Below are 60,948 nucleotides of genomic sequence, written 5' to 3'. Positions count from 1 at the left end.
CATCAGAACGGAACTTGTTTTGTTTTTTTTCAATTGCTCAACACATTGAGAGAGATATTTCTAGATGAAAAAAAAATAAAAGCAAAAAAAAAACAAAACGGATCAAACAAAAGTTATTTATAGGTGACTTTTTCCCACGCGCTCCAAGAAGTGACCGACGAGCTTACAAAGCCCTTTGTTGGTGAACGGACCCTTGATGACGTCATTGGACGTCGCACCACCTAGCGGTAGCTTGATAACCATCCAACACTGGACCAATGAACAAGCCATCACTTGAATCCCGCTCGAAACCGAGAAGCGCACATTCCATTCGATTCCTCCTCTTCGATTCTCATCATTTCTCAGTCGCTCGCTTCCGGCCTCAAAAGAGTGTGCTTCAGCTGCTGTTTTGAGAAAAAACTTTGGTTTTTTACTTATTTATTTATTATTATTATTCTTTACGTAGAATGAGAAAAAAAACGTCTAATCCAAAAAACATTATCAATGACTTAACAATCGTCTTGAAAATGAAAGAAATGGAGCCAGGTTTCTTTTTACGAGAGCATTGATAAGTCGTTTTAACAAACAGCGCGCGTGTGTGAATTACAAACACACACAATCATAGTCGAAATTGAATTATCTTAAACAACTAACTTTATTATAAAATATTACAATTTGCATCATGTTAGAGCGATCGTGCAACTATTTTGTGCGTGCATGGCCGGAGAGGAAATTATGGGTATGTAAAATAATAATTGCTTAATATATATATCTTTGGTATTTGTGAAGTTTATATCAGACATGTGCTGATTGTTTCGGTTGTGATTGTGTTTATTGTTGTCCTTAAGATCAGGGTCGTGGTTTTCTGCATTTAGTATGCCGTTATCTTATTATTTGAACTTTATCGATGTAAGAGCATCTTGTGAAACGTTCAAGATAGAGCAGCTTTAAAGTGTCTAGGGCATAGGCTTCCAACTGGTGTTTCGCGGAATCCAACTCTTTTGGGGTCCCACCTGATCAAACACCACGGAACCCTTAAAAATCCCGGAGAGCTTTCAAAGAAGAAAACTATCTTGTTATTGATACCCGAAAAGCTGTTCTTCATTTTGAATCGCAACGAGATTGTGTCGTTTAAATGATTGCTGTTTACATGTCGTTTAAATTATTATGTCGTTTCCCTCATGAGGCATGGCGGGAAGACTTAATTTGCATAGGAGTTTCCACGATTTATGACAATAAATACGTAAATTAAGCGGTGGTGCCAAAGTTCCCCCCCCCCCCCTTCATTTTGCCCTGGAGCTATGACGTTGTTGAGACGGTAGTATATAGGGACACACATGTTTTTTTTGGATATATATATACATTCATAAATTTGTTTGAGTTCCGTAAACAGCCTCATAATCATCAGATGCTCCTCAGAACAGCCTTGTAACTATCACGGGTTTCACGAGAAGTCTTGCGTTTTGAAACCCTTCATCTAGTTAACCATGGCGTGAAACTTTTTTGGGTGAATTAAAAAACATATTCGGAAGGGGAAGTCGGTATCGAAAAACATGCGACAGAATGTGTAGAAATACTAAGAAATTTAGTACACAGCAATTTGTTCATGAAAATTCCGAATTTGTTAAAACTTAATATTAAAACAAGAATTAATTTAGGAATTAATATAAGTTCGAAATTAAAGAAAGGAGTAATTTTATAATTAATAAAAATTCGGGATTAGCATAAGAGATAATATCAGAATTAATGAAGTTCTTCAATAATGTGTGAGTCCTTGTTTGACTTCGGTCCCTGGGTATAAACCCCGTTGACCCATGAAGACGTCACTGGTCAAAGCATCATGTTTGAAACTTGAAAATTTCTCGTTTTAGATGCTGGTATATTGTGAAAATTTTTCTTTTGCTAATTATTCATTGTCCATATCTATGGGGTTTCTAACGACCCTGTTCAGTCGAGCATTTTATGCCTTTTTGCTCACACAAATCAACTTACAGAATTTCAACTAAAACTTTACCTGTCTTTAAATATTTCTGCTCCGTGTACATTCGCACATTAATCGGTTGTTAATTTAACTGACGATTAAGCCCCACAATGATTTAAAACTGCTCATAAACAATAACTTTATTAAAGTATCAAATCAGTTTTCAACAAAGTTTATTCAACTCCTGGACTACCAACTTTCAATTCATTTAATTAATTGATTAATTAACTGCTTAATTTTTTTTTTTGCTTGTTTGATTTTCTTCCGCAATTTTAGGGTTTCGATTTTGTATGTAACCAACTGTATACAGCGTATATGAACGTGGGATTTCAGATAAATTCATCGTTTTAATGTTGGAAAATTCGATGCAAACTATTCACACATGGATGTCCTAGCTGTCACAGACAGCTGTTGCGTAAAGCAATTTGTTGTTGATTAGAAAAGAGGTCGCTTTACGGTCGCAGAAGCAAAACCACATGATTAATGTTATTTCATTCCAAACTAGTGATTCCAATGAAGTCGGTGGGAAACTAATGGATTCCATGAATAAAGTGCAACTTATCAAACATTAAAGATACGTTTTTTCATCTGTAGCATTCTTTATTAGTGAATGAACGGCTCATTCACAGTATCGCATCGTTCCTCTCCTTCGGTTTGTTTAAATAATATACTTTTTATTGGTAACATAATTTGAAACGGAACAGGTTCTTGGCTGAACTGGAGGCTGATGGAACTGACCTAAGTAGGAAAATGAATGTTACAAGAGTCAACTAATCTGTCGATGGTTGTTTTATCCGCAACGTTCCGGAGTTGTATGCACAGAGCGCTCCTGAACTCTACCGTGAAAATAAGAGGAGTGATAGCACCTGTCAAAAAGTTAACTACAGTAAAAGAGTCCGTTATAAAGAGTACGTCTTATAACGAGAATCTCGCTGTTACGAGTAATTTGTAAGTGAACTGTCAAAGAGCTAATGTTAAAGATACAAAAAGTATTCGCTTATAGCGAGGTTATTTACGAAGAAAAATCAGAACACATTCGCTATAACGACAACGGAAATTCTCGAAGAGCATGTTTTCCTTTTCATTTCTTTAAGAATTATACACAAAATGGGGGATAGACACAGAGTGGCATTCTTTTTAAATCTCTTTACCCTATTCATAGGTGTTTATAAACGCGGCATGTCAGTACCTCTCCATAGATAAGAAGACCACACATTCTGTATCTAATATCCTTGTGATCTGCATAGGGGTGGAAAAACATGAATTTTATCTATAGATGGGGCGTGACCTCTGGTTTTGACATCGTTGTTATTCCCCTTGGAAAATCCTTTCCCCCCTCTCCTTTCTTGGAATCTTCTAAAACTGGAGGACACAGGGCAAACGGGTCTTAGGCCGGGATTACACTGTAAAAGTTTTGTAGAAGTGCTTTTATAAAACTTGAAAAATACAACCAACAAGCTGATCGATTACATTCGAGCAAATGCAACCGATCAGTTTATTGGTTGTATTTTTCAAGTTTTGTAAAAACACTTTTACAAAACTTTTATAATTTAATCCCGGCCTTAATCATTTTCTCTGCCTTAAATGTTATTGGACATTTTTTTTCGCAACGAATACTCCAGTTGCAAGAAACTGCTGCATTGCATGCAGTGTATATGCATAAGCACAGTTAACTGTGGATACATATTTCAGCAAAAGTAGTTCAAAATAGAAGGAAAAAGAAAGGTAAATTCATATCTAGTTTGTTTTTTCCCCCCACTTATATGTTTATGCAATCATGTATTACTGTCCCGTCCCTAGAGGCATACAGTACCCCTTATATGTTTATACAGAGCAAAAAACTAAAATTCGTTTATAACGAGAAATCCGTTATAGCGAAAATTTTCCCTCTGATTGTAAACTTGCGCTATAATGGACTTTTACTGTATTTTTGCTCTGGATCTCAATCTGGTTTTTCAGTCAGAAAAAAATGGAACAGTATCATGCGCGCAGGTCGTAGTTCAATATAGAAAAGAAAGCACCTTATTCTCTAGGTGTCAAGGCAGCTGCTAAAAGTTTCATCCGAGAGTATTGCTGCACAGGTGACATAGGCAAGTGGATGATTATCGCACTCTCTTCTAGATTCCTGGTGTAAAGTTAATCTTGTCTGCAGCAGCAATGATTCTCACGACGAGATCTTCCAGGATGTTCACTGGTATGTCTCACACCAATGTTTTTAGGTGGTCTCAGAAGAAGTCTAATGTATTTAGGTTCGGGGTGCTTGCAGGCTCAGCAACAGGTTTTCGACGTAAATCCACCGCCTCGGATAAGTCACATTAAATATGCTAAGAATTTCGATTTTACTGTTCTTTTCACTGAATAAGGGGATTATGACACTGGGTTTAAAGCAAAATTGTTTGTCTTGACATGTACTATCGTCTTATAATTTCTCTGTAGAGTTTATAACCACTCTCTGAAGACAAGTAACAGACAAATAACTCGAATTAGAGAATACTCGTGGGGTTTCTTTCTTAAAAAAGATCTCTTCGCGTTCTTCTAAAGTCACTCTTACGCTTTTCTGAGGTTTAATTCGTCCTGCACTGAAGTATTCCGTAAGGGTTTGGAGACCATACCTACAGAGGAGGGGGTGCAGAGAAAAGGTACGAGTGGTCTTGTTTGCACACAAGGCTTGAGCTATGAAGAGAGACTTGATTTCATGAATATATTTACATTGGAGGGATGCAGGTGTGGGGTGGGGGAATGTGATCGAAGCTTTTAAAACTTTCGACGGGATGGACCGTGAGTTATTAATACGCCGTCAGCCAACTGTTTTGACAAGGGGGCACCAGTATTGTTTAGTAAGGGTCAATTCCAGGTTTTCACAGAGAGCTTTTCTCCAATAAGGTTGTTAATAAATGGAATAGCTTACCTCCGGGGGTCGTGAATTTTAACACAATTGACGCGTGTAAAAAGAAGTATGATAAACATATTGGGAAAAATCGAGAAAGCATCCATGCGTAGATGAGAACCATAATCATTTTTATGTGCAGTGTATTATATAGTATTAATTATTAGTTTTTTTTTCGTGATATATGCTTTTATATCAGGATGCTGTATTTGGGCTATATTTGACATCCATATTTTTATGGACATCTTTTTTCAGCTACCTCGTTGGACAATGTGCCTGCTGTAGCGTTTGTGTTTGTATTTGTATTTGATTATTAGAAGGAACGTGGTTTGAATTTATTGCCCTTGGGACAAAAAAAATGCACGCGAAGGAATTGAGTTTCGGAAAAGAGCATACGTATCTCTGAAGTGTCCATCGCACCTTTGGCATCACTATCCAGAGACTTAAGAAAGAAAGAAATGACCCCAAGGATGAGGAAAAAAAAGCTTATGAGAAAAAAGGGCTTTTTTTGCACTTGAGGTCAAAAGTGGTCGCATGGATACCAAATGATTTACGTCACGCTGGTCAAGCATTTCCGTCACTCTTATGCGTTGCCCTCTTCGCATTTTTACCGTTCCTAAAATAAGTGGCTTATGCCCTGCCCGCATTAAATGTCCATCGCTTTGGATTAGAAGCTCCCACCGTTTGGTGACCAATCACATCAAGTAAGATTTATGCCGATTCTTCTAAGAGAAATCTTTGCTAACGGGGAATAAAGCTCTAGGAGAAAGTTCCGATCGTTACATATTCATCATGTCCTTCGATGGAAGTATGCAGGAGTTATATTTTATATGGAATATCGTATATATAAAGTACAGTCCTGTATACGAAATCTATTAGCAAAAAAGCCTATACTGTGATATAGTAAATTCCTACTGCTTGTTTTCATCTTTTTATAAGAGAAAAATTTTGCTTGATTTCTGCCGAATATTGATGTTGATCATTATCTATATAACATTAGAGAGAATCAATTCAATCAAATAATTTACATCGCACTCAAAAAACGAGAACATAATTTTTTATTACTGGTCTTTTAATGTAAGAGGTATCGTCATAGGCCAGGCAGAAATTCAGGTATATGTACAAATGTCTGCAAAAAACAAATAGTTTTGAGTCTCTCCATCATTCCATCGTTTTGCAAGTATTTTTAGTTCAAAACCTTGTCATATAAGCTATTCTAATGTTTTGAATGAATTAGTGCGGCGTGTTCAGTTGCAAAGATGGCGAGGGGTGCAGAAAAATAATCCACCGCACCTCACATTTCTTTTAAAACGTTTTCATTGGAAGAGTGTAAGTGTCTTGTGGGGATATGATTGAAGTGTTTAAAATTATCAACGGGATGGATGTAGGATGAACTGCGTGTCGTTAACACCGTCAGTCTGTTGCTTCGACTAGGGAACTCCAGTATCGAGTGAGGGACAATTCCAGGTTGATGTGTCGCACGGAGTTATTTTCTAACAGGGTTGTGAATATAAATGGGATAACTTACTCTTTCACTGTCACGAATTCTACCACGATTGACACTTTCAAAAAGAAATACAATATCAGTGAATACGAAATGGGTAAGATTATTTAGGATTTTCAGCAGGAAATCCGTATTATTATTGAAGATTTTCTAAGGATGGTATTGAGGTGATTGTTCGTGTATCTTTGTGTGTGTACTCTGATCATGAAATATCATAGAATTGCACTTATATATTAGGTTTCCAACTAGCAGATAATGTTTTCTTAGAATGTGTGTCATCACTCACTCAAACAAGCAGAAAAAATATTTTTCTTTGATTTCATATAAGGGATTTGAACAGTTTGACTTATCACAATACCAGGTAAGTGAGAAAAGCTCACTTAATAAATTCGGTAATAATATGAAGTTTGATGGATCAGTTTTATTACAAGAAGTTCAAAAAAATCCCTTTTGTTATCACCGAAAAACAAGCTAAAAAAAGCGGCACAATACGCACGCATTAAAAAAAAAAAAGATTAATGGTAAGTGTGCTTTTTGTACTTAATTCATTTTAGACTTATGCTCCATATGACTCCATATGCTAATGAATATCTCAACGATCGTCGTTGAAATATTGAATCCCGTCTGGACTAAACTAATGAAGAGCGATTTTCGCTTTAACCGTATTTTAGGTCTAATAATGAAAAAATATATGGACAATGATTCTTGTCTGCAATATGTCACTTATCGAATTAGTCATGAAGAATGAAGAAAATGAATAATTGCATTAGATGTCGCTAACTTACTACAAATTGGAAGAAAAACACCATGCCACAAACAAAGAGGTACGTGAATTTCTTGACAACGACGTTTCCTTTTTTTTTACTAATGTTTAACCACCAATATTAAAATGGAATGAATAGCACCTAGTAATGAAAAAAATCGCCAAAAATTGTAACTTTCAGTTCAACATTTTTGTTCTTTTATCAGTATACATGCTGCCTATTGTTGTGCGGAAAAAGCATCTGACTAGTTTATCAGTTAAGAGACCAGTTTTTTTTTGGATATTTTTCGTTTTGTGTTTGTGAATTTCAGTGTTTCTTAAGATGTGCGTCGCGGTGAGCTGGAGATATTTAGGCCTATTTATGCTTTGAATTGGTTCTTTACTTTCAAAATTTTTTTTCAAAAGCGAGTAAAGTTGCCAATCACTGCCAAAAAATTTTCAAAGTAATGTTGCAATTTACAGCCAGAAATATTGTCAAAAGCTTTGATTCATAAGTCATGAAAATTATCTCAACTCTTGATTTAAAAAATTCAAGTAAGCTTCGTTGAAAATATGGGAAAAAACGGGATATTCTATGAAAATGTTGAGACGACCAAAATTATGGGAATATCCCGTAAAATACAGGTCATATGGCTACTTTATATATAGAAGTTTCTGACCCGCGAGCGGCAGAATTACCGCATATCTGGCCCACGGACTGAAAAAAGGTTGTGTACCCCTGGTCTAGGCGAACACTAACTACGGTGAACACAGATATCATTATTATTGCTCATGGATTTTTCCATTATTTTAACATTATGGTATATCAACACTTTGGGAAAGAGCATTCTTCATCATGGGCTAGGGATATGAATAAAACTTAATGGCGTTCCACACGTTCAAAACTTCATAGATGGTTTCTGGATTCACATATCACATCTAAAGACATTGTAATAATTGAACTCTTCGATCGAGAAGCACAAATGCTGATGTGGCTAACGTAGCCAATTTGTTAAAGATGACAGGCACTGTCTTCAATCGTTGGTGTCATGTTACGTGAGAATTATTGTCAATTAAAATTTATACTTTTTCACTGTCTGTGGCAAATGTTAACTACGAGATTCTTTGGTTTTGTAAGGATAAATCTCTAGGACGAAATCTAACTCGCGCCAGTCGATGTTTCGTAAGAGTTACAGTACCCTCTTCAATTATGAATTTTCATCCATCTCTGTTTGGGTTCATTCTTCATGCTGCAGTTGTGTAACTGTTAACAAGAATTTCCTTTTAACGGAAAGTACTCCAAAAATTTACCTAAATAATTTTCTGCTCTCACTACGAGTCTATAGGGAACATTATTCTAAAAGATTGAGTATCGCGAATCAATATATTTGAAAGGAAAACTAGAATTTTAATAACATGCGAACATACAATTGCTGTTTTGAAATAATTCTAAGTTCCGACCCCGAAAATGCGCCAGAAAATACCGATTACGGTTATTGCTTTGGTGAAAAATTACTTTTTCTGGAGAAACTGTTTGAAAATTTCGATTTTTTGACTGCTCTCAAGACTTTAAACCAGATTAAGTTGAATGCGACTCGTGTTTTAAAAATACTCAAATAAAAAAAACTCGTACCACGCAATGGATTTATTTGACGATTTGTGAAAAGCTCACATTATCCGTTTTTCATATTTTATAAACTGAAGCTGCACTGACAATCGTATATTTCCCCCTTTGCTATTTTCTATGGTAGATTACTTATCAGGAAGTAAGGTTTTAAGAGACACTAATAACTCAAGAATTGTTTGATTTTTCCTAATGTTGAAAAGGAACTAGTGGAAGAATTCCAGAAGCTTCCCAACGATTTTGATGAACCTTTTCACAAAAATATTTTAATAACGGGAATTAAACTGAATAAATAATACGTTTCTTTATCCCCAATACCACAGACTGATTGTTTTTTGCCTAATTAACAGACATGCATATTAAAAAAAAAAATCGCTAGCAAATTACAATATGTTGAGCAAGTAGAAAAATGATTAGTATTGAATATATTTATATCTCAGTTTCATTAATGTTCAATGGGAAAAATGAAATCCCAACCATTTATATCGGGAAACATTTGCATTACAAAAGATGTAATTCTGGAGAGGTTCTGCGGATGGACGAGTAGTGATTACCATAAACGTTTCTGCCATTGTATGTGAAAATTGATCTTATCATGATTTTGCCGTAATTGCTTTTTCCTCGTCATTTCATTATATAAATTCAAAATTTAAAAAACGATAATAAAATATTCATTTATTTTTAAAGGACAGAATGAAAATTTACGTGCCACGAAAACAATCTTTACGCAAAATTAATTTTTTTTTCTGTGGGGTTTTTGAGTTCCCAGTGTGTGTATCGCTGATAAAAATTCATAACTTCGTAATCAATAGCGAGTGATGACTTATGAGTTTTATTTTTGTATTAAATCGATCGAATCACGGAAAATCTTGCTGACGATTGGAGTAAAGAGAAAAACTTTTTTATACACGGTACATATCATTTTATTTTTAAATCTGCAATAAAGAATCGATAACACTTTCTTCGAATTCCAATAGGATTCCCTAAGGCAATAAAAAAATACATTTAAAATAAATAATGCACTGGTATATTTTGAGGCTGAGAGTGTATAATAGCGTGGCTCTTGTCAATAAACACTGGATTGGCTTAGATTTCGGTTCATGGACGGATGAAAATTTGGCTAAACCCTTGAAGTGGAAGTTTTGTGTGCAGAGAAAATCGAATTTCATGAGAGATTAGAATACACGAAGTAGTATTTATAGGTTGAGGTAAATCAGTGGTTCTCAAACTTTTGTCACCCGCGGCTCCCTTACCTTGTTCGTGATTCATCTGCGCGGCTCCTCAGAAAACTTTAGTACGTGCATGCTCAACCCATGATCCACGGACCAAATGTGGCCCTCGGATTCATCTGATGTGGCACGTGGGCTCAAACTTAATTTTGTAAAATTAACTGATTTCCAAATCACTTAAATGTCCTCGTAGTATTCACAGATCATTTGAGTTATCCGCGGCATGATTTCAGATCTTTTGAGCAGCTCGCGGTACATATAGAGATCACTAAAGTGACCCGCAGTGCAGTTTCATATCACTCAAGTGGCCTGCGGCACATTCACAGATCTTTTTTTTAAAATTACTTTCTCGCAATGCAAAGTCCATTTCAAATTGTCTTGTATAATTATGCTATATTTATTTCTTGACAGTTACAACGGGTTGACAGTTACAAAACAACACATGTATTTAGTTTTTGGTATGTTTAATTTTAGTTTATGTTTGACTAGCCATAAATTGACGTTAATCAAGTCCTCTTCTACCTTTTTTACAACACTTTCTAATTCAGGGTCCTCAACATATAGCACAGTATCATCAGCAAAAGATATCAATTTGCCATTTAGCTTCAATTTACAGAAATCATTGATATAAATTAAGAACAACAAAGTTCCTAGAACAAATCCTTGTGGTACTCCTTTTTTGATTTCCTGAAATGTGCTTATTTTTTCATCAATTTTTACAGCCATTTGTCTGTTATAGTAATAGGTTACAAACCATTTTTAACATATTGCCTCTTATACCTATTATTGGTAATTTTCTAGTTAATATATCCAAGTCCACAAAATCGAATGTTCTTCTTGAATCTAGAAACACTGTTATAACAGTTTTGACCACTGATTTGAATTTGTGTAATAATTTTGAATACAAAATTGTTTATCAAAAATGTGCTTATTTTTGGACACAATAATAATAATAATAAACACACAGAAAAAAGATACTATTAAGTGGTTAATTTCGTGGGGAGATAATTCCAAGACCTGCTCGTGGCGAATGAAATACGTATACATACTTATATTGGATCACGGGTGACACCCTTCATTAACACTGATTTTGCTCCCCCTTTCCCTCTTGTACCATGACAAGTGGAAATTTCACCTATTCTCTCAAAGAAAAGAGTAGAATTTTGATGTTGTTGCTTATGGAAAACAAGTGAAAGCTCAATCTCGTGGGGAGAAAATATCTGAAGACTTTCAGAGTCACGAGGAAATTGCAGGTGAAAATTTGACTTCATCCTGAAAAAAACAAAAATGTTTAAATCCTACCCTATTCTGTGAAAATGCAATAAAAACACGAGTACCTAATCCCGAAATAAATGCTTTGAATACTGAAAAAAATTTTAGATACTAACTAAAAAAAAAGCGAAAGTTTAATGGAATGGAAAATACCAAAAAAAACTTACTCGGGAAAACTACAGATGGGAAAAATTTTTGACCTCGCCTTGGAAAAAAGAATGAAAGTTAAAACTCGGATAGAAAATGTTAAGCTCGGTTTATAGAAAAAACGCAAAAACGGATGTTCGATTTCCCAAGCTGGTTTAAATACTCGATACATTAAATTAAAGCTGCCAGGTAGGAATTTTACACAGAATTACACCTACAATAGTTGCCATTTGATAGCCGCACTTAAAGTTTATGAAAATACGCCACAAATATACATACATACGTGCCACGATACCTCAGCGTGTTAGAGTTATTCTTAAATGAAGTCGAATTTTCTCCACACGCTCGGGGTTTATTTGCAAATGCCTATATCACTGATATTCAAATATTTGAGTTAACGAGACTAAGCTTCATCGAGGAGCATCGGAAGATGTAGAACTTAATGCAGCGTAATGAAAGTTCGGTGACAAATCAAATAAAGCCGCTTTTCATTTTCCACGTGGATAATTGGGAGTAATCTTGAGTGGCTTTCTGTTTCCCCTCTGTTTTTTGCGTCTTTCCTGATTATATTCAGCCGGTAAAAAAAAAATTGATTTCAATTGAAAAACAGTAAAAAAAACTACAGTATATAATGATAAATTTTGGAAGAGAACAATCTTTTCGTTTTGACGGTGAAGTACTAAAAGTCTCATCGGATTTGATTAGAATTGGAGCATTTTGCAATCGTCTGTATTTCTGGAATCCGTTGCGTGAAATTGTGTTAAAAAAAGTTGGTATATTATGATGATATTCTTTCAGGTATTCAATACAGTGAAATCTCGATACAACGATAGTCTCTGGAAAAGAAAAAAATATCGTTGTAGAGGGATTATCGCGTTGTATCGAGAGGCAACATTTTCGTCACATGCCATCAAATTTATGCTGTTGTTGCCATCTTTTCTAAATTGGCATTGTTAGTAGCACTAGAAAATGCACTTTTATGTATTTATTTGTAGCAAAAAATTGTAATTGATTAATTATTTCATAAAATTTAGTTAAATGCATTGCCCCTTGAAGTCTTTTTTACCGTGTTGCACTGTCATGTCATACACAGAAGGTAGCAATACCAATTACAGTCGAATCCCGTTTTAACGAATACCGTTATAGCGAAAATCTCGTTTTAACGAACACTTTTCTAATCTCCCAAATAAGTTTACATAGGAACAATTCTAGGTAACCTGGAATTCCTTTATAACGAAATTTCGATATAACGAAGTGATCCCTCCGGTCTCTTGGCGTTCGTTATAACGGGATTTGACTGTACTTCCTTACCGATTTCGTTGATACCGTGGTGCAAAATACCGATGTAACAAGACGCATTCAGAAGAACGAAAACAAGTGAAGACGTTAAAATTAAATTCAAAACAATTTTTAACAAATTATTCAAAAATATCATTGTAGCGGTTTAAAAAAAAATCTCAAAAATATTGTTATAGAGGAATTTATCGTAGTAAAGGATATCGTTGTATCGAGAGGAGTTTAAAGTTAGATTACAGGCAATTCCGAACAAGATTTGAAAAAATATCGGTGTAGAGGGATTTATCGTTATATCGAGTATCGTTGTAGCAAGGTTTCACCGTAATTATTTTCAATATTTTCCATAATGTAAATCTTCTCAAAGGTAAAAAAGCTTAGATATAAAGCAAAGATATAAGCTAAATTATATGGAATAAATATATTCCATTCGTTTGCTGGCTGTTGTGGTAGATTATGAAAACCAGAAACCAGAACTATGAACGTATTTAATTAAGAAGCTATTGGTAGAGAAAATTGTGGTGGCATATGCGGACAAAAGGAAGTAGTACAAGCGCACAGACATACTAGGGCTTCTGAACCTAGCGATAATTAGCGTGTTCAAACCAGAAAATATGAACAAAATATTATATCGCGCATTTTATTCAACTAACTGTTCACTTGTGGATGATATATTGATATATCCATATGATGTATAATTACAAAAGCAATTTCTCTCTCGCTTTGGGAATCCTTAAGAATCAATAGGTCTCAAACAATAGCGCGATGGATGAATTCAATAGAAACCAATGAAGTGAATAGAAACGCAAATAAGCGCTTCAGATATGATTTATTAGCTTTATTGACGTACACGACCTTATTTCATGCGCAAAATCGCTTTTGCAACCAGAAAATGACGGAAATAGAAATTCGCACACAAACATTATGATTATTTTCAATAAGCACATTTCATTAAGTTATTGAAATGGAACGAAAATTACTTTCCAGCGTTTTGAAAACGTCTGGTAATAATGTGAAATATATTAGCATATTGACTGAACCAACGAAAATTTTAAAACAGACCAAAACTCCAGTTAATTAAATCAGTCTCTTTATGTAGGTTTCAATTGGTTGAAATGAGTTTCTTCAAAGTCAAATATTCTTCCATCTTGTCAGAATATATCATGTTTTATTCGGTAAAGTTACGAAACCAGAACATTATAAGTCTGTTCGTTACGTACAAAGACAATGTAGGATTTAATTTTCCACTACAACAGACATAAAAAGAATGTCGACAAGAAGCCACTGTAATGAATTCAGCATTCTATTACTCGACGCGTGTGTTTTTTACCGTAATTTTATACGAATATTTCCATTATTTTTTCATTAAACACGATAAAAATTCAAGAAACGGGATGTGTTGATCGGAACGCTTTCCTCTCTTCGTATTTTTAGAAATTGATCTTAACATTATTTAATAAATTCTGTCCACGAAACACGAATTTTTTGGATTTCGATTTGATTTTCTTGAAAGTTTTCGAAGTTATCGTTAAATATCGCTTATTGCCTGTCATGATTGACTGCGTTTTCTCAAAAAGCCCTTTTTTCACGACGTCTTTGAAAATCGGAATTCCAACGCTACTTGACAGATTTCAATTTCGATTTTTATTACTCCATACTCCTTCATTCCCTGTAATGATCAATCCCTTTGATCAATTTTTTCCAAGTCCTAAAAGAATCCATCTGCTTAAGAACGACTTCGCAAAATTGTGCTCAAATTAGAAAATATCCGACTTTAAATTTCATTTCTTTCGTCGAAGTCACTTCAAGAACGAAAAGTGGATAATAGCACTTGACAGAACCTTCACGGTGCTTTAGTGATAAAATCCAAATTTACAGATGTCACAAACGACTCAATCGCAAACGGGAAGATTTCTCTTCAGGAGCGGTGTTAGGTGTAGGCCAAGGGTGTTCAGCTTTTAGAACTATTTCTCTCATTAATTCTGAGTTTCCGTCAATATTCTGGGATTTCCCTCTCTCATTAATTCTGAATTTTGATCAGTTCTGTAATTTTTTTCTCATTAATTCTGAATCTTTATCAATTCTGGATTTTTTTCTCTCACGTTAATTCTGAATTTTCATCAATTACGGGATTTTTTTTTTCTTTGATTAATTCCGAACTTTCATTCGCAAATAGATATTTTTCAGTATTCCTGTATATTCTGTGATAATACATTAATCTTTGAAGAATTCCGATTTCCTTCCTCCGATTTTCTTCTAAAGATACAAAATCGAGATAAGGAGTCCCGAAATTATTTCTGCACCGGGCCCCGCGTCTGATAAAGAACAGCCCTGCGTGCCCCATGTGTGAACCGGTGGAAATCTTACCTTTATCTCCGTATTAATTTACAATAAGAAAAAATATTGATTGATATTTTGGTATGCATTTGTTCCAACCCAATGCAAATAGTGCCGGTAATAAATTAAAATTTATACTAAAGCTTAGAAAGCTGAAGAATTTAAGAAATAGTTGATATGAATATACCATTGAGAAAATTGCGAATCCTTATTATTACGGAACACAAGGCTAGATTTTATAGTTCTTACTTTCGGGAAAATACTCGAGAGATCGTATTTTGTTGGGACAGCTTAAAAAGATAAGTCCTTATCTTGTCATTTATCAACGATTGGATCCAGGTTTTGTTTTTTCCTTCGGGGTTATTTTTGGAAATTGGGAAGTGCAATTTGAGAAGTTTTGAGTATTTTTTTTGTATCGTTTACGGATCAGTTCCCTTGAGATCGTTTTGATTGATATAATTGACATCCTACAACAGGACTCTGAAGTTTCTGTTTTCATTTCAAACAAATATATTTCTATCTATTTCAATCGATGTTGAATTTGGTTCTGCCACTGTCCGTAAACCATCCTTATCCCAGTGATGCGACACTGAGAAAGAATGAATAGAATTTCTTACGTTCTAAGAATAGTGAGACATTTTCTACCACTTAATTAAGAGTCGTTGCCTTCAGCACATTGTATTGTAGATATGGCATAGCTTGACGAAATACAGTACAACATTATCTAATATGAAGACATAGAAGTAATTATAGAACTATTTTTCTTAAGGGCCCAAAGTGTTTTGGTACAGAAAGCGTAAGAATAGGAAAATAAGTCACTGGTCCCACTCACCAGTGAATATCAGAACCTACTGGTCCGCAGAGACATTATGAGTGGTCCGCTAAACGAAATCTGCTCTGAATATTAATTCATTTTCTCCTAAGTATATTTCAAAAGCATTACTAATATATTTACAGTATTACTCCTAAATAAATTACAAGTATTACTCCTAAATAAATTACAAGTATTACTCCTAAATAAATTACAAGTATTACTCCTAAATAAATTACAAGTATTACTCCTAAATATATTATACATGTAATGTATTACTTGTGTATTATTTAAAAGAATGTGTATGTGTGATGTACCACCAAAGGGTGCAAAAAGCCATAAAAAATAATTAGAACTACAGTCAATCGTTCGGCTTATCGATGGTTCTTCCATAGGAGATTCTTCCGCGATTGATGTATCATCGCGGAAGAAGGAAGATGGGAGGGCCAAGGGTTTCGTTACTGGTCTTGTGGACCACCACAATTTTTTTCTCGGTGGTCCGATTGTTTAATTAGTGGTCTCGGACCAGCGGACCACCAATGATTTCAAATGCTAACAGTCTTTTTTATCATTTTTGACGCACCACGGTCATTTTCTGCACGCGAGGGCTAATTTTAGACCGGGACCTTCAATTTATTGCCGATTCCGAACGGCAGGCTTGTTTTTATACTCATCGAGAGGTTGGTGCGATAACCCCTCGATGTGGGACTCCCTGCGGCAGCAATTTTTTTCTGCGGTCATGCCACCGTTGCTGTTGTACCCCTGTGTATGGAAAGTTTCTGACAAGGACGAGCCGGGTATCGAACTCGCGACACCTTTAAACATCCTTTGGTACTTTAGGCGAGTATCTTATCGACCTGGGTTACCGCGCCCACCTTTCTTATTGAAATAAAATGTTTCAGTTAGCTCTATGGTTCCTCAAAGTTTGTAACGAGTTCACAAACTCTCTGTTTAGGTGAATGATTCGCACACGATCTGAGTCGAAGTGCCTAGGAATGTTTTTCGAGTTTGTCTCTAAAGTGATATAATATCCTAAATATCGAATGTTGAGCACAAAGTTAATTTTGAATTCCATCACTGTATATTGGATGATACAGCTTGCCCCTAAGGCGTTCGAAAGAAATGTAAAAATTCAAGTCAAACATGAAAAATTATACCTGCGATAAGAGGAAACTTTACCATGATGACTGAACTTCTGGAATTTATTCTTATTAAAGGAAATATAAAAGATAAATTTAGAGAATAAGATAAGTAAAATATTTTGTATTTTTCTATTATACTGAAAGAAATTTGGTCCATAAAATATTGAATAAAATTTTTTTGAGATATCTGTGATTGTGACATTATTGATTTCTGCCTTTTTTTAGATTTGATTATTTTTAGCACATAAAAAAATCAAATATCTAGAATTTCAATCATTGTCAGTGATTATACAAATACAAACACAAAGGCCACAACAGGCAAAATGCCTAAAAGAACTTGCTCCCCAAAGAACGCACGCACACAAAAACTATACTAATTAATAATTTATTGAGTGGGACCTATATAAAAATGTTCATTTTTGTATTTTATTTTCTAATAATCATTTTTGGAAGGTTCAACTATCATAAAAGTTTACTTTCTTTGCTGATCATTTTTCATATTTCACTTGAATTTTACAATGAAAATTGAAGTTTATATTTCTTTTGAACACTTTTGGTGAAACGACCCGTAGAGCGAGCGATAACATACGTAAGTACTAGTTGTTAGACATCTAAGCATATAAGCCTTTTTTTATATTACTCTCATTTCTCTCAGAATGTTATATACATAATATTGCAGAAGAATACGAAATAAGCATGAAATGAAAGACATTTTCCACTGGACGATGTTTTTGCTCATGGAAATGGGATGCGCACCTTTGATGCTAAAGCATTTTTCATCTTACATTTTTTTATTGCTCCTTAGAATTCTAGAAACAAAGAAATGGTAGAGAGTTCTCCTTTTTTTTTTGTTGTTGTTGCTGTCTTTTGGCACATTTCCAGATAATTTCCTAAATGTTCGGGTCAAAAAAAAGGAATATTAGCATTTCTTACTTTTACACAAATTGCATTGTCTCCGTTCTTTCCTCTCTCTCTTTCGCTTAATTCTCGATAAGAACTTGAGATCGATGGTAACTCGTTGGCAATACGAAACTGAAAAGAGAATAATTTTTCATACTTAAGGATTTCGTAATTAGTATTAATTCGTTTTAAGAATATGTGTACCAGGTGAGCGAAAAATAGAAAAAGTTCCATCGCAATTTTGTATGATAAATAGGAAACTTCAGAATTTCTCCGTCTGCACATTGTTATCTTTTAGCGTTCCAAGGTCATTACTGTTGTTTTTTTCTGCGTTAAAATTTTTTTAAGGCTCTTTAAACAGTACAAAAAAAAAAATTAATAAGTAATTATACAGTCACTCTTTCCTCGACTTGTGAACAGCTTTTATTTCGAACATCCTTCGTTAAAATCACGCCACGTGATTAGTAGAGCCCGGATTATATTGCATATTTTATTGCATGCTTTTTTTTTTAGCATTAATGCATATACGTGCATAAAATCGAAGAATTTTCAGAATAAGTGCATGTTTTTGAAGGTTTATATTTAAGCTCAATCACTTTTGTTTTTTTTTTAAAAAAACTAAAATTCGTTTATAACGAGAGGTCCGTTATAACGACAATTTTCCCTGATAGTGATCTGTCGGTATAACGGAATTTTACTACACGTTCTTCGCAAATACTTTTCATGCACTTTGAGCCCGCTAAAGATTTCGCTCTAAGGACACTTTGTCCTATCCAGATGTAATGTTATGAATATAATGCGGAAACTCAAACGGAGCGCAGCAAAAGTTCAGCCAACCTAGAAAATTAGTATAAATATTTTTTCCCACTCATTGTCTCCGTCTTGACTATGTTTCATTCCCACGGTATCTGCATTCATGAGCGGGTCCCTTTTTACTAATTAAATGGATTTCTTACCGCCTCAGGTAGGAAAACGTAGTAAAATTTATTCAGTATATCCACTTCACGTACAAGGTTTTCGCAAGAAATTTGGATTATCTCTATTTGACGGATCGGCGATAAATATGGAAACCTCGTCTTAGCCTAACCGCAAAAAGGATGAAGGGGGGGGGGGGGGAAAGGAAAAAAGTGTTTTTTACAGTCCTCATTTCACCTCCACCCTACGCGTTCTTTTTCGCTCTTGCACGGATGTATTAGAAAGATACATTATAAAGAAAGGAGAGAAAGAAAAAGCAACTTCCATAGATAATATGCGGTTGCTGTAAAGCTTCGCGATTGTGAAGAGAGAAAAGAAAACACAGAGAACGTGTTTGAATTTATTCCACTAGTGTTTGGACGTAATATTGCACCAGTGATCGTAAAGAGGATATACTGTATATTTGTAAACACAGTTCTGGAATCAAGATACGAAGATCAGGAAAAGTGCGGGTAAAACATTTTTGCTCAATGTCACCAAAATCGATCTGGGATTTTCTGCAAATATTTCGGTTCTTAATTCTAAAAGAACGTAAGTCGATGGTTCGTCAGTGGACAAGTGACTGTATTAAGAAAGTTATTCAATCTTTTTGTGCGAACATAAGAAATCCCATTTATTTCAGTTTAGCATCATTCGGGCAAGGTTGGTTTACGGACAGTGACTTCACCAAAGCCAACACCGATTGAAATAAATAGAAAAACCGTTGTTCGAAATAACTTTGAGAATAGAAACCTGTAGGTCCTTGCAAGATGTCAATGCAGATTTTTTCATCGAGACACTTTCCAGGGCGTTTCTTGCCACACCATGGTCATTTCACGCACTCGATTTTGTTTCTAGCCGGTTTTTCAGTGTAAAAGAAGAGATAGATCTGAGGTAACTTACTACGTTGAAATGACGAATTTTTTGAAAATTGTCGAAAATGATTTTATAAATATATTTAAAAGAATGTTTCACGCAGAATCCAAAACTGTTAAATTGTTATACATGCTACAAGTGAAACCAAAATTACGGCTGATTTAAATCATTTGGAAGAATGGTTTCAAAGGCAATAAACAATTTTCAAACGCGTTTTTTGACGCTTCATTTTTTAGGTACTTTATTCCACGCGAAACCAAATTTGTCAAAACTGCAAGATATTCTCGTGAAATTTTTCGACACCGATTCAGATAACATTATCTGTGAGATGAGCTAGGATTTTGGTTATATGTTCAAAATTTATCATTTTATAGCTGTTTGAATAACAAATTTTGAATTGTTTTGTCAAAATTCACGTATTGTTTCACGAAAACTGCCATATCTCAGAAAATATTTTGTGTGCCTTAAAAATTTTAGTTCATTGCATATAAAACAGTCATAGCAACATACAGTAACGAATTTATTTGAATATATGCTGTAGGTTTCAGTGTACAATGTTTGACGTAAGTGCTGAAAATAAGCTAATTTTGATAACATAATATAATTGAAAGAAATTAGTTCTTTTCGAGAGGTGAAGAAAGAAGTACCTCAAGGACCTGTACTAGGCTTAATACTATTTTTAATATATATAAATGATTTATGCAATCTGAAATTAAATGGAAAGGTGATAACCTTTGCTGATGATATAGTGCTTTACGTAGAAGATACAAATACAATAGATTTAATAAAAAAAGTAGAAGATGATCCAACAAAAATTAACATGTGGCTAATAAAACGTAAACTAAAACTTATCACACAAAAAACAAAATACATTTATATGAGAAATAACAAGAAACATGAATCTCAATGAAAACATACATCTAAAAATACATAATCACTGTCGCTGTCAAGATAATGGCGATAGCTATTGCCAAGAAATAGAAAAAGTTCATGAGTATAATTATCTGAGTATAACAATACAACATGACCTTAAATGGAACTCACACTATGATATTTTAATCAAAAAAATCAGAAAATATGCAATAATCATATATAAAATGAAAAAAATCGATGAAAATTTTTTGAAAGACTTATTTTATGCATGGATTTATTCAATCATTAATTATGCAATCAGTGCCTGGGGTGGAGCATACTATGAAAATATCCGGAAATTAGATAGAATAAGATCTCAAATAATAACAGACAGTACGGAAATACAGTGCCGCACACACTATATCTTTGAGACAAAACTACTTATATAGAATGATAAAATTTTCACATGTAAATGAAAAATATTTAACAAAAAATCAAAAAGTAAACCACAGATAGATACAATGGAGTATACCACGTACCGAAGCCTAATAAAACACTGTATATAAAAAGAGCTTTTACTACAATAGCCCCCTAAAGTTTTAAACTTATTTTATACTGAAAATCAAATTGACAATAGAAACAACATGAATCATATATTGACTTTGTTAAAAATATTGATTATGAAATGATTTTAACAAATACTTTGTAATCAGATATAAAAATAGTTTTGCACTATGTACAAAAAGAGAGAGAAAACAAATTGTAAAATGATAAAGGGAGGTATACGGTTTTGATTGTGCATGTAAGTGTAGATAGGGACATGTATTGTATATGTATGGTTTGTAATGTACTAACTAAAAAAAATTTTCGCAATAAGTAATTTAATTATATAACCGTAATTACGACTCCCAAAATGAGTAATCTGACATTTTAACATGTATCGTATATAATCGTAAATATATAATAAAAAATACAATATAACATGTCTAATCATTATAATAAGCTGTTGTCTGAACCATGAGTTTATAACTCCCTTTAGACCTGCTGGAAGGACTTTCTAAGTCCCTTGGGGTCACAAAGTGTATGTATTTATGTGTTTTTATGTTTGTACTTACGTGTATGTTTGTATTGTATATATGCCAGTGTGTTTTTTGATTAGTGTATGTTATCGAAAGGTTATAGAAATATTTCAGAAATTCCACTGATTTCGTTGTTTTATACAGTATTATGTACAGCATTAACCACACGTTTCGTAAAAAACACACTGTTTTTTCAACAAAAAAAAGCCCGCACGTGGTTAGTTGTCTTAAAAGAACAAAACAATTCTTCTTTATTTGTACGTTTTTGTGCATCATTATATAAATCATTCGAGTCAAAACACATAATGTTCAATAATTTCAATCGTTTTACTTTTTGAAACAAATTCTTAGAGAAGCCGATGGTTCGACAGACAAACTTCGGATAGAGATTAAATCTTTCTTAGATTAGAAGGAATCGGATATCTCGACGAGAACCAATGCTGTAGAATGATGAATCTATTTTCCATAACCCATCAACAAGGAATCAAATCGTGATTTGTCTTCATGATGGAAGATAAACAATATGCTGATAAAATTGAATTTTTGAGTGTTATTTCGTCGTCGTTGAAGAGAAACTTTTTGTTGTTTGAAGGATCATTTAATGGCTTCCCGGCAGAATTGAAAGCCTCTAAAACGAGAGTTAAAAAATTAAAACGAACTGTATACCTCTAGAATGGAGCAATGCATACAATTCCGACAAACTGCTGACAACTTGTATTAATATGCGACCTGTGTGAGACCACCTAAAATATAGGCGAGGATCGCTCGTTGTTAAGATGATTAACGATCATGACCTGGACTTGATCCAGCCATTGGGATCGATCTCGCGACAGAATCATCATATCATCAGTGCAGCCATAAGGGGTGAACACATCCAATCACTCATCCTAGTGACAGATAGACATTCATCGGCATATATAGAATTTTCTGCTTATTAATCATGACATCAGAAAAAGGGCTAGTTGTATTATTTGATATGATTATCTCCATATACACATCAATCTTATGAATCGATAGCTAAAAATGAAGAACATCTGACGTCATGATCACTCGTGAGTAGATTTATATCCTTGACATTTACTTATTTTAAGAAAAAAAACCGTAATATCGCACACCAAAGAGATGGTCGTTTCGTCCAAACTGCTAAACTGCACAGAACTTGAAACTGTTCCAGTGGCCCGTAAAAATATCCGGCTTCTTATACATTGTGTATCGCAAACTGGATTTTATTTCGATCGGCAACAACATAAGTGACAAATGTATGTGATAGCGTTCTATCACATACACGCTATCTCGTATGTGATAGCGTTCTCGAATCACCAAGCTCGAATTTGTGTGTTTGCTGAGGGAGAAATGCCATTCACACTCGACTTGGCACTAGTTCAGGGACTTGCTCCAATCCCCCTGATAGAGTTATGTGTGTCAAAAACGAAAAATATTTGCTTCTGGAGGTATCAGAAAAAAAAGAGCTCTTTTTTTATTATCCATGGAAATATGTATTTCACTTTAGAAATTCATTTTCTAGAAAGTTCCGGAAGGTTTACTCTATTTTTGTCTTTTATTCATAGCAAAATTTTCCATCTTTTGTATTTCCATGTTGTTTTTATTGATCCAGGGTTCCTGCCAGAATCTCTAAAAAGTGCCTCACGATGTGCAGAAATCGACATCTTATTTTAAGAATGAGAAATAAGATGTGAAAAAACTTGGTTATTGTTCATTTTTGGAAAATATTTAAGTATGTGTAGTTTTTAGATTGTTTTGACGACTTAAGTGATAGATTTTGTGTCTTCAGACTGGGAAAAGTAACGTTGGGAAGTGAACAAATATAGCGAACACGGCATCAGATCCATCCGTACACAGGAAATTGTCAGACTTTTGACCATATGTCGGTGCGAGGTGAAAAGAGATAAAGTAAATATTTGCCAAAGAAACTGAGAATCTCTCCTCAACGGTAGTATGGGTAGTAAGACGATCAAAAGAAAAACACACGTCTTCTCCCCTTAAAACCATTCCTTTTTTTCCCTTTGTTTTTTTTGTGGCAAACTATTGTTTTAATGGCCTGTGATACTAACAAAAGAAGCCTTCAAATATTTGCTCGACACTTCAACTAGATGTTAATCCAGCGATGAAATCCGCATTACACTTAATTACATTCGCGAGTGGAATTCTTCGGGGGTTTTCTTATACGAGGACAGTTTTTGATTTAATTGAGATCGCGGATATCGGTTACATGAAAAGTAGGAGCCAATTAACATACTGCTATCGTTATTTTATTAGCATGAAGTGACTGATTTAAACAATTTTTAAATGGATTATCCATTCCGCTACTAATGTTAACTATAGCAATTTGGCTAATCAGTCAAAACAGCCCAAATGGGAGAAAAAGTTATCCAAATAGACCCACCATTTGGTTACATTAGTGAATGGAACTAGTTACTTAAGAAATTCGATGCATTACTCGCCAAATGTAACATCTCACGATTTGGAGCAATGGGAGCGAAACCCCTGGTTAGCATAGGTATATAAAACTAGGCAGTTTCAAATTTTAGTTTACCTGTCGTTACAACTTCGTTTCTTTTGAGGCTGAAAAACTGATACATTAAAATTACTAACCATCTGATGGATGAGAGAAAAATTTCGCCAGCAGAATAATACAAAAAAATTACAGCTAAACCATCAAAAACTTAGCTCCTCATACCCCGCTATAAGATCATGAAAGCGCTCTGGAATGTCGATATGGAAATCTCTCATTTCGATTTAGAGAGAATTATAGTTTCTCCACTACATTCAAACGAATGCACCATCGTCTTATTTTCCCCTCGAGTTTAATAACTGTGAATAAAGACATAAAAATGACTGCAGTAAGGATCAGTAAAGACCCTAACAAGTCAAGAGTAGTGTACTGCTGAAGATCGTCTCCGTATAAGATCTTAACAAGCTCATGATTCAATTGAAAATTACCTTATTATCAGTAAAAAGTAATAAAATAACTTTATTAACTTCTGTTTTATATGTAGTTTATAGCCCTTCTCAAGACTAGGATACATACACTTGCATGCGTGCTCTCTAATGAAGACAGATTCAATATACTCCTACCAGCACACTGAAGACTATAAAGGACTGATTTCAATGTGTAATTCAGTCTGTTTTTTCTTTGTTTTTTGTAATGATCAAAGCTTTTAGTAGCTCTAGAGATCGGTAAAAGGGATTAAAAGTTAATATTCAATTAGCATCAAGAAAAGCCCTTATCATGACAAGTGAGTACGTACGATTGAGAAAGAATAAGATAAGATGGATTTGCGAAGCATTTCGTAATTGCAGAAAGATCTCTTCAAATAGTCATTTTAAAATTCCCCTCGATAGACAAAAGCTACTGGAATGTGACGCAGTACAATTCTTTCTATTCATGATTTATTCGTGCATAGATAGTTGTATGTATAGCGGAAGAAAGTTGTCGTTGTATTTTACTTGAATAAATGTGGGATTCTGAAAGCACAATTAACTCCTTAGAGGTTGAAGCGTCTTCCATGTGTGTGTGTGTCTAGTCTCCTGTACCTTACAGTTGACGTTATCTAGGATAAAATCAAAATCCTTCTATAGATATGAGATAGAGTGTCTTTCTCAACTGAAGCATCTTCATGTTTGGTCTCTTTCATGTCTTATACTTGGAAATATTTAGATATAGTTAAAACACTACTGCTTCAACATACTTACTGTTCATACGTACAAAAGATAATCACCTACTTCCAGGCATCTGAGTTAGTGAAGTATGCATTGTCGGATTCTGCTGCGCCTCTAATAAATGTGCGTCCCCACCCTTTTCTTGTTTTCGTCTTTTCCGAACTCCGCAGACCTAATCAAGCCTTTATTCACAGATTCCTCGATTAACATAACGAAATCTGCCTTGAAAATTAAGTCTATCGTTTTTCGTAGTAATATCACACTCGCGTTAGTATTTATTTGAATAGCTAGCCTTTATCCTATTTACATGTAAAGCACTTAGAAAGTAAGAAGACTGTAAAACTAACCTGGAGCAAATCTTTTATTCAATGCAACGAGAAAGTTCCAACTAAATACTTTCAAAGCATTGTTTTTAGAACTGAATGCAACGGTTCCATCTTGGTATGTACTTGTTGGAGACGTGTTCAAACGCTTTCTTTGACGAGGTGTTAAGTGTATGCTAGTCATCGCAGCATTTCTAGATGCATTATCTGACTCAAATCGACGTCCATGTAGTTGTTTTTCCACTTTTGGATGAAATTCACATGGAGCAAATTCGATGACTAAGGAGGAATGCAGTAATATCGATGTCCAATTCTTTGAATATCAACTGAATAATCACAAGTTGATGTGCCGTAGCACTGTCCTGGTACAAATCTAACCATGTTGTTAATATTCGTGTGTTTTTTTCGGCCGTATTTCGCTTTAATGGACCTTTCTAAAAGTTAACAACATGTTTTTTTTTCGACGATGGCTTCACGGATGTTTCCATTAACTGTCATGTTTCTCATGAGTAGAGATGGCGAAACCACTATTCGTTACACTTGATAACTTGATCCAAAAACGTTGGTTATTCCATTAACGACGCATCAGGACACAATTTCCCTTGTATTCTTCACTTGGCAGGTAAGGAACCCAACCTCCTTTGTGTGCTGTAATCTTTCCGTAACCTAATGTGTTACTGTTAATCAGCGAAACCAATGGAAATCATCATCATATTAGCAGTCCCTGCTCGATGGTTATTCATCGGCTATACAAATACAAATGCCACAACAGGCTAATTACACTACGAGGCGGCTGAAAAAAAGATGCCCATAAAAATATATGGATGTCAAATATAACCAAAATACAGCAACCCAATATCAAAGTATATATCACGAAAGGAAAAACTAATAATTAATACTATATAAATATACCCTGCCCATAAAAATATTATGGTTTTCTTATCTAAGAATGGGTAGCTTCTCGATTTACCTAATTTATCGTACTTCTTTTTAAACGTATCAATTGTGTTTAGACGTCGTGACCCCCGAAACTAAGCTATTCCGTTTATTAACAACTCTATTAGAGAAAACTCCCTGTGACACCACCACCTAGAATTGTCCCTTACTAAACGATACTGGTGTCCCCTTGTCGAAGCAGTCGATTGACGGTGTATGAATAACTCGTGGTTCATTCTATCCATCCCGTTGAAAATTTTAACCACTTCGATCATATCCCCCTCAACACCTGCTTTCCTCCAATGTAAACATATTCGAGAAATCAAGTCTTTCTTCATAGCTCAAGCCTTGTGTGCCAACAAGAACACGCGTAACTCTTCTTTGCATCTTCTATGTCCCTCTGTAGGCATGGTCTCCAAAACCTTACGGCATAAATTGTAACACATTGTTTTCAGGCAGAATAACGTCAATGGTAATCACATATTAACATCCGGTTTTGATTTGGAAGGTCTACATCATAGTCTCCCAAACTTTTTGTTTCATCGGCCCCTTCATCAGAAATTTTTTCCTCTCATCGCCCCCCAACTCAAAAGTAACCCCATAGGATCCTATGTTAAATCAGTATGTTCTATCGCCCCCTTGGACCATTCCATCGCCCACCAAGGGGCGGTATTGCCCACTCTTTGGGAAACACTGGTCTACATCAACACTTTCCTCGCCAATTGAAATTTCTTTATGCCACTCAAAGGCTCTTGCACGAGACAAAGAACTTTTTTTTAATGCTGTTTTAACCATTCCGTAGCGTTTGTCCGGGTTTTATACAAACGCACGCACAATTTAACAGTTGTTTTCTCAAGTTGTAAACCCATGCTGAGCACAAAACACGGCGAGTCCGATAAACTGAGAGCAATTCAAGGTATCACTGGCGTTATAGACTATCCCCGAAGTTCTTTAGAAATTCAAAATGAATATGGGAAAATAGAAAAATATTCTCACACGGGGGACTCAAAAACTATTCAAAACGAACGAACGGGACACTGTTCCCATAAATCTTCACCTGCTGTTTTTATTTCTTTCTTTCGACCATCAGCCGCCATCTTTTTCTTTTGTTAGTAAAAAAATCGACTTTCCGGAAAATGGAAACCGGAACCAGTTTAGAATATAAATCTTCAATAAAGAATTTTCGTTTTATTTATTTATTTATTTTGTTTGTTTGTTTTGCTGTTGTTATCTCCACGCAGTGCAATATCAAGTTCTTCGAGGCTTTCCCCAAACAATACCTTTTTATATCAATTTGCTTCGTTTGTAAAAAAAATAGGAAAGAAGAAGAATTTCTGCTGGTAAGAATTTCAGAGAGAGAGAGAATAACTTTTTCATTGCTGAACAAAATGTTAAAAATGGAAATAAAGAATAACATTGTGGTTTTCTCATCACCTTATGATGTAACGTTGCATTTTATTACTTTAGTATTATCAGAAAAAACGTAAAGAATTCGTTCAGTGTCAAATGTTATTTTTAAATAGAAAATGTTGGTGTTTGTTGGAGTTGGGGAAACTGCTTACTCTTATATATACAGAGTGATCACTTAATTCCCCTTACCGCATTTTACTAATGAACCGTTGATCCTAGAGGCATATTTCCAGTTAGAAAAAGCATCCAAATAACGTTTAGTTGGCCTACTCAGATGTGTCATTCATGTTGGGTTGTATAGTTATTGAAATAAAACAATTAACTTTTTATACGGACACCCTGTCATCAAAAACCTAACTAGGAAGTTGTTGCCCCGTCTCTCCGGAGACCAACAAGAAAAAAATATTCCAAGTTTCTATGTGCAATATTCGCTGAGGAGTATTTTTTTTTTTAAATTAGAAAATCGGAAAAATGTTGGGAAAAAATATCATAAACTAACGAACAACGCTTCTTTCCCTCATTCATGCTGTTATTTCTCAACCTTTCCGATTTTTAAATTCAAAAATATCTCAGCGAATATTGCACTTAAAAACGTGGAACTTTTTTGTTGGCCCCAAGAGAGACAGGGCAAAAACTTTCTAATCGGATTTTTGAAGACAGGGTGTAAGTATAAAAAGTTAATTTTTTTTATATTTTGATAACTGTACAACCCTTCGCAATGTGAATGACGTATCTGAGTTCTATATATATAAGTATTATTTTGATAATTTTTCTAATTGGACGTATGCTTCTAGTATCATCAGTTCACCAGTAAAATCCGGCAAGGGCAATTAAGTAATCACCCTGTATATTATGATTGCCTTTGTTAATGTGGCGAGATTTCATTAGTGAAGAATGAAGCTACATTCGACAAGGCGCATGCACGAATTTCGACCAATCATATGTACTATTCAAGATTATCACCTACATTGATACGGCCCAATTATTGTAACCATAGGCAGCAGTCACGTTGTAATAATACGGTGGTTTCGTTATTTATCTGGCAATAACGAAAGATTAGATATTTATGCTCTTTTAATCCTTTGAACAGAAATTTACATTAAATAACGTAAATGATTTTATAATAATTCAATAAAATAGTTTTGAATATGAAAAACATCAAATTCATTGGTTGGTTTCTGTTTAATGAGATAGCAAATGCGATTCCTTTATGGAAAACCGAATTATCTTTTCAAATATCAAGTGAAAGTATAAAAGAGACGAATTCGTGTACCATATAGGTAATCATGATTATTCATGTATGAACATGTAATAGTCGGAGAGACACAGCTAAATTACAATAAAGAACAAAATTAGATTTATCCGTGAATGAAATATTGGTTATGTTAATGCAGTTTATGTAAATAACCATTTCTCTTAGTGAAAGTCGATTGGTATTTATGCGAGTCTTTTCAGAAACGTGAGTTTTAAATTTAGTTCTCATGTAAAGCCTCTGGGTTTTGAAGCTATTGGAAACCATTTCCCACTGTTTTTTTCATGGGATTTTGTTTTTCAAAAAATATCAAATAGTTCTATTTATTCTGGAATTAATTTCACGAGAATTTTTCAGTATTATGTATTTAAAAAATTTTCCAAATGTTTTGATTTTATTTTTCAGGCATCGTCGTTTGGCAGTGAAGTTGAAATGGAATGACGAGATGTAGAAGACGAAGGACACGTCACCGCAATGTCCTAATCTCTGTCTCACGAAGTAGAAGCACCCACCTTAGAAAGCACGCGTTATGTTGATGTAGCCTTATACGAGACTTTCGTAAATAGAGTTTGTTACGTTTTTGACTATGCTTCCAACTGCACCTGCACAATAGCAGCACTACACAAAGATTACTATTCAGTGAACTGTAAAAGATAGAACTTACTTTTTGATCGTTTGATTTTGAACAGAGGTCAGAAATCGATGCATCTTAGAATTTTCAGTAGATATTTTGCATTCGCACTTCGTATAGCTGACAAAAATGGGACTTTTAGTCGATACGATGCTCTCAATTAGTTCTTCCGTACTATATTCTGCATTGAGGAGCATTCTTGAATTGTTTTATTTGATGGTAAGACGAGTAAGTTCCGCGTAATTTCATTCTAAATGCTAAGGGAGTATAGTCATCATGTATCTTTGAACTTTGACCTGCCGCTAGAAGCATGTGAAGACGAAGACCAAGAAACAGGTGATCAAACTCTGCGGAATTCAGACTCCATGGGTGCAGAAGTATCTCTGTATAGTATTTGCCAGAGGCTTCTGAAGTTGTTCCGGAGAGCGTTTTCGAGACGGCAGGGTAAGTATAATTCTAAACGATTCGACAGATACTAAATTAATATACACTAAATCTAATTGATACTCTAAATCAAGAGTGGTTCTGTTATCAACGTCTTTTTATCATACAATAAATAATTTTTTTATGCATATACAGTCGAAATTGGTTAATTTGAAGTCCAAAGACACTGGAAAAGATCTCAAATTATCCAATTAATGTATGCTGGATCTGTAAAATAACTGCAAATGTTGTTTAACAACTTGATCAAAAAAAGCAGTCTTCCTGTAGAGTTTTCCAAACTAAATTTTCACATACAAAAATCATGAAGTTTTTTCGCCAACTTCGAATAATCCAAAAAATTCGAAAAAAGTTCAAATTAGACAATAAATTTCAACTTAAAAAAACTTCAACCCTTTATTATCCTGACGGTACTTTAAAGTTCCAGGTTAGATAATTTGTTTTGAACTAATTGTTTCAAAAACATTGTTTTTTTTTTTTTGTCTTTAATTAGAACTAAAATGACCTACGAATGTTTTGAACAGCTGGCTGATGTGAAGATGCATTTAGGAAACAGAGAAAATTCAACTGCCCATGCGTGGAATCGCTAGGTGAAGAATTGTAGTCTAGTGGTCTAGGGCGCTTACCCGACAAGTGAGAGGACGTGGGTTCGATTCCCCGCAAGGGCTGTTGAATTTTCTCTTTCCTAAATACATCTTCGCATCAGCCAGCTGTTAAAGACCTTTGTATGGATAGCGGAGAGTGACATCATCCTCGGATAAAATGACCTACCAAATAATTTACATGATAACTATTTATTATTATCATTTTACTACATTTATACTTTTATTTTAATGTATTATAATTTTCTTCTTACTCTACGTTTTAAAATGTCGGATATATAAAGGGTTAAATTAGATAGAAAACTCCAGGGTAGTTCGCAAAAATTCGAATTAACCAAGTTCTAATGTAGGCTCTAATCAGGCTGAAACGCCGACTTAAAGGCAATGCCTCGTTTCAATAACCAAGTAAATATTCCCTTCAGAATATTGTTAGCGGTTTCGCTGTCATTGTCAATCAAGAGAGGTTCTCGGCTTCAAAGAAAATGAACTCGATCGTCACCGGTACGAGTTCATTTCTCAACGTTTTCCCCAACACCAGCGGTTAGCATCTCGGGGGGGGGGGGGGGTATGTTGCGTTATCGGACACTGAATTCGAAGATTCGTTTCTAGTCACAAGTCTAAGACTTTTCATGAGTTGACCAAGCCATGATCGCAGCATGTTCTTATAACTTTTCAGTCTGTGAGGCACTGTTTGCTCTGATTGGTCTCGTTCTGAGTTTTAAATTGACATATTCCACGAGTGTCACTTTCTGAGACAATACGCGATCCGATTGGTTCGAGAATAGGGACTTTCTGGATATTATGCAGAGGTGAAATCCGAAAGAAAGGTTTTTTGTCTCTGCCGGGAATAGAATCCTGGTCCTCTTGCAATTGATGCAAGTGTGCTACCTATACACCACGAGAGGCACAACTCTATTTTATTTATTTTACGCACAGTAGCGTGACTCACTGAAGTAGAGACTGAGCCTCCCTTAACTTCTGCAATCCGATTCGTTGTCTCGCTGATTTCACTGAATCATATCCCTATGGATCACCCTGAGAAAATGTATCTACCTCAGTCAGTCAGTCAGTCAGTCTAACAGGCTGAGAAAGCATAAGTTCTACTGCGATCATTTTGCTGTTGAAAAATCTTTCACTTGGTGACTAGAAACGAATCACCGAATTCAGTATCCAGTAACGAAACTTAAAACCCTCCTGATGATGCCAACCGTTGGTGTTGTGGAAATGTCTAGAAAATGAATTCGTACCGACGACGGCCTTTTGTCCCGAGAACTTCTCTGCTAATTGTCAGCCATATCTGACCCATTAGAATAGATGGGGAAATACTTTCTATTGATAAACACCGCAGATTTCAGGCAAGTGAAAACTTTCTTTTCCAACTTTCATTACAAAAGCCTAAAGTGAAAAGGGTAATTAGTTCTTTTATGTGAGATCATACCATCCAGGATGAGTGAACATTTTGTTAATCAGCATTGCGTTTCGATGCATGTTTCCGTCCTCACACTTCAAAGGAAAACACCGCCTAGAAACAATTTCTATTGGCCATAAAGAATCGGCAAACTCTTCAAGACATTTTCCAGTCAATATAACAACCAAAGTTTTCGCTTAATTTGGATTTCTTTCTTGCTTCCATGTAAATAATTACTTACTTCTCTAAGGAAACTCTTTTTTTCTCCTATCCCATTGTCTCCGAATGAAAGAAGATACAATGATGTTCCTGTATTCGAAAAACTTCCCCCCCCCCCTTATTGCTATTTATTGTGGAGGGCTTCTTTTGGTGATCTTCAGAGCACACCCATCAAAGTACTTCTTAACAACTCTCGTAAATCCGTTTTATACCTGGAAAAAAACTGGCATAAACTCCTAAGAGCATGGTATCGATCGCGGTAAAATCAGTGTCTTAAGGCTCGGCTTGAAGAGATAATTAACAATTTTTTGCTATATTTGAAAGATCTTGATGACTATAAAAATTGCCGGTTGTCTACCATAACTTTTTTTCGCTGTCCGAATGTGAGGCTTCTTTCTCTCTTTTTACTTAAGGGATTGTCTAAATCTTTTTTTAGTGTAACTTTCATCTTGAAGGTTTTACGGAGTCTTCGAGGTGTCTGTCGTCTAAGAAAGGCCCCTTTCAAATGAGCTTTGAGTCTCGAGAGGGAGGCCGACCGAACTTAATGGGTATGCCGAGTAAAATAACCCGGCAGATAAACAAGATACAGTACATACATAGGGTGTTTCATGGAGAGTGTGTATTCCTATAGAATAAAAACTGTACGGTTAGTTTTAAAATTAAATTAAAATATGAAAAATGATCAACAAGAAAAGAAAAAAACGAACTGTTGTAGTGGGAAAATTCGCAATTAAAGGACATTTAAAAATAATAATTTTAATAGAAATCTTAATAAATGTCAGTTGATAAAATTTGTTGGTCCCTTTACAAAACCAAAAGAAATTTACTCTACGTCATTTGAAGATAAATTCACCGAGGTATATATTATTGAAATTCTTGATTTTTTGACGCTTTATGACTACTCCGTATCACTTTTTATTTATTTTTAGTGTTACATTAGTCTGTAAAGAGCAAAAAAAAAAAATCAACAATGTCAATCACCGATATTTCGGTGAATTTTTCCCCAAATGATTATTTTAAAAAAAGATGCAAATATTTTAATAATTGTAAAATTTTTGGGGGCTGTATAAAATTTTGATTTTCATGTGTAATTCATTATTCCTAATTATAAATTTGCAGGGGCTCACGCAAACTATCACAGCTCAATTTCAATATTCTTGGTGGTCATTTTTAATAATTTGTCTTGACCCTTAAATGCACGATTTTTTTGAGCTGATAATTTTTTTCATAGTTACTGACATGTATAGAAAGCGGGTGCACTCATTTAAAAGAGTGCTGCTTATACAGGGGCTCAAAGAGGACGTACAGAGCCTCAAAAACCACATATAAAATAAATGTACTGAAGTAATATTACTTTCGAAATATATAAAACTACACGTTATTTATGATTCAAACTATAGTAAGAAAAAATTCGGTTTGCGAACTTCAAAGTAAAAAAAAAGAAATGCTAACAAATCATTTTAACAAATTAGCGAAATCACAGCCACACATGCTCTTCAATAAACAAAGAGTTGTTGTAGTTAATTAGAACATCCACCAGCAAATTAAAAATGTAAAATGGGAAAAGAGTATGACCTCACCTTATGTGCAAAAGCAATTCTGAATTTTTATCTCCAAATTAGCTGCCATAATGAACGTTTAAAGGATCCTTTGCACATATGAAGCTATGCATTTAAGGGTCAATAGGTGAAACAACTGTAAAATTTCTATTCTATCTGGGCACTCTTCATGAAATACTTTTGTTTTTTCAAAACAAAATCTTGCAAAACAATAATTTTACAAGAAATGTATTCACATATTTTTGGTACTTTTGAAATATTTCAATGAAATGCTTTGCTATAAATTCATGCTATTTATTGCTTTGATTTCTACGACAAGTTGGAACTTTCTTTATGTACATAGCACGTTTAAGATCGTAGTTTATGGCTAAACTGGCGATATTGACTACCGTGACTGAGATATAACAGAGTTGTGCGAATAAACAAAGATATTACCAATTAACGACCAAATTTACGGACTTCGGTGTTATAAGATGGTAGCAAAAAACTGTTATGCGTGGGATAAAGGTGATTCTACTTTGCAGCTGTAGTCAGTACGTGACACTTTGAAACAGGCCTTTCGGTGAAACATTTTTAGATATTATATACTGTGGTCTGGAGAAAATATTCACATACACACACGCACGTGGCGGAAAGAACCACGTTTCTATTCCCAAGTGCCGTTCTTTTTCCGTTGAGTTAAAAACGTTGTCTCCTTCAAGTCATTGTATTTTCCTCTATTCATTTTTTTCTAAAAGAGCTCATTCTTTGGATAAAGCTTTGGAAGTGAGAGATATTGTGGAATACTAAATATATTGATTTTTTTCAACAGGTAAGATTATATAAGCGTTTCAGGAAAACAGAGGATCAATCGCCATCGAGTATAGCCACGCAAATACAGTCTTTTTGCCATCACTTTAACAGCATAGGCGGATACAGAGGGGATAACCTCCCCCGTTAATTGAAAAATATATTATTAGCATACACCCTCGGTAATTCTTCTCACCCCTCGTTCGAGGAGCCTGTATCCGCTTACGTTTACCATACCATAAAGTTACCATTTTGGTGACACGAGATGATGTTTTTGTCACTAAAAATTTAACCCAAGTTTTTCCTGGTTGAATATTTTAGTGAGCTTCGAGAAAAAAAAAATTCTGAAAAATAACCAATATTTCCATTTGATTTTTCCAGAGAACACCAATGATGACTTGGAGGTGACTTTCGTCAGAAGTAAGCCAGAAAGAATCGAGGCACTATGCAAGAATACAAAATTCACTAAAAATGAACTTAAGCTTATTTACCAGGGATTCAAGCAGGTTCGTTTCCATGATTTTTAGAAATAAGAATTAAGCATTAGACCAGTTTAATTTAAAAGATGGTACGCGGTGTCTTTTAAATTCGTTAGAACCCAAATGCAATAACGTAAATAAGTACGAAAATTCGTTTCTTAATAATAACCATCTCTGCTGTAGAGATTATATATATGGCAACGGTGCCAAGAAATTCTTGCTGCATAACCAGGCACTATTTACCACTGGTTAGTTGCATAAAAACCCTGCCTCCGAGGACTTTCTCTCTTAATTCCATGCGCGCTTGTAATTAGGCGATAAGTAGAGAGACTATTGTTAGCGGACAGTGTAACTTAGTAGTCATGATATTTTCAAAACAGGATAAAAATTGAATGAGTTGGTGGTGATATAACACGGTAGTATCACCAAGGACTTCAAGGGTCTTGATAACACCTTTTAATCGCCTCATGAAACGGTGTGTATGCACGTTACCCAAGCATGATCCAGTTCATATCCCATAGGAATTTCTAACAAAGATCACTGTGGGTAGGAATAGTAGCAAGATGGAAAAACAGCCTTCAACAAAGGACACCCAAGAAGGGTTGAGCGTGTGCAACACATTGAGAGGCTGATTTTTTTAAGCGCTGGGGTTTGGAACAGTTCTACCATTCCCAATACTCTCAGAATTTAAGTCATCGTGACCTCGACCTTTATACGTAGTCAGTATTGTAATATCCTACCAATAATTATCTGAGCTTTAACTTGAAGGAACCACATCGTAGTATCCGCTCCAGAACAACTGCAGACATTCACATCATTGACAGATCAGACATGCCATAGCTTCTGCATCGCACGCAATACGTTCAAGGTGATCCTGGTGACTAAATCAAAGGCCTGTATATACAGAGACGTTAGAATTATACAGAGTGTTCTGTTAATGGACCGACAAACTTAGAGGGTTATTAGTAGGCATCAAGAGGAACAAAAATTGCAATGGAACAGGGTGTCGCAAATCACGTTGAGAAGGTGGAAATCGTGAAAAACGCATGCAGGTTTCAACGTCACGCTGGAACGACAAAAAGTAGAATAATAACTACAAAAACATTTATTCGATTAATTATTACAAGAGTTGTTGGAAGTGGTGGCCACTGACGTCATTGCACGGTCTACAATGACGCAAAAACGATTCCCGGACGCGCTCGAAGATACCAGGTATGCTTTTGATGTCATCCGCTTAATAAATTTAATTTACTTCGTCCGCAGCGCGAGATCCTACCCCAGCGCATAAGTTTCGCGACGTTGCTTACGTCAGATATGATGAGCGAACCCACGAACGCGATCAACTGTCCTGATGGTCCTCAACGCTAAATCATATTCTTTAATCCCTGACTGTCAAATTCATCTCTTGTGTGCTGAATACTACAAAATATGGCTCTCTGGAATCATTCCAGTGGATTGGAAGTATGGAAAAATATTTTTTTTACTCAAACCCAATAAAAACCGAAGCTGTCCTAAGTCTTATCGTCCACTGACATTAACAAACTGAGGATTTTGGAACGAATAATTCTGTACAGACTTAACTGTATCTCCTTAAAATATAAACTTTTCCCAGCGAACATTTATGCCTTTAAACCGCGTTCTGGTACTCAAAACCTTCTTAACGACTTAAAATGCTCTATTTCTAATACTTTCAGGCTCAAGGAATTAAAGGCGTCATTGTTTCCCTGGATATAAAAGGCGCCTACGACTCTGTCATCTATTCCGCACTTTTATACAAGCTTAAATCTCTTGGGTTCCGTGGAACTTTCATTAAGTGGTTAGAGAATTTTTTGACAGACAGAAGATGTATCATTAGTTGGAGAAACAATCAGTCAGATTGGATTGACTTAAAAAGGGGCTTGTCTCATGGATGTGTTACTTCGCCATGGCTGTTTAATCTATATATTTCTGACATTTTTTTCTCACCTATCAAACTCAATTCATTCCTTCATTTATGATGATGGCATTTTTCTTTGGATCAGTAAATCAGAATTGAATGATGTTACAGATGAATTAAATTCTCCCTTCAACCTTGTTTCAAACTGGATGGATCAGTGGAGATTTGCAATTTCTACTGAGGAATGCAGTTACAGCATTTTCGCGAAAAAATATTCCCTTTCTCCCAAACAACCAAATAAATTACGAGGAAAATATCAAGATTCTTGGGGTTATCTGGGATCAAAAGTTGAGTTGGAGCCCCCAGATCAATCACATTACCAAAAAAGCCATTAACACTTGTAATATCATGAAGTTGATTGCAGGCAGGTTCCGAAGAGCTAAAGGTCATAAACTTTTGACTCTCTGTTCAAATATTACTTCAAGCTTCATAAATTACGGTTCATTCTTGAGGCATAATAGCTCCAAGAAGAATATTCAAAGTGTTCTGCTATCTATCACCAATCACTTCGTATTGCTACTAGCCTTCCAAAATCTCAACACCCATTCCTCTGTTACTTAGCGGAAACCTTCATTTTCAATATTTTTGTTGAAAAATACCACTAATCATATTATCAAAGCAAGAGCTTCCCATTACAGTACTGTTTTCAAATATATCTGTTCTAATTTTTTTTTCGACCGACAAGGCCTACACATACTAAAATTTTGGATCCATCTATAATTCAATTCATCCAGGACAAAAATTTACTTATTCCTCTTCAACTTCTGTTTTTTGCAAATCCTCCTTGGTTAATCATCAATATTGATTTCACAATCAGTTATCTTCCATTTCAAACTTCATCAAATGGTCTTCTCACAAAACAACTGTTTTATAAACAAGAACATAAATTCTGGTCTTGTTGTTCTACTATTATAGCTACAGATGCCCCAAAAGAAACTCGTACCTCTATTGGAATTTACTGTGCTAAAAATCGTAATTCATTTCATACAGCTATCCACGATTTCTCATCCGTCTTCACAGGAAAATGTGTTGCAATAATGATCGCAGCCCTTAAATTCATTGTCAGTAACGAAAACTACATAATTTTATTTGATAGCAAATCTGCTATTCAAGCAATCACCAACATCAACCAAAAATCTGATTCCGTGGTTTTTGCCACTTTTTATGGCTTATATTTGACATCACTGCGGGCGACAAGAATCTCATTAGTTTGGTGTCCAGGTCACAAGGGTGTCTTCTGCAATGAGCTTGCAGATCATCTTGCACGTACGGCAGTTTATCCTCAAAATCCAGTTTTCCCTTCCTGGCAGTCGAGTGGTTAGGGAACTAGCTTCTCACTGTGCAGGTCTGGGTTCGTATCCCGGTTCGGGCATGGATGTTTACTAACACTAAAAAATTCCCTGGACGGATCATGCTGATCCCTTGGGAATACGTGTGGATCACGTTATTATTTATTTATTTATACATACTTCGAGGATGTGATAAATCTTTCACAAAAATTAGCAATCATCGGTATTTCATTGGTATTTTTGTAATCAACCTCTTTACCCAGTTGCTGATCGATTCTTCAATGCTGTTAAGAAATTTTCGTCCTACTTTACAAGCCGCAAGTTTGAATCACTTTTTTACCGTCTCATGACCAACATAGCACCTACCAATGGTTATCTCAACAGAATTAATCAAATAAGTTCACCTAGCTGTATCTGTAGCAACAGTTGTGAATCTAACAATCATTTCTTATTTACGTGTCCTAAATGGTCAATTTTTATGGGAACACCCATTGAAGTACCGCCGGGCACTTTAATGAAAGAATTCGAAATTTTCATGAAAAAATGTAATAGATTTTGATATCGGCTGCCTTTTCAGCTTTTCTCCGAGCCGAGATATTTTTGTGGTTTTTTTTTTCATCGACTACCAGTTTTTCTTCCTATTGGTTGATGCTGAGACTGTTTCTATATTGTACCTCTTTGTTCTGCACAGTTCTGTCCCTCCCGATCTCCTTGGCAACTGTTTTTGCACATTGCACATTGAACACATGAAATAAAGCAGTTCTAGGTCCCCCAGCAAGCATAGAGGACGTTAATCTGTATCTGTACCAGAACCCCCCCTCCCCAACAATCGTGTCAAGCGTGGCCCAATAGTCATTCGTAAATATTTGCTTCCAATATTTGCCTTCCCCTGATGCAAAGAAGCAGCAGCGGTATAGGCTGGCTACACACTGGAGCAGCTTGGCTCAATGTTCCTTAACGAATATTTGCTACTAGAACAATTTAATATGCCAACGCGTGTTGTGACTGTTGGCGTTCTTCGACCATTATGTGACCAGACTGATTGCAAGATCGGGAAGGGGGACGGGTTTTTTGACTTTGGTTGGAGGCTGGATGGCTGAAGACCTTGGTCGTTCTCTTCGACCAGCCTTCCAATACCTTCCTGCCTCTAAATTTGACGATCATTGCCAATGGTGGAGCGGCCAGACTACTTGCCCATGACCAACCTTGGAACGTATTGGGCTCGACACGAGTGTGGTCCTGGCTTACCGGAGGTATAGTAAATGAATGTTTATAGTATTAAAAGCCAACCCTTGCACAAGTTACTCTCCAACATCTCTTAGTTCCACCATCACAGTCATGTCTTATTTGATGAACTGCCACGACAATCGAGATTTACACACGATATTTTACATTGAGATTCTCAGGCAACGCATTTCCAGAATCACTGTTCGGAAATTTATTAACCCCTCTCATAAAAAGTTGGTGTTTATTTTTCTTCTGAAAATCAGGTGCCACGAGATTAATGGCGGAGGACTTGAAGCAAACAATAACTAATCACGAACAATAGACAAGAAGATAAAAGTAAACTCACGGAATCTTATACTTACGGTCCAGAAAGTTCTAGATTGTTTCTAAATAGAACTTTTTTTTTCTTGTATTTTATCGTTATACCTATCGATCTTACGTTTTCGGTAGAAGCTGCCAAGTTTTTTTTTGTCTGGAAGACCTCCGAAATCTTTGGCAATCATCCGCGCAGAAGTAATCTTCAACAAAACATGTGCATAACAAAATTGAACTCATGAACCGTGTAATAATGGCGTTTAAAATTGATTAATTAATCTATTTAGATGACATCGGAAACAGGGATTAAAGGAACGTTTACTACATAATACGTTCGATTGATTCTTCTGCATTCTTTCACTGTTGGAGAAATTTTTAAAAGTATCGGATCAATCTTGAAGGGTTAATGATTAACATTTGCGAGAATGAATATATCGAGGGAACCTATACTATAGAAAATAGCTAACAAGAATGTAATTACGGCGGAGTATTAAAGCGCGTCAATTAGTGTTATGATCAACAACAGAAAAGATAAATGCTTGGTTTTAATTTTAATACATAATGTATTTTAATTCACAAATTATACCGACGTGGAGCAATATGTATATCCACCGCCATTATTGTTGAAGAATAAATGGTCTGAAAGTAGCAAATTGTAAAAACTTCACGTGACAATTAACAGAATTGTAGTTGTAAAAATAAATTGCAGGAAGGAACATGTGGAGAGAAGCGTTTCCCCATGTGTTTGTGCTTAATTTTCTGTACAATAATATCAGACCTTGAAAATAATAGTGCTTTGCAACTTTTGAATCATTATAATATGGGGTAAGGATAGGGCAAGGCTCACATACATTCACAGCCTATAAGCAGACTTATATCCATTTTTGAGCGAAGTATGACGTCAGTATCATCGATAAAGTCAATCGCTGTTCCCTATCCTGTTTTTTTTTAGCAATTAGATGTCATTTTGAGCAAAAAACAAGTTTTTCGGCTCCAAGAAGAAAAACGATGAATGCACGTGGTTATATAGGCACCTTATGAGGAGGAAACCATTCTTACGGTATTGGTGGTTGATAACAAATTACAAAGTCATCTATCATTGTACATCTCTAGACTAATTTCACACATCACATGAGAAAATGAACTAGTACATACGTGAAAAGCATTTAAGGGACCACTCATCAACAAGGAATGATGCTTTAAATCCAATCTCGCAGCAACAATAACGTGTACTTTCTCAACAATACAATATCCCATTTCCTTCATGGCATCGTTTTCTTTCATATCGAAACACTTGGAAAAAATATGGATGTTTTTCCATATTTATGGTTGCATTGAATATGATTTGTGAAATTCTTTCGAACTATTTACGATCTTGCTTTCTTCAACCTTTTCACGTTGAGTACCATAATCTCCCTAAGAAATAGTTTCCGTTCCACTAAGACCAAATATATCAAAAAAACTGCATATATATATATATGTGGAACAAAGTGATATGTGTGGAACATTTCTTCTCTATGGGTTTTTCGAAATGTACGTCTTTCAAAATGTTTTCTATTTCCTGAAGTGGGTAATCCCAGTAATATTGCTATAATCCGGATATTTTTCTGTGTATAAGGAACCTAATCCTGGCATTTTCCTTGCGGCTATTTCTTCTTTGTGCCAAAGAATCTGTTGAGGAGCTCCCGCATTCGGTCTTTATCTTACAAGTATTTCTTCTCTCTCAAATGAAGCTCTTAGCTTTATTCTATTTTTCTTTGTCGCTAGTCCTTTATGTGCACTCAGCTTGGAGTCATCATTAGACGAGTCATTACCCCTCTCTTCCAATCAGATAATTTCATTATATGACACAGACACACTCGTTGGTAGGGCGGAGTAGCCCTCTCTACTTTTGGAACTTCTCCGATATCTCGCGGCTTTTGTTGCAAGTGTTTTTGCTTCATTTGACGCAAAACCATCCGAAAGGTAACAGGAGAAACTTGACTATGGATCCGGAAACTTTATGCGGTTACACTTTTTTGAAGTTTCCCTTCGTTTCTAAACTATTTTTGTACTCGCAACCGAAAGTATCGGAGAATCAAACAGAAAATCTGCAAGTGAATTTCTTTAGTGAGGGTATTCAGTACTCGATGCAGTTTCTTAATCTTTGTAGCGCACCATTTACCAAGATGTAGTTAGAATTTGAGGATTAAGAATCGAAAAATTTGCCGTAACTGAGGCAAGTTTTATCGTGCCGATTAATGTTTGTTACACAGTCGATCTAGAGAAGACAAATTGATGCAATTTCGAAGTATTGTTAAATAAATTATTAGAAAGTATAAAAACTGCACCAGAATTTTTAGCTGGCAAAGCAAGTAACGCCCCTTTCATTGTAAAATTGATACTTCCCTTGTATTGTGAGAAGAATGCGAAATAGTCGTACGTTCTTCGAATGTCATCGAAGAATGGCTACACATCATGATATTTTTAAGGGATTCCATAGCTCTGACTTCACCAGTTATTTTGAAGTTCCAACGAAACGGCAATATTTAAAGATGGATAAAGAGCCATAATAATATTAATGGGCACAATAAATCCAGAGATTTTTATCACTGACGACAGAGTTATTTGGGTGTGTGCCTTGTCAGCTTATATGTTGAAGATTCGAAAATTACACCGATGACAGCAATATCTTACAGTATGAATGATAAGAAAAAGATTCTTCGTCTGTATGAAGATTTAAGGAATGGGAATTCTGACAGAATTGAAACTTTCCGGTTTTAAAAATAAATATAAAGTTTTTCTGTAGGATTTGAGAAAAATTATGGCCATTAGAAGTGAAAATTTTCAATTTATCATTGGTGAGGAATTTTTTAGTAAATTTTCTCAACATTTTCGTATTATTTCCACGTGGACAACGGTTTTTCGTACGAATACCATCTATTACTGATTTTATTATTTTTTAGGCCTGCCCTACAGGAGTGGTGAATGAATCAACATTTAAGGATGTTTATGCTCAGTTCTTCCCTCAAGGAGGTAACTTGAATATTTTTTCCATTTAGTTCCCGTTCTACGAATCCCCATTATAAAAAGTAATCGAAACGATATATAATAGAATGATGTCATTCCTGGCCTAAAACGAGCACTTCATAAGCTCATGTGATGCCACTTACCGATAATTATGTATTTCATCTGTTCTATAATTAACAGTTTAAAATATTAAAAATTGAATCATCAAAGAAGGATACTTACTGCCACTTTGTTAATTATTGTAATAATCTGGCTAATCAGAAGAGAAAAACTTGCTGTCACATTAACGAGATCTTCAGTAACTTTGGTGCACACTTGTTATTTAGAGCATTTGAACCAAATTTTGTTACAATTCGGCATGATAGCCTGATCCAAAAGTGAACCATAAACTTTTAATAAGTAGTTTTCGAATATAATCAAATCACACATCTTTATTATTACTGTATAAGATCAATTCCAATCTATACTAAATAGAATATCTATGATCATATTAACATTCAATCTTCCTTTAAACTTCATCAGATGCTAGTCAGTATGCTCATTACGTCTTCAAGGCATTTGACCACGACCACAGTGGTACCATCAACTTCCAGGTGAGTGTTTTATTTCTTACAAAAAATATGTTATTAGGAATATATTTATTTATTATACACAATTTAATTTAGTGTTAATGATCATATTTCTGTTATCTTTTATGCATGAAAAGGTGAATGATCACCTTACATGAATTTTATGCAGTTATCGAGCCATTTCCAGAAGGTAAAGGTTACGTAATACTTTCAACACTTTGGTAAAAAAAAATGAGTATTTCCTGATACAAAAAATAACTCGAACAGCTTCGTAGTCTAAAAAAAATGCAATATTCCAGTTATGGAATCAGAAAATACCCGCTTCCATTATTGCATTAGCTAGGCATCTTCTACCATCCACGGTTGATCTCAAGCAAACGCTTAAGCCATTGACGTAAAATGCTTTTACCAACAAATTGACGAAAGCTAATGAGTTTAAGACGAAAGAAGCTGCTTGCGTCCCTCTTTGAGAAACTTCGAAGCATATCGGGAAAAAAAATTAATAAAAGAATGGATGGAATGCTCCCCCCTGAAAGCATCAAAGATATATAAATGTGATACTAGACGATGATGCGAGAAGACCCCCGTAGAGGCAAGGGAATTTTTCTTTCCAAAAATCAGCATCTCTACACAATAGCCGGTTTTCCGTAAATCTTGCAAAGACATACAAGACCCAACGTTTCTCTTTGAAAACAATAAAATGCTACAACTTTTATTTTGTAAGAATATTCATCAGATTCAATTCATCCAATGGCCATGATCTCAGATTCGACCAGTAACACTAAGTTTTAAACAACGGCAGCATGTACGGCAGTTTCGTTAGTCAAACAAGATCAGTATAAAAACAGGAGGGGGAGGGGGGTTGAACTGATGGCACAAATTTTTAGAGCAGATAGAGCAAATATTTTTTCAGGAAAACAGCGTTTTCCTGAAAACAACAAATTCCCTCGAGCTCTTATTCATAATGTCTTATTTACACTGCGTTTTTTTTTCGCTGTTAGAGGGCATTGTTCAGTTTGTTACGCTTGAAAAAGGTATTCCCGCTTTCCTGGAATTCATGAATCATGTACAAAACCACTCTAGCAAATGACCACCTTAAGTTCTTAGAATAAATATATTCTAACACAGGTTCTTATTTTAAGTATTCGGAGCGCAACACAGTACCCGCTGCTGGTTAAATAAGTCATTATAATAATGAACTTTAAGAGAATGCTGTAGATGCGGCATTGGAGAGTGTTGTTTTCACCTAAAAACTCTAATTCAACAAGCTACACCACTAGAGCCCGCAAACGCGTTTTCACTTGTACTCATAGATTCTCTGACAAAAACGTTTGTTTTAGTGTGCTCTATCAACCCTCAAGTTTTGTACCATCAGTTCAAAGTCATTCTGTACATAAAAATTGTTTTCCAAATGTGTACAAGATACCCATTTGTTTTAATACATAGTTGAGGTAATACAGAAGACTTTGGCTTTAGATAGCTGCTAACTACACAAATGTGCAGAAAACGGCTCGATGTCAGAAAAATTGGTTTTATAACGGCTAGAAAAAGAACCGAAGCTCCATTGTTTGAATAGGATTCTACTCAAAGAATCATAAGAAATCTTTTTCTGAAGCGCTTGTTACAAAAGAAAGACGCTTTGGGGCGCAACGAGACAGGACAATTCAATGAATGGAAAGACCTGCTACTGACAGTGACCGATAAAATCCATTCTTCCTCAGCCACGCGTTTTAATCCCTATATACCTAGAAATAGATAGGGGAAAAAATAGAATTTAGAGTAAATTTAGTCATTCAGAATTTCCAATTCTTTTCTCTGTCGCCATTTGTATTCATCTGCGATAATTAATGAGCAATTTAAAAAAAAATGTAAATTTCCATAATGATAATGAGAATTACTTTTAAAGACAATCTCCAGTGTTTTTTTATGGTAAATAATTTTCATAATTATACGGTAGGAATTCGTTATCGGCTTATCCACTATATCAAGAGGAACTCCGCGGGAAAAGTTACAATGGACTTTTAATCTATACGACCTCAACGGAGATGGTCGAATCACTAGAGAGGAGATGCAAGAAGTCATCAATTCTATCTACAGCCTCCTTGGGAGGTTTACGGAGCCAACCGTTTCTGAAGAAGCCACCCGAAACCACGCCGACAGAGTGTTTGATGTAAGTTTTCCCCCTTTTGATTCTTTGTTTGTGAATTCCCATCTCACTAATAGCGACCATCAATTATAGCCGTGATAACGTCTAGGTCGGTAGCAGAAGAATTGGGGGATTTGTGTGTGTGACCAATAAACAATATACTGTACTATACTTGTTTGTGGTTGGACTTTGGATTAAGAACCCTACGTGGGTAGAATACGGTCGAGGGAATTTCAGTTCGGACTTAAATGTAGGAAACGTCTTGGCTGAAAGTCGCGCGAAAGCGCAAAATAATAATAATAATGTGTTAAGTTCATTGAAAACCAGAGGGGTACCTACGGGGTGTTTAATAATGCAGGTAGTCAATCAAGATGGAATATTAGTAAAAGTAATGAATATTGGATTTGATGTGTTATAACTTTTTTTTGATAACAGAACGTCTGATTGGGGTAAATACAGAGTTTTGGGTGAGATGCGCATTTTTAGGTCGTCGCATATGATAAGGTAAACAGATGTTCGTATTTAGTTGCGACAGTTTGTATTTTGAAGTTCCTGTCGAACTGCATGCAGTTCTTTTTGAAACAAGTGAAATTTCTGTATTCTGTATAACCTCATATAAATCAATAGATTCAAAAAATTCAATTATAATTGAAGTTGCACTATTGTAAAGTAAAACAAAGAAGGCTTGGATAGTTATTCTACTGAAGTTAGCCATGCATCCCGGTTTTGGACCTAGATTGGCGGTATTTTGCTTGGAATAACTTCATTTGATTGTAGTAAGGGAAACCAATTTTATCTCTCATTTGGCAATAATTGGTAACTATTAACCAGATGTCTCAAATAAATATGACCAGTCGTGAATGTCCAGACTTTCTAAGTGGAAAAAATCTGGTAGCTATATACTCTCTCTTGTGTAACCCTATAACTCTCTCTCTCTCTCTCTCTCCTTTTCATGCTACTCAGTATCGTGTTTACATATTATGTATCTGAAAGAGCGTATTGTAATAGAATCATTATTTCAATTGAATGACAGAAAATACTCTTTCTAAATGTTGTAAAATATCATTTCAAGACCATATTTTATATTCAATGAATTGTTTTTAATCGCACTGATTATTTGATTTGCAGAGACTAGATCGAAATAGAGATGGGATCGTGACATTTGATGAGTTTTTGGAAATATGCTTAGAGGTATCACATGACATGATTATTTATTGCAATATAACTTACCGTACAATGACATAATAAGCATTTTCAGAGAAAGACCGGGTCGGTGTTCCCACTGTCGATTGCCATTGTTAAAAATAGAGACGAAATTTTTCAAATTTGGCAATTAATTTAAAAATCGACTTCTCTTCAAAAAACGAGTGCCTTTCTCCGTTGTCTCTAAACAGCGTGACAGTTTGGCTAAACGTTTCCCCGCTTGGCTAAAACTGTCGGATTTAAGTTGCTTTAATTGATAAGAAGCCAGTAGGAACCCTAGACCACGTCGTCTGGATTCGAACGTTCAAGTTAAATTTCAATTACATTTGAGTTCGATTTATACAATTCTTGCTTTTTTTTTCGCACAGGATGAAAATATAACGCAGTCTCTGAATCTACTGGACACAGTTCTTTGAAACGAGTCTGCGAAGATCTGTTGGACCAAGTTTGATGTTGGTTTTGTCATTATTGAAACCATATTAAGACAGACATTTTTGGTAGATGATTGATATAAACACATACATCAGTGGTGATTCCTACACAGTGATTATCTATAGGCCACAACTGGCGAAGTAACTATTAGATTCCTAATCAAGTAGTCTCCCCAGTTGTTAATTCCTGATCTTCAGCTTCCTATCTTAGTTGGTACGTTTGAAAAATATATATCTATCGAGACTTTCAGGATAATATAAAATGAAAACGTCCTCTAAAATTATGCACAACAACGATGCAAACGTGGCTGGTGGCCATTTAAATTGGTCGAATGGTTACCATTCTCATTCCCTTAAAGAAATATAAGTTATAATCTCTTGCACAAGGTACTTTGAGCTTTAAATATATGTCATGTGTTCGTGTTAAGTTATTTATCACAATTTTGCGAGCGGTTCTCATCAACTACTGCAGCTGGAACATTAGTTGCTTAAGTCCACAGCATCTTTGTCTTGTAATTATTTGTATAATTATTTCATATAAACGCAAAACTGAATGTTAGTTGTTTGAGATAAGCGAGGAAAATACAAATTTAATCGGTGAGAACTCGTGAGTGCGCGCGTTTTTGGCGCTCGATTATCATTATAATTCATGGCTTTATACGATCTCTATTTCGATTGCAATAACGCATTTTTGCATTTTTGTGACCAATAATAATCGCCATACGATCGGAAACCTTAACAGGCTAGTCCACAATTCTTGAATGCTCCTTTGTTTGAAGATGTTTAATAATAACTATATGAAAAACATCAAAACTTTAATGACATTTTTTAAAGAACCAGTTTTCTCATTTTATTGTCCATCGTCACATTACGATACAAAATAGAAGCTTATATTTCATCAGATGCTAGTAGGCTCTTATTATTAGGCAAATTTCGGTATCAAAGACATCGGTGCTCTATTTCAGTTTTATTTCTATACCAAGTGGAATAGATATATAGATTGATGTTTTTTCAAAGGTATCCCAAAAATATGGGATTACATGTATACTTCCATTCTAAATATTCACGATTGGTTATTACAATAGTTTGATAGTAAAAAAAAAAAAGCAGAAAACGCGTCAAATATTTCAAAACTAAAATATGGATATACTACTTCAAGATACTATATTTTCGTACTCAGAATGACGTAAGTCGGCAGTTTATGTACTCAAAAGAAATTTCACCTTTGATTCTAAGGAAAACAATACAAAAAATATCGTGGTTAAACGGTTAATTGATTTAGCGAATTTTGAGTTTGTTGCCATTTTGCGTCTTAACGATTTAAATTTTATTCAATGATTTACTAAAGCCTAAGAAAATTAGCAGATGACTAATTTGAGATTCGTAATGGATATAAAGTACGATATTGACTCGTGAAAATCTTATCAACAGATAATTGTCAATGATATGATCATCATTCCACGTTAACTTTCATGATAAAATAAAGCTCATTTCAGTTGAAGTTCTCGTTTACTGATAGGAGTATTATTCGGTGTATTACTCTCACTCTCTCTGTGTATGCATATCTCTTTTCGACATTACATATTCATTGTTCATAACTTTAGTGAATTGGAACGTGCTTCTAAACGAGAATGTTTCGAGAAACTCCATAAGTTGCTTATTTCACGCGCGGAAAAATGTGTTAACCCTAAAACCAGCATTCACACCAGTGCGCATGCGCGTTAAACCGGTTTCGTATACCATTTAGAGCTCTTTAGCTCCAACTTTACACCCGTGATGGTTGCTTTCTACGTATAGGATTTCTCTTCCTATGGAAACGCATCGCGCTTGCTCACTGGTCTGAATATAGCCTATATTTGCACTTTTATATCGGAAAAACAGATCCGAATGCATATTCATAATGTGTGCTACGGTAAATGTACAAAAATAGTCATTTAGAGATTATACATAACCCTTTGAGAAAGTTAATTAAATTTTATTTGTGATAAACCATTATTACTAAGTATTTAACTCATGATTTTAGCAACTACAAAAATGACAAAAATACAGAATTGATGAATCATTTTATTTATTCCTATTTTATTTGTGTATTCCGTGAAAGTTTTCGAACTGAGAGACGTTCGTGTCTATGTTGAGTCATGTCCATACTTACAGTGTATCAATTTACACTTGTACCGAAAACTTTCATTAACGCAGATATAATCGTTATCACGCTTATTCCCCATTATCTTTTATATGTTTCGTATAATACAAAAAGCCATCTGGAATTCACTGTATACTTCTCAGACACAACAGATTCGTTTCTCGTGCCGTTAGAATCGAAAAAACATGCCGAATATCGCGAGGAAATTATCTTTTTACTTATAGATGACATAGCTCATTGAATTCATACTTACAACAGTTGTGTAAAATATGTAAGTTATTGATAAGAAGAAAAAAGAATTATCCTAAAAAAAGATATTACTTCGAAGTAAAAGTATTTTGCGTATTTTTATACTGATCGATATGCGCGTATTTCTGCCCGAAAAAAACGAAATGGAGCTTATAAAAATCATGATACTCATCAAATCCTTGATTCTTATGATGATTTTTGTTATTGTGTTCGATGATGTTGTTTAATAATAATTTTCGTTTAACGAAAAAATTGTATTACTGTGTTTATGCAGGCAGCTATATTATATGACGAATAAACGAAATAGTACTGGTTTCATATTTTTCATGATTAACCATTGTATATGTTATTGAAGAAATCAGAAAAAAAACAACCTGTAACAAAATATCAAATAAAACCTCGTTCAGTTCGATTTTGTTATTGTTACTTCATTAGCGTTTATTTTGAATAATTATTAATTGACAACAATGCGTTCCGTTACCATCTTGTCGTGTGATAATAGAGAGACCTGCCGCATGTGAGACGAAGTCCGTTATTCACTTCCTGATCGTAAGAAATGTACATGCTCCGAATGCCATGTGTGATGGCAGAGTTCGTTAAATGGAAAAGGCTGTTTGACCCTAGAATGGTACCTATAAGTCTAAGAGACGTAGTTCGTATAGGTGTCATTAAGCATAGATTTTTTAGGTACCATTCTAGGGTTAAGGAAGGTTAAGGAAGAGAACATGTATGAGATGAACCACACTAAAAAAAGACCGAAACAAACTAAACTGACGTTACGTGATTTCACGCCAGTGTAGTGTGTTTCGACCTTCAGACCTTTGACGATCTTATGCGTGCGTAAGACACCGCTTTCCCTAACAATGTGGCCAGTTCACGAACTTTGCTATCATATACGACCTTATACTTATTTCACACTCGCAGCACTACGCCACTCTAAGATACGAAAATACTGGTTTTTGATGGCAGAATAAGTCAAAATCTCTTCAGTCACACCTGAAAAATCGGTTTTTGAGAGACTCAGAGGGTTTTTGAGGTCACTCGTTGACTAGTTTTTGAGCGCTGTGGGTGTGGACCTGCACTTGCATTTAACAGATTTGGCTATTAATCTTTCCCTTTTTCGCATTTTGGAAGTCAGGACACGAATAACGAATCACAGGTGGTGGGTAGCTCGATTGTCTGAAACATTTTCAGCCCATACACTGCTGATATGAGTCTGTTTGCAATAGATGCCGGAAAACATTGCGCATGTAAAAAATTATGAACGCGCTCGTTTTCAAGAGATATTGCCAAATAGTCCTTACTTGAAAAATACCCTTGATACTTCAAACAGATGGTACCCGTAGCATTTCAATTTGTCTCGGATAGTAGAGTTCATGATGTGAAGTTTTGGTTTTTTTCACCGGAAATAAATTATATTCTTGTGCTATCTTTTGATTTTTTTTCATCATTGGTGTCATTTGCTGTCTGGCAACGGGGTACTATAACCAAAAAGAAGGGAAAATTAAATTTTGATCGATCTGCATTTTATTCTTTTTCGTTCTCAATCAGAATACATGCAACGCTAGACGCAAAGTTTGTAGAAAAGAAAACCACGTTGAAAAATGGTGGCAATGCCATCTTGAAGAAATGAGATTACTATGATACGGTGTATTTCGAATTCCCTTTTTCTTTAGGATGAGTTTGGTAAGGGATTTGATTGCATAATTTGAATATTTGAGTCATCAATCGAGATTCGAAATCCACGTAATCATTGTATACAGCAGTTACGTGGGAGCATGAGCATCAATCTTGAAAGAGAGAGAGATCGTACAAATTGATAAAAATCTACTGTCAGAAGTACGCAGCGAGATCTTGCATTCATCTACCACATCGTGTATATTATATAAGCATAACTCAGCGGATGTTTGAAGAATAAACTTTCACGAATATGATTGATTGAGAAATTGAATGTTATTTTCCGAATGACTCATCAGGAAGAAGTCAAAAAATTTGATTGAATTTTGACTAGTATTCCTATTGCTGATCTTCATTATTCAAAATCACGGTGAAATTTTTCATTCGGTGACCAAATAAAAAATTGAATTTGCCAAATAGGAGGTGTTCATTCACCAATTTCTTCAAACAGTGGGTATCCATCTGACTGCTATAATTAAAAGCCCGATTAGCCAAACTGTCACAAGAAATAAAAATGCCAATGTATATCGAGTACGTACGATCTGGCTATTCATAACTCAGATTGCAATTGACGATGAGACGCAACACGAATTGAAGAACCTTTTTCTAAATCATAAATTTTCGGAAAAAGATGTATATTATACCTTCTCTCACATTTTCTTAAAATGTGTTCTTTAAAGATTCTTTTAAAAAAAAAAATTCGCGTTTCATGCGAATTTTTATATTAATTTTTTATTTAAAAAAAAAACTCGAAAAAATGAGTGTTTCCTAAGGGTCTTTTGGACCGAAAATCCCACGTGTGTGAACTTTTTCTTCATCCTTATAATTTATTATCATTTTTTTCCTATTAGATATTGATTGCATTTCTTATACGAGGTTGACCTTTTGAGAATTACGTTGCTTCGAGCGTGAAATCGGAACATATGCTAGTTTGTTGGAGAATTCTTCAAGACAAGGACAATGAGGGTAACGTCTTAATCCGATTAATAATGCGGATTATGTGATCCCGAAAGAAAAATATTGCATTTATTAGATTTATAACAAAACATAAGAGAGAGAGAGAGAGAAAGAATCGTGTTGTGTCCCCCATTGCATAATAGTTTTTTTTTTTTCGTTTTTCTGGAATTATTTGTATAATAACGAATGATTTAATACAGTTATTTGACAAAAATATGTATTTTGACAGAAAAATATTCTTTCTGTAACATTTAAACGATGATGCAAGACACCCCCAAATATTGTTGAGAAACACAGTTCTCGTGGTGGTTAACGATTTGCAATTGGGCGAGTGTTTCCGATTGTATTACTGAACTTTGTCAACTGAATCTTTGAATCGTCTTATTTACGACTTCATCATCTCCTCTCTGTATAGTAATTCTGATCACTCAGGCTCATGGAGCCTCTTTCAAACGCATGGAGTGATGTGCTGCCCTCTAACATGATGCCGGCACTGACCATGACCCTCTGACGCCACAGTGGTCCTTCGCCCTGAAGTTGAAAGGGCGGTATCGAGTTCCAGGTCCTGTCTACATCAAGGTACGTCAAGAATCTGAAAAAAGTAAATCCAGGCTCATCATTAGAGAACTTGAACCCACTGAAGTTGAGGCTAAGGCTGATATACTCTGCTTCACGTCAAACCAACACCACCTATAAAACAAGGCCTCCACACGAAGTTTGTGACGTCAATGAAGAAGGCAATTTCTCTTATTGACATTGGGTGTACTGCAAAAAAGGTAAAGATATCGGAAGCTTTGGACTGTGTTATATCCAATAGAAATGGGTGAAACGGCCTTCTTCAGTGACGTCACAAGTTTTGTGCGGAGGCTTTGTTCTATAGGTGGTGTTGGTCAGACGTGCTCTCTTGTTTAGGAAGAAGCGAGAAGAGGGTTTTCTGGCAAAACGCTCTCTTTCATGAAGCCTTTGTTGAACAATAAATGGACTCCAGAGTTCTGTCACCGTACTTATCCCGTTGCCGAGATCTCTTCCAGCCCAACTTCCTGGCAGAGTCCGGAACACTAATGTGTTTCCTTGACAAACATTAATCCTTGGAACTACGGTTGTGGCAGCAGGTAGCTCACGAGAAAGCTTCGTGGCCATAGCATTCCAAAGGCGTGTCGCTGAAATTGCTGAATAGAGATCTTAATTGTCATCATAACTCTTGTACGCTTTTGGCCAGACTTCTCGAATAAAGATCCCGTATCCTGCAACTGTTTTCACAATTTGCAGACAACACTAGGTGTTACAATAAGCTACCTGAGATCGTCCTCCCTCCCATTTACCATGGATTCATCATTCCCACCTCATTTCATCATTAAAACGTAGGTAGTTACTTAGTCTATCACATCTATTTATGAAATAGATGTAGGTATACCACACATGCTCAATATAATAAGGTTTCAATTCAGATCGGTAAATACAGTACATGCCATACACTATTTCAGCATTTTCGTCCCCAATCAGCATGGAAATTTCATTTTTTTGACGATTTTTCCTCAAAATTTTATATAATTTTGGTGCGTTTTTTTTTTCTATCGCGCCTGTTTATTTGAGAATTTTCCAAAATAATCCAACATTTCTTGAGCGTCTATGAAAAAATGATTTAAGGGGTCCTAAAGCAATAAGAACGATATCATTTTCATTGTAATCGGTCAGGTTCCCATAAAAACGGAAGAACGTTTTTCAGTTTCCGAGATGAAAATCCATCAATCATTCGAACTCTTATAGATTGAAATCGTGACTTGCGAAGAAATTCCATTAAAAAACGGACCCACACAGGACAGGAATTTTAATTTTTTCCCCTACGGAGAGCGAAAAAGTTTGGTAAAAATCGATATACAGCACAATAATCGAACTTAAAAAAATATATATTCCATGTTTGAAAACTAATCTTTTTTTCGATTAAACGTGTCTTGTCCGAAAAGAATCCACAACAAGTGTCGATGATGCCTAAAACTTCAACGTTAAAGTGCTATCCATTTGGTGGTTGTGCACTGGCAGAGCCAAAAGTTTTTTGAGCGCTTATATTTCGAATTACCGGAAGTGACGCCATTAAAGAGTTTACTTGCGATTGAATCCGGAAAGATACGTCCGATCGGAAAACGTGAAACGCTTGTTCGGTGAACGATTCTACGAGGTATATAGCGGATTCTGACTACGGCGTTCAGGCCTGACCATATATAAAGGTATGTAACCATATATAGCGCCTTGGAGTGGCGACAAACTCAGAGGGGTGATATTATGCATCAAGAGGAACAAAAATTGTCATAGAACATTTTATCGCAAACCACGTTTAGTCGGTGAAAATCGCAAAAATACTTATGAAGGGTGGACGTCGAGTGGGACAAAAAAGCCAATAAAATAAGACATTATTGGCTTTGTCTTGTAAGTAAAAAAAATGCGATACAGAAGAACCTCTTAATAACGGACACCCATGGGACTGTAAATGTTTTCCCGCTAATGAAGAGTGTCCATTAATGGATAGTAATTAAAATAGTAGCCATCGGCGTAATTTAAAAAAGGTAGGTGTCCGTTAACGGGGAGTGTGCATTTTGTAGGGAGTTCCACTGTACTTTGTTTTCTAACGACTCAGGGAAAGAGTTCGGCATGAGCCAACACCATCTATAGTAGAAGACCTACGCGAAGCTCGTGATGTCACTGAAGAAAGTCATCTCACCTATAGCCTTTGGATATAACAGGCCGACGCATGTGCGATTTTTACACTTTTTTGTAGTACCCTCAATGGCTATAGGTGAATGGAAGCTTTCTGCTATAGATGATGTTGCATGAGCTCCATGAAGCAATAGGCCCATCCTGCCCAGTATACACCGTTCAAGGCTCTCGTGTGTATATCGTGTCACGAAACATGTTATTTTGGTTTGATCTTGGCCAATATTGTGCTTATAGCAGGTCAGGTGTCTGCCAAGAGTATGTGATCATTGTTGCCGATTAAGTTTATCCTGCAATTTTGAATTTTTACCCTACTTGTGACGAGTTTTTTATAGACCACAATGCATACTGGCTGCCGTGGCTTTCATGCAGTCAGACTAAAAGAGGTTTAGATAGAGCACATTGAATCAACACTTCTTATTCACTGGTCTTGTAGCAAGTACGATAGTTTCTGGTCCTGTCTCTCTTCGAGAGGTTAGGTCGCTGCTTTCAAACCTGTGCGTATAGAAAAAGATTGTCCTTTCAATTTTTTTCCCACAGTGGACTAGGCACGAATCCTGGATACTGTATGCATCGTGATAGAAAGAATCGATGGAGTCATGGAGAAATTTCATGCAGCATAAAGACGCTCCTTTTGTTCTGTATTTTCACTTGGAGAAAAGAAAAGTCTTTTAAAAAACCTTGAAGAACAAAATTCGATCGTCCATCCTTTTTCATCATTTTTGGCTTGAAACCAAAATAAGGGATAAAAATACGAAACAGAAAACATTAAAGCGGTTTCCCCCGAAATTAATTCTATGTGATGAGAAGCTTTTCCTATGGCCTTGATTTGATACGAATCCTTCGAATCCTCGTCGTTAATACCAATAATAGCAAAACAAACAATGAAGCTTCGTCGTTGAAAAAATAGATGCTTTATCTTACTTTTCAGACTCTACGACAATGTCCATGTAACGTTTCTTTCAAGGTCACTAGATACTCTGGCCTTCAAACTGGTATTGAAAATACTAAATAAATAAATCAAGCTTAACCTTATCGAAATGTGACATTGTAGTACTGTATTATGATGTTCAATTGTAACGAATGTGTTTTGGTACCATGAAAAAAAACCCATTTTTATCGATCCGACTTATACTGTGTAATATATTATAAGATCGGATGTGGTTGGAATCAAGTAAGCAATAAGTGTACAATTAGTATAGAGACAATTTTCTGAACAATTTGCATTAAGATGATTCAAAATTTTGGTGAAGAATTACTCTGGACCGTGAGCTTGCGGGGATGGATTTAAGGCAATATGTCTGGGGCGCACGAGTGGCGTGGTCGTAAGTTGCTCGTCTACTGCCTTGAAGGTTGCCGTCATGTTCCGGGTGCGAATCGGGGGAAAGAATATAGATAACAAGAAATTTTACTTTTTACTTTACGAGCTTGAGGCGACCACCGATAGATTCATTTCCAACCAACTCTTTAACGGCAGTAAATTGTATATAGCGATATGTGTGTGTGTGTGTGTGGCTGGCTGGAGTTGATGTGGTATGAATATGTTGAGGAGGGCGAGAGAATCGGTGGAAGTGAAGGGGGTGTACAGTGAATATATGCCCCGTATTCTACGGGATAGAACAATTATTTCCCATTGTCTTTCTTGCTTTTAGGTGGGGGAGGTCCTCCCACTGACAGTTCTGGAACCGCACCTGACCAGCACCATTTATAGCAGAAGGCCTCCACGCGAAGCTCGTGACGTCACTGAAGAAGATCACCTCTTTTATAGCCATTGAATATAGTAGGCCGACGCATGCGCCATTTTTATCCTTTTTTGTAGTATATCCAATGGCTATAGGGGAGATAACCTTCTTCAGTGACGTCACGAGCTTCGTGCGGAGGGCTTCTGCTATAGAGGGTGTTGGCCTGACTGTGAGATGCTGAGTTTTCCTGACGGTATCCGAGGGATAATCTTAGGATTTGCCTCTACGGCCATGCTCAAAACCTTAAGCCAGGGCCACACTCGTGTCAAGACTGGCCCAATACGTTCTAAGATTGGTAATTGGCAAGTAGTGTGTCCACTCCACTGGCAACGATCGTCAAATGTTGGAGGCTGAAAGGTATCAAAAAGCTGGTCGTACAGAACGACCAGTACCTTCGAGCTTCCAACTCAAGTCAAAGGCGCAGCCTTCCTTCCCAATCTTCCAACTCGTCTGGCCACACATTGGTCGAAGAACGCTAATAGTCACAACTATTGTCGTATTAAATTGTTCTGGAAGCAAATATTTGCCAAGGAACATTAGGACAGGCCGGGCCAGTTTGTGGCTAGTCTATGCTGCTGGTGCTTCTTTGTATCAAGGAAAGGAAAATATTGGAAGTAAATATTTGTGCGAATGACTATTAAGCCAAGCTTGACACGAGTGTGTGGCCTTTTCTTCAGAGTCCATAGTTTTGGCCAATACACGCAAAAAACTTTCAAAAAAAAAATCACACTGTCTGTCTCTCTCCTTAGAGTTCCGGTAAATTGTACATTTCAGCGCGAAAATCACGTGGTGTTTCTAACATACGGACGATTCTTATATTCCGTATTAAGCCATATAGTCATTCGCAACCTTTTCTTCCAATATTTGCCCTCCCCTGATGCAAAGAAACAGCAGCGGCATAGGCTGGCTGCCCAGCTTGGACCAATATTTCTTGGCGAATATTTGCCAAGAACAACAGAACCGGTTTTTCCAGAACACTCTTGTGACTGTTGGTGTTCTTCGACTAATGTGTGGCCAGACGGATTGGAAGATCGGGAAGAAAGGCGGCACTTTTGACTTGGGTTGGAAGCTGAAAGGTACTCGTCCAATTTTCCAATAGCTTCTAGCCTCCAACATTTGGCAATCATTGCCAATGGTGAAGCGGCCACACTACTTCCCCATAGAACGTATTGGGCCAGCCTCGACACGAGTGTGACCACAACTTTATCAGTAAACATATTGGTCCACAGAAAATAGAATACAAATACGAAGTGTTTCACAACCGAGTTATGATGCGAACCTGTAACAAAAGATTATTCTGGGCAAAGGAACCGTGGTTCATTGGAATTTGAACTTCAGTACTCTTCATCCACTACTTGAGTGGTGGCCGGAGCACAGTCACTGTGATTTTCTTAACAGTCCAGAGACAGTTCAAATACCAGTGCAGCTTCAGCTTCGAGCTGAGTCCTTGGACCAGGGGTCTTCAATTCATGGCCAGCGAGCCACATTTGGCCCTAGGAGCTTTTGTCGTGGCCCGCCGATGATTTTCAGAAAATGGTTGAAAACATTGAAAAACGGTTAATTCTGGAATTAATAAAAGAAATAGTTTCAGAATTGATGAAAGAAAAAATTTTGGTATTGAGGAAAGAAATAATTGTAGAATAAATGAAAGAAACAATTTCGTAATTTTTGATATAAATTATTTCACAGTCGGTAAATGAATGTTCGGGGTGGCTGAAATAAAGCAGATCAAGTTTGACGAGATATGTCGGGATTGCCACTGAAAGAGTTCAGAAGGAAAATAATTCTGAGAGGAAAATAATAATAACAAATTATAAATATTGAGAAGGAAAATAATTTCACAGTTACCGAAATAAATAATTAAAGTATCTTTTTAAAGTGATTTCTAATTAAAATTAATCTCAAAATTATTTCTTTCATTAATTCTGAATTTTCACTGGCGCTTTTATTATTGATTTCTATTATTTTTAATTCATCGCGTTTACATTTTTTCGTTAAATTTCTCTCATTACTTTAAAATTATATTCAGTGTTGAAATTTTCATAAATTGTTGTGTTAATTTAGTTGTGCGTTTAAATTCCTTTATATAAATATATATCTGCATTCGAGTACATTCTGAAATAATAGATGCCGATTTGTTCCCCCCCCCCAAATGTATAAAATCGGGGCAAAGGGGGGGGGTCTTAAACATTTTTGGGACACGAAACTGTTCGGACGCTCCTCTGGCCCCGTGTCTGGTAAGGGCGGCCCTGATGCTGATCCGTAAAACTATTCTTAAACGAATAAAAATTTCCAATACATAAGGACAAAGATTGAAAAAATCTATATACAGGGTGATTATAATTAAAGATCCCGTATTCATTCGAATACAGCCAAATTTTCAGGATATCTCAACAAGACCATGTAAGAGAGATTTAACTAATAAAAAACATTAATTCAATATTTGATCACCAGGTGAAAAGTTGGCCCTTTTTTATTGCATTTCCTTTTTTCCCATGGTCCATATAGCGTATATACCAAGTTTCAATGGAATACGTCCACCAGAACGGGTGTTACATTAGTCTGAGTAGTTTCAATATTCTGACACTGCTTAGACTAATGTACCGCTCGTTCTGGTGGACGTATTCCATTGAAACTTGGTATATACGCTATATGGACCATGGGAAAAAAGGAAATGCAATAAAAAAGGCCAACTTTTCACCTGGTGATGAAAAATTGAACTATTTTTTTATTGGATAAATCTCTCTTCCATGGTCTTCTTGAGATATCCTGAAAATTTGGGTGTATTCAGATAGTAGTTTTAGAAAAAACTATATACTCTTTAATTACAATCACCCTGGCTAGAAGAGAGTGACCGTTTTGTTTTTTTTCACGCACGAAACAAACAAACGGTCACTGGTGTGTGTAATTCATACAAATCTAGTTTTATTCCGGTCTTGATGAAATATTGCACACTTGACCATCAAAACAATGACGAAGGTCACTGTCTACATAGCATTTCGAAAAACCATCCCCACGTAGGGTTACCAGATTCGAAAACTGAGAAAGGAGGATGCCTGCGCGCGCACGCTTGGTGACGTCACTTGGCCCAATTTTCACAGCAGATGGTGGCACTATTCTGACCGATAAAACCGGCCACAACAATCATTTTTCCTGATTAAAACAAAACAACAACAAAAAAATTCTGAAAATTTTTACGGTTATTGGTCAATGGAAAAAACTACAAAAACCGTCATGTTAATGAAGATACGCGATGAAAGCGTAAAAAAAAAATTTTCAGGAAAAAACAATAGTTCCGGAAGCCTGAAAAAAAAGGCAGAAGGACTAATTTTTCGAAACGTAGGGGAGGAGGAAGAGTGACATCATCCTCGTATAAGTCGCCATCTGGTGGCAAGTGTCAACAATTGTGAGCTTTGGCCCGAGTTAGGTCCAACCATCTGTGTACGGTCCCGTTCAGTGCACACGAACGAGCTCTAAAAAAGTTAATCTGTATCTGTATCTAAGAAAAGATTGTGATTCGTTGCCTTTGTAGCAGTCTAGTGCAGTGTTTCTCAACCGCCGGGCCCTGACATCAGTCAAACCGAGCCGTGAATAGCTCACCGATTCATTCTTACCCATTTATACCCCTATTAGGCGTACGTATGACCGGGCCTTCCAATCACATAAAAGAAAATCAACCGGGCCGCGGGCTTCCAAAGGTTGAGAGCCACTGGTCTAGTGCACTCACCCGGCATGTGAGAGGACATGGGTTCGATTCCCCGCGAGGGCGAAGAGTGACGTCTTCGGAAAAATAACTAACAAACAGATTTTTATGCGGTTTGTTGCAAAATATTTTAAGCAAATTTTGTTTTCTCTGTGTGTTATAAACAAAAATTCGTCATTTTGAACGTCCCGTATACCCTCGAACGAAACGAAAATTTCCAATACATAAAGACGAACATTACTTTTATAAAAAAATGTTCGGTAGATACTTTTTAGGTTCAAAAAAGTCCGAATATAAAGGAAAA

At 35.7% G+C, this 60,948-nt stretch overlaps 1 protein-coding gene across 1 annotated transcript; it reads left to right on the top strand.

The window, feature by feature from the left end:
* Positions 1-265: 265 nt before the first annotated feature.
* LOC149072166 (A-type potassium channel modulatory protein KCNIP1-like) lies at positions 266-50,268 on the top strand. The gene is made up of 8 exons (XM_089246534.1): positions 266-718; positions 29,617-30,286; positions 35,242-35,366; positions 43,052-43,121; positions 43,638-43,708; positions 45,642-45,854; positions 46,959-47,021; positions 47,402-50,268. Exons 2-8 carry the CDS (start codon positions 30,097-30,099, stop codon positions 47,447-47,449), a joined length of 780 nt encoding a protein of 259 aa, XP_089102660.1. The 5' UTR covers positions 266-718; positions 29,617-30,096; the 3' UTR covers positions 47,450-50,268.
* The last annotated feature ends 10,680 nt before the right edge of the window (positions 50,269-60,948 follow it).

The sequence above is a fragment of the Pholcus phalangioides genome, unplaced genomic scaffold (assembly GCF_987345545.1).
Source record: "Pholcus phalangioides strain wild (caught in Gottingen) unplaced genomic scaffold, Ppha-v1.0 ptg000017l_1, whole genome shotgun sequence".
NCBI classification, from domain to species: domain Eukaryota; kingdom Metazoa; phylum Arthropoda; class Arachnida; order Araneae; family Pholcidae; genus Pholcus; species Pholcus phalangioides.
Note: the sequence above shows the minus strand (reverse complement) of the source record. Positions and strands in the feature narration are given on the sequence as shown.

Bases quoted from the DNA above. Each gene is read 5' to 3' on its own strand.
- LOC149072166 (XM_089246534.1), top strand. From the start codon at position 30,097: ATGCTAAGGGAGTATAGTCATCATGTATCTTTGAACTTTGACCTGCCG. The intron at 35,367-43,051 runs GTTCGTTTCCAT...ATTATTTTTTAG, and splicing joins TTTACCAGGGATTCAAGCAG to GCCTGCCCTACAGGAGTGGT. The intron at 45,855-46,958 runs GTAAGTTTTCCC...TTTGATTTGCAG, and splicing joins ACGCCGACAGAGTGTTTGAT to AGACTAGATCGAAATAGAGA.